The 72,089-nt window shown below is 40.0% G+C and overlaps 1 long non-coding RNA gene across 1 annotated transcript; it reads left to right on the top strand.

The window, feature by feature from the left end:
* Positions 17,088-47,686, top strand: LOC102184247. Its single transcript, XR_310182.1, has 3 exons — positions 17,088-17,405; positions 44,369-44,443; positions 47,649-47,686. It is a non-coding gene; the product is annotated as an uncharacterized LOC102184247 (long non-coding RNA).

The raw sequence follows: 72,089 nt of genomic DNA, 5'->3' as shown, positions 1-72,089 counted from the left end.
GGCAATGCTTTGCCATCTTTAAGGACATTCATTTTTTTTAAAAAGGAACAGAATAAAATATAGTCCAAAAGAGAGGTCCTAAGATTGTTCTGAACAAAGACAAACCTCATCAAGGTTTGTCTGAGGTGTCCCAAGGTGACTGCTCAGAGAAGATGACATGCATTTCCTCTGTAAAGTCTGGTGCTTTTATGAACAAAAAGAATTATATCAGGCCAATTCCTTAAAGTCACATCTTGCATCTTAGATGAATGTCTGCTTTTAGAAAAGTTGTATTTAAAAGTCATAAACCTCATTTAGGAGCATTATTAAAACCTAGCATATTTTTTCCAGCTAACAAAATGTTAGCATAAAGCGATATAATATGCATTTTGGAATTCCTAATACCCAGATATAAAAATAAAACAATAGTGAATATTTTTTCCAGTGCCAATGACAATGTGATCCAGAATCAATCAAAATTGTATGGCGGGGCACAATCATAGAGAAAGGAAAAGCTTTTGTTTCCAGGAATGTGAATTCAGAAACATGTATTGTTATAAAATATGCTGATTTTTAAGAGGAGAATTGATATGAGGGGATCTAAATTTATATTTTCTTTGTTGCTGCTGCTGTGTCCGACTCTGTGCGGCCCCATAGACGGCCTCCCACCAGGCTCCTCTGTCCCTGGGATTCTCCAGGCAAAAACACTGGAGTGGGTTGCCATTTCCTTCTCCAATGCTCTTTGTTAAATGACACTCAAAAACAAAAGTGCCAATCAGCAAAACAAAATAAAACAAAAAAGACTTTGTGAAGATAAAATTATTTAATGATTGGGTGGGACACAATTTTGAAAGCGATGAGTATATGATATTTGTGCCAACAGCAATTTACTTTAGGTCTCATAGCCTATAAAGTTGATAAATGGTGCTTAACTAACACTTCTACTAGTTCAGCTGCTAAATCATTGTATGAAAATCAGTAGATTTTTTTCCCCATAATGATGGTAGATTTTATAGATAGCATTAATTCATTTTATAACACTGACCATTGAAGTGATGTTTATTTGTTGAATGAATGTATGCAGAACTGATCAGAGGTAAGAATAGCATATCTTTATGGATATTTCCTTAGGGCTTTATTTAAAAATACTAATTTTTAAAAATTTTCTTGTAAAAATAATTACAAATGTGTAGAAACTTTTTATAAATGAGATAAAAAGGTTATCTACAGTTCCTACCAACTGTAAGCAACCACCATTAGCATTTTTGTGTGTCTTGATACACATTTTCTGTCCATGTATACTATAAGTATGTATATATGTGTATGTATGTGTGATTTACAAAAAAAGATCATATGCACTTTTTCTTTTAGACAATATATTGTGATATCTATCCATGTAAGCCATTAGTGTTCTATAGAATTTTGTTTAGTGTCTGCATAATACTCTGCTGTATGTATATATCGTAATTCATTTCACTAATCTTCTGTTATTGGGCATTTAGGTTGCCTTTAATCTTTTAACTATTATGTTGTAGACACTTTTGGCCATTTCAAGAATTTAAAATCATTTTTGTGCCATTATTGCCTTGGACAGTTTAGTTAAACCTGTGAATCTCTTCTCGGCATAATTTTTTGCATAAAAATATAGGATAACAGAAGAAAGCAATGATATTGAAAAGATTATCAAAATATATTTTTTTAATTTGCAATATGTGTGCCTCTTGTTAAATAACAAGATCTAATGGCACATCTAATAACAATAATTTTAACTAGTGATAGACATAAATGAATTTTGAGATACCTAAAGCAATTAGAGTAATAGTAGCTGCTATGTTCCATTTACTTCATTGTAATCTGTTGCTTATCTTAGTGGTAGAAGGAAACACTCAATTTCAGTGAGAGGTTAATAAAAATAAAGATGTGAAAGGTGTCCCTTCCAGACTCACAGATAGCTTGCATTTTATATGTGAACCTTCATTGCTACAGGCCTCAGATTAAGAACCTTACTAGATTTATCAGATTAAAAAGATTATTTATCAGATTATTGAAAGCACTGAAACTAGTAATCAGGGAGAAGTATTGTATGTTCCCCAGAGATTAGCCATATGGACTTAGAATAACAAAATGGTACTAAACTTGGTGAAACCAATGGAGGCTGAGAATCATAATCTGTAACACAAATAGACCAGGATGATGAGTAATGGTGGAAGAAACCAAGGAGAGTTGTGGGAAGCTAATTATGAGTAGGGTTTCAAAGGAATGGAAGAGCAGAGAAAAACCCTGCTATTTAAGGCTTCTAATGAAAAGACAACGGGTTATTGAAAAGGGGAGAGTGAGCTTTTCTCTTAGCGTAGTGAAACCAAATGTCCCTGCTTCAACAACCAATATTTCAGAGTCACAAAATATTATCTTAAGTGAAGTGAAGGTGAAGTGAAGGTCCCCAAGTCGTATCCAACTCTTTGCGACCCCATGGACAGTCCATGGATTTCTCCACGCCAGACTGCTGGAGTGGGTAGCCTTTCTCTTCTCCAGGGGATCTTCCCAATCCAGGGATTGAACCTGGGTCTCCTGCATTGCAGGCAGATTCTTTACCAGCTGAGCCACCAGGGAAGCCCAAGAATACTGGAGTGGGTAGCCTCTTCCTTCTCCAGCGGATCTTCCCGACCCAGGAATTGAACTGGGGTCTCCTGTGTTACAGGCGGATTCTTTACCAATAGGGAAGCCCTATGAAATATTATCTTACTTCCTCTAAATACCCAAGCGATATGAGCTCCTGTCTCACAGACCAGCCTGCCTGCCTGAAATTGGCCTCTCCCACAAGGTTTCCTCTAAGTTTCCTTCCCCTCCCCAAGGATGCTGTCCTGGGGGTGCACAGAATAGAGCCAGATCCTCGCATTTTTCCACCTGGGCTTTCTGCAGAGCCACCATGCATGGCCTCTGTTGTCCGTCACCCTCATGAGGTTGATGTGAAGATGTTTGTTCTACCTCTCTGACTTGGTGTGGGGGGCAGGTGTGCAGGAGTCTTCTCTGTGCTCTTAGCTACTCAGTTTCAAGCACAGACCAGTTCTTCTAATTCCACACAGCAGAGACCAGGCTGCAAGTTCCCACAAAACTTCACCCTCTGTGGGATGTGGGCCAGGTAATGTTGGGAAGTACTACCCAGAGTATAACAACTTATATCTAGGACCAGCCTTCCCTCAGGGCAGCTAAAGGGATTTCTCACTCTCTGGCTCAGTGTGGGAGTGTTGTTAAATACTCCCCAAAAGTCCCCAGACAGAAGAGAATTTCTCTTCTCTCAGTGAAAGTCCTGCTCCTCATAGTCTACATTTCCGACCCTTCCTGGGATCAACCGTGAAAATACTGTATGGAGAAGACCCGAGTTATACTCACAGAGATCAGCCTGTAATTTATTAGTTCATCATCTGTATATTCTGGATTATTTAGTGCAAAATAACATCTTGAGTAGAAATGCCAAAGTCTAGCCTGTTTTTTTTTTTTTTTTCAGTTTCTCTTCTAACATTCAGTGAAGTTCATACCTGCATATATTTTTTATGTCTTTAAGTCTTCTGGCAACAACTACTATGACAAACACATTTTCATGTCTTTTGCCCATTTTCTAGTTGGATGAGTTGTTTTTTTATGGTTCGGCCTTGAAAGTTCCTATGCAATAGGCTTTTGTCGAATATGTGGTTTGCAAATATTTTCTTCCAGTCTGTTTTTCTTTTTTTTTCTTTTTTTTTGGTCTTTTGCAGAGTTTTCCTTTTGATGAAAGGACAGTTTATTGATTTTCCTTTTTATGGGTTGTGTCAAGTCTAAGAACTCTTTGCTTGGATCTCAAACCCTAAGATTTTCTCCTGTTATTTTTCCTACTAGTTAGAAGGTAATATAGTTTAACATTTTACATTTAAGGTCATGATCCATTTTGTATTAATTTTTATATAAGACATTTAGGTTGAGGTTTCTACCTGTTTATTTTCTTTCTCCCTCCCCCCTCCTTTCCTTCCTTCCTTCTTTCCTTATCCAATTGTTATAGAACCATTGGTTGAAAAGTCTATTCTTCCTACATTATATTTCTTTTGCACCTTTGTCAAAAGTCAGTCAGGTGTGGGTGTATTTCTAGGTTTTCTATTCTGTTCCACTGATCTGTATGTCTGTCCTTCCATCACCCCACAATTTTGATTACTGTAGATATACAATAATTGACTAGGCTGATTTCTCCTCCATTATTCTTCTTAATTTTTTTTTTTAAAGCCCTTCTAATTCTTTTGCCTTTCCACATAAATTATAGAAAGAATAATCTTGTCTATATCTTTGGAAGGACTGATGCTGAAGCTGAAACTCCAATACTTTGGCCTCCTGATGCGAAAGGTGACTCATTAGAAAAGAGTCTGATGCTGGGAAAGCTTGAGGGCAGAAGGAGAAGGGGGTGACAGAGGATGAGATGGTTGGATGGCATCACCGATTGAATAGACGTGAACTTGGGCAAATTCCAGGGGATGGTGAGGGGCAGGGAAGCCTGGTGTGCTGCAGTTCATGGGGTCATGAAGAGTCGGACAAGACTTGGCAACTGAAAAACAACAACATATCTACAAAAATTCTGGCTAGGGTTTTGATGAGAACTGAATTAAATCTATATATTCATTTAAGGAGAATTAACATCTTTACTGTGTTGACTCTTCCAGTCCAGAGACAAGGTGAGTTCAGTTCGGTTCAGTTGCTCAGATGTATCCAACTCTGCAACCCCACGGACTGCAGCATGCCAGGCTTTCCTGTCTTCCACTGTCTCCCAGAGTTTGCTCAAACTCATGTCCATTGAGGTTCATTTCTTCCCCATCTATTAGCCATGAAATTATGGGGCCAGATACCATAATCTTAGTTTTTTGAACGCTGAGTTAAGCCAGCTTTCTCACTCTCCTCTTTCACCCTTATCAAGAGGCCCATAAGTTCCTCTTTGCTTTCTGCCATTAGGGTGGTATCATCTGCATATCTGAGCTTATTGATATTTTTCCTGGCAATCTCGATTTCAACTTCTGCTTCATCCAGCCCAGCATTTTGCATGTTGTTCTCTGCATATAAGTTAAGTAAGCAGGGTGACAATATACAGCCTTGACAAGACACAGTATGTCTTTGCTGCTAAGTCACTTCAGTCGTGTCCGACTCTGTGCGACCCATAGACGGCAGCCCACCAGGCTCCCCCATCCCTGGGATTCTCCAGGCAAGAACACTGGAGTGGGTTGCCATTTCCTTCTCCAATGCATGAAAGTGAAAAGTGAAAGTGAAGTTGCTCAGTCGTGTCCGACCCTCCACCACCCCATGGACTGCAGCCTACCAGGCTCCTCCGTCCATGGGATTTTCCAGGCAGGTGAACTGGAGTGTGGTGCCATTGCCTTCTCCACAGTATGTCTCTACATTTATTTAAATATTTTTCATTTTTATTTCTTTCATTAGCATTTTGTAGTAGTCAGCATATATAAATCTTGTTAGGTTTACACCTAAGTATTTGGGTTTCCTTTAATGATTGTAATTAGTATTATATTTTTAATTTTGATATTTACTTCTAGTATATAGGAATGGAATTGATTTTTGTATAATCAGTTTATTTTGTATCCTATGCCCTTGCTAACTGACATAGTATTACTAGAAGCTTTCTTGTAGATTCCTTGGGATTTTCTATGTAGACAGTCTAGTCTTCTGTAAGTATGTAGTCCTATTTCTTTCTTTCTGATCAGTATGGCCTTTATTTCCTTCCCTTGCTTTACTGTATTATCTAAAACTTCCAGTAGTATGTTGAATAAGAGTATGGGTGTTTCCGATCTTGGAAAAAAACATTTCGTCTTTCATTATTAACTATAATATAAGCCTTATCAAGTTGGGGAAGTTCCCCTCTATTTTTAGTTTTCTGAGAGTTTTTATTATGAATGGGTATGGGATTTTGTCAAATGTTTTTTCTTATCAAGTGATATTATCATGAGATTTTTATTAGCCTGTAGGAAATCGGTCCTGAATATTCATTGAAGGACTGATGCTGAATCTCCAATACTTCGGCCACCTGATGTGAAGAACTGACTCATTAGAAAAGACCCTGATGCTGGGAAAGACTGAAGGCAGGAGGAGAAGGGGATGACAGAGGATGAGATGGTTGGATGGCATCCCTGACTCGACAGACATGAGTTTGAGCAAGCTCCGGGAGTTGCTGATAGATAGACAGGGAGGCCTGGTGTGCTGCAGTCCATGGGATTGCAAAGAGTCGGACACGACTGAGCGACTGAACTGAACTGAATTGTTGGTATATTACATTTTTTGTTTTTCAGTCACTAAGTCATATCTGATGCTTTGTGACCCCATGGACTGCAGCACGCTAGGCTTCCCTGTCCTTCACTATCTCCTAAAGTTTGCTCAGATTCATGTCCATTGAGTCAGTGATGCCATCCAGCGATCTCCTCCTCTGCTGTCCCCTTCTCCTCCTGCCCTCGATCTTTCCCAGCATCAGAGCTTTTTCCAATGAGTCAGCTCTTCACATCAGGTGGCCAAAGTATTAGAGCTTTAACATCAGTCCTACTGAATATTTAGGGTTGATTTCCTTTAGGATTGACTGGTTTGATCTCCTTGCAGTCTAAGGGACTCTCAAGAGACTTATCTAGCACCACAGTTCAAAGGCATCAGTTCTTTAGTACTCAGCCTTCTTTATGGTCCAACTCTCACATCTGTACATGACTACTGGAAAAACCATGGTTTTGCCTATACAGACTTTTGTCCACAAAGGGATGTCTTTGTTTTTTAATATGCTGTCTAGGTTTATCATAGCTTTCCTTCCAAGGAGCAAGCATCTTTTAATTTCATGGCTGCAGTCACCTTCCACAGTGATTTTGGAACCCAAGAAAATAAAATCTGTCACTGCTTCTGCTTTTTCCCCTTCTAGATTACATTGACTGATTTTCAAATATTGAACTCTCTTTGTGTCCCTGGAATAAACTGTACTTGTTTGTGGTATATAATTTCTTTTATTTATTGTTAGATTTTATTTAGTGTTTCCCTTATGGCTTTTTACAAGAGTGATGTTGGCCTGTAGTTTTCTTTTCTTGTACTCACTTTGTCTGGTATCAGGGTAATACTAGCTTCATAAAACGAACTGGAAGTGTTCTTTCCTCTTTTATTTCAGGAAGAGATTGTGTACAACTGATGCTTATTTTTCTGTAAATATTTGGAAGAATTCTCCAGCGAAATCATCTGGACCTTTAGATTTCGTTTTTGGAGATTTTAAATTATGAATTTAATTTCCTTTATAGTTACTGGGCTATACAAATTATTTATTTAATACTGTATTGCTTGTGGTAGTTTGTGCTTTTCACAGTTGGTCATTTCATTTAAGTTGACTTACGTGTATAAAATTTTTCACAGTACTCCTGTATTATCCACGGCCTATTGTGATATCTCTTGTTTAATTCCTAATTTTGCTGATTTGTGGATTCTCTTTTTTTTTCTTTTTGATCTTTATTATTTATTTTGGATATAATTTTTTAATTTTTTTTAGGTTCTTCTGGTGGGAGCTTAGATTATTGATTTGAGACTTTTCTTATTTTCTAATGCAAACATTTAGTTCTATAAAGTTCCCTGTCAGCATTGCTTGATTTGTGACTCCCAGGTTTTCATATATTCTAATTGCATTTTCATTAGGTTCAGTGTTATTTTTAATTCTCTTGAGACTTCCCCTTTGACTCATGGATTATTTAGAAATGTATTGTTCTTGTTTCTGTTATTGATTTCTATTTTACTTCAATTGTGGTCAGAAAACGAACTGTATGATTTAAATTTTGCACATTGGTCGAGGTTTGTTTTATAGCCTGTGATGTGGTTTATCTGGGTATATGTTCCATAGTTTTGTAAAAGAATGTAAGTTCTGCTGTTGTTGAGGAGACTGTTCCATAAATGTCGATTCCGTTCTGTTAGTTGATGGTGTTGAATTATTTTTATATTCTTGCTGGTTTTCCATGTCGTTGTTCTACCAGTTGCTGAGAGAGGGATGTTGAAGTCTAAATTATAGTTTTTTCTATAGACTATATTATAGACTATAGACTATAATATATTCCTATATTATAGACTTTTCTGTTTCATCTTTCAATTTCTCTGGCTTTTGCTTCAGATATTTTGTAGCTTTGCTGTTTACATACCCGGGATTGCCGTGTCTTACTGATGGTCTGACTCTTTTACCGTTTTGTCATGTCACTCTGTGTCTCTGGTAAATCTTTGTTCCTTCATTTATCTGATACTAACACTTGCTTTCTTCTTCTTCTTTTTTAAAGACTGTTTGTTTTTGGCTGTGCTGGGTCTTCGTTGCTGAACAGGCTTTTCCCTGTGGGGAGAGGGGGCGGCTGTTCGCTGCAGCGTGCGTGCTTCTTGTTGGTTGCAGAGCGCAGGCTCTCAGCATGGGGGCTCAGTAGTTGCAGTTCCCAGGCACTAGAGCAGAGGCTCAATGGTTGTGCAGGGCTTAGTTGCTCTGTGGCATGTGAGATCTTCCCAGACCGGGAACTGAACCTGTGTCTTCTGCCTTGGCAGGCGGATTCTTTACCACTGAGCCACCAGGGAAGCCTTGCTCCTGCTTTCTTTTGAGTAATGTTTGTATGATTAATTTTTTCTATCTTTCTACTTTCATCTTATGTGTATTATATTTGAAGTGAGGTTCTTATAGGCAGCATATAGTTGGGTCATGTTTTTTAAATCACACTGCTAATCTCTATCTTTAATTAGAGCATATAAATATACTTTCACATACAAAATTTATTTTCTAAACCTTAAATAAGTAATACAGTGTACAAAATTCAAAAGATATCAAAGAGAACATATTAAAAATCAAGCTCCTTCTACTCTTTCCCCCAGTCTTCCCAACAAAGCAACTATCTTCTTCAGCCTTTTATCATCCCTCAGAGCCATTCTGCTGCCACTGCTGCTGCTAAGTTGCTTCACTCATGTCCAACTCTGTGTGACCCCATATATGTCAGCCCACCAGGCTCCTCTATCCCTGGGATTCTTCAGGCAAGAGTACTGAAGTGGGTTGCCATTTCCTTCTCCAAGTCAGAGCCATTCTACGTACATGTAAATACTTATAGGACTGTATATCTTTTATTTAAAAAGAAAATACAAACAAGAGCAAAGTATATCTACTGTCCTATGTCTTGCTTTATGTATGTGGGGAGTGCTAAGTTGCTTCAGCTGTGTCTATCTCTTTGCGACGCTATGGACTGTAGCCCGCCAGGCTCCTCTGTCCATGGGGTTCTCCAGACAAGAATATTGGAGTGGGTTGCCGTGCCCTCCTCCAGGGGATCTTCCCAACCCAGGGATCAAACCCAGATCTCCTGCATTACAGATGGATCCTTTAGTGCCGAGTCACTGGGGAAGCCTTCTTTACATATACTTAATACCATATCTTAGAGATCTTTCTGTGTTGGTACATATAGAGCATGCTGGTGACATATAAACCAAAGTATTTTCTTCTAGCTTCAGAAGTCTTAAAAGCCAGTCTCAGGGGCACTCTCCATCCCCCTTCTGATGTCTTGTCCAAAGCTTTCTATGTCCCTTTTCTTACTTTAATAGAACTCTGCTACTCACACACAGAAAAAAAAGCCAGTCTTGAAAAGTGTGCTATTCTACACAAGAAGATTAAATCTGAAAATCTACATGAATTGAAGACATTTAAGGAACAGAATGGAGAATATAATTTATCATGGAATATGTAAATTGCTAAATGTATATAGCTTGAATAAGAAATAATTTATAAGAAACATGATGGGAATCTATTTATAAGTCATAAATTTCCAGGGAGTTGTGAAGTTATTGAGCATCAATGTATACATGGCTAAGAATAATGGAATGAAACCAAGAAAAGGAAAGGCTATATTGTAAGTAAAAATATAGCTCCTGGAAACTTTGTAGAATACTTTATGCTCTTATTTCTTACATTGTCAGATAGGAAAAGCCTAAAATCCCATGAACTAAAAGACAATTTTAAATCTTGGAATTTTCATTTGCCTTTTATGAATTGCAGAATAAACAGATTTATGAAGAGGAGATGTTTAGTCTATTAAACAAAAATATATTAGGTACCTACTGCATCCCTGACACAGTTCCAGTCAATAAACAAGACATACAAGGTTTCTGCAGTTTTAGAGCTCATATTCTGGGGAAGGTAGTGAGGAAGAATGAAAACAAAGGAATAAAATCAAGAAAAAAGAAAAAAAAAAACAGGTAGTGTTCAGCATTTCGGTGAGAACAAAACAGGAGTTATGTGTTACAGAGCCACAGGGAGAATGTTTTAGAGCTGGTGTTAGGAGATGCTGTTAAATGGAGAAGCCCAGGAAATCGTATCCATCATCCAAGAAAAAGCCTTGTGCTTGCATTGCTCTAGTTTGCTCTGTCCTCCTCTGACCTCTTTCTGGCCAGATCCTTAAACCACAGCACAGTCCCACATTCTTGGTAAAGCTTTCTGGGATATTCCTGCCAGGAGGAAGAAAGCGCACCTGATGTAACAGCCGCTGTAGGACTGAACTGGGGGATGATCTGAGTGGCCCGGTGCAGGAAGGGTTGGAGAGCAGAAGAAACCACAAGCAGAAAGGCCAGATGAGGAAATTAAGCTAAATATATACTATCTCGAGGATATTCCCAGAAGTTACTGTTAAAATTAAATCCTTGCTCACAATGAAATACTGTACAGCAAAAGTTCTCAGACTGTTTGGTCTGAGGGCTTTTATGCCCTTAAATATTACTGAGGACTCTAAAGAGCTTTTGAGTATGTACATTATAGCTATTCATGTTTAATGTATTCTTATACAAAACTGAGAAGTTTAAAAAATATTTAAACATTAAAAAATAATGTAAACTCATTGCATGCTAGTGCAAATAGCATATTTTTATTTAAAAATCTATTTTCCCAAAACAAAAAATTAGTGAGAATAGGGGCCCTGTTTTACATTTTGCAATCTCTTTGATAGTTGATTATGAGAAAGTAGCTGGCTTATCACCCCTGCTTCTCCAGTGATCTATTGATAAATGTTTTATTTCAAGCATGTGAAGAAATCCCAGCCTCACATAGGTAAATTCATTCTTTTTTAGATAAATGTGGATATTTTTTGATACTACATTGAAACTTGATAAGCAGTAGTATTTTAAAAGTTAGTTGTAATGTGGATTCTGAAATCACAGCAATAAACTGTTTATATTTTGTTACAAAATCCATTGGTCTATCATGAACTTTGAGTGGGTCTTTTACCCATGCTTTTGTATCCCAAAATACCCATGATTTTGTGTCATTCATTACTTGTTTGAAAAATATTGGTACACTTAGTTATACAGATCCTTCAAATGTTTATATATTTCCTGATACAATTTTTTTTAAATCATATAAAGTCATTAAATATTGGGACTATATCATGTTAGACATGTTTTCCAAAATTCTAATTTTGCTTTGAAAGCTCAAATTTTGTCATTTGCATCAGATACTGCTTGTCATCTTCCTTGAAATAACAGGCTCACTTCCTTTACTTTTGAGAAAATGTTTGACAAATCCAATCCTTAATAACCACAGTTTTCCTGTCAATAATCCTTTTAAGTAATGAAATAATAGTGTTCTGTGACAAAAGTGTCTAGTTTAGTTTGCATCTCAAATCGCTTTGCCTCATGAGTTCTTTGGGGCTTCTGTGGTGGCACAGTGGTAAAGAATCTGCCTGCCAAGGGAGGATGCATGGGCTTGGTCCGGGGTCAGGAAGATCCTTTGGAGAAGGAAATGGCAACCTGTTCCAGTCTTCTTGCTTAGAAAATTCCATGAACTGAGGAGTCTGGCAGGCTTCATGGGTTCGCAAAGAGTTGGACATGGTGGCTCTGACAGCACAGAAGCACAGCCGAGAGGAGCTACCCATCCCCCTGCCCCCGCCCCACTACCCCATGTCCAAGGTAAGGAGCAGCAGCTACGCTTTGCTGGAGAGATCCCATGTCCAAGGTAAGAGAAACCCAAGTAAGACAGTAGGTGTTGCGAGAGGGCATCAGAGGGCAGACACACTGAAACCATACTTACAGAAAACTAGCCAATCAGATCACACAGACCACAGCCTTGTCTAACTCAATGAAACTAAGCCATGCCGTGTGGGGCCACCCAAGACAGGCGGGTCATGGTGGAGAGGTCTGACAGAATGTGGTCCACTGGAAATGGCAAACCACTTCAGTATTCTTGCCTTGAGAACCCCATGAACAATATGAAAAGGCAAAAAGATAGGACACTGAAAGATGAACTCCACAGGTCGGTAGGTGCCCAATATGCTACTGGTGATCAGTGGAGAAATAAATCCAGAAAGAACGAAGGGATGGAGCCAAAGCAAAAACAACACCCAGTTGTGGATGGGACTGGTGATAGAAGCAAGGTCTGATGCTGTAAAAAGCAATATTGCATAGGAACCTGGAATGTTAGGTCCGTGAATCAAGACAAATTGTAAGTGGTCAAACAGGAGATGGCAAGAGTGAACATCGACATTCTAGGAATTAGCGAACTAAGATGGACTGGAATGGGTGAATTTAACTCAGATGACCATTATATCTACTACTGCAGCCGGGAATCCCTTAGAAGAAATGGAGCAGCCATGATAGTCAACAAAAGAGTCTGAAATGCAGTACTTGGATGCAATCTCAAAAAGGACAGAATGATCTCTGTTCATTTCCAAGGCAGACCATTCAGTGTCACGGTAATCCAAGTCTATGCCCCGACCAGTAACACTAAAGAAGCTGAAATTGACCAGTTCTATGAAGACCTACAAGACCTTCTAAAACTAACACCCAAAAAAGATGTCCTTTTCATTATAGGGGACTGGAATGCAAAAGTAGGAAGTCAAGAAACACCTGGAGTAACAGGCAAATTTGGCCTTGGAGTACAGAATGAAGCAGGGCAAAGGCTAATAGAATTCTGCCAAGAGAACACACTGGTCATAGCAAACACTCTCTTCCAACAACACAAGAGAATCCTCTACACATGGACATCACTAGATGGTCGACACTGAAATCAGATTGATTATATTCTTTGCAGCCAAAGATGGAAAAGCTCTCTACAGTCAGCAAAAACAAGACCAGGAGCTGACTGTGGCTCAGATTATGAATCCTTATTGCCAAATTCAGACTTAAATTGAAGAAAGTGGGGAAAACCACTAGACCATTCAGGTATGACCTAAATCAAATCCCTTATGACTATACAGTGGAAGTGAGAAATAGATTTAAGGGACCAGATCTGATAAACAGAGTGCCTGATGAACTATGGATGGAGGTTCATGACATTGTACAGGAGACAGGAATTAAGACCATACCTGAGAAAAAGAAATGCAAAAAAGCAAAATAGCTGTCTGGGGAGGCCTTACAAATAGCTGTGAAAAGAAGAGAAGTGAAAAGCAAAGGAGAAAAGGAAAGATATAAGCATCTGAGTGTAGAGTTCAAAGAATAGCAAGGAGAGATAAGAAAGCCTTCCTCAGCGATCAATGCAAAGAAATAGTGGAAAACAATAGAATGGGAAAGACTAGAAATCTCTTCAAGAAAATTAGAGATACCAAGGGAACATTTCATGCAAAGATGGACTCGATAAAGGACAGAAATGGTATGGACCTAACAGAAGCAGAAGATATTAAGAAGAGGTGGCAAGAATACACAGAAGAACTGCACAAAAAAGATCTTCACGACCCAGATAATCACGATGGTGTGATCACTCATCTAGAACCAGACATCCTGGAATGTGAAGTCAAGTGGGCCTTAGAAAGCATCACTATGAACAAAGCTAGTGGAGGTGATGGAATTCCAGTTGAGCTGTTTCAACTCCTGAAAGATGATGCTGTGAAGTGCTGCACTCAACATGCCAGCAAATGTGGAAAACTCAGCAGTGGCCACAGGACTGGAAAAGGTCAGTTTTCATTCCAATTCCAAAGAAAGGCAATGCAAAAGAATGCTCAAACTACTGCACAATTGCACTCATCGCACACACTAGTAAAGTAATGCTTAACATTATCCAAGCCAGGCTTCAGCAATACGTGAACCGTGAACTCCCTGACGTTCAAGCTGGTTTTAGAAAAGGCAGAGGAACCAGAGATCAAATTGCCAGCATCTGCTGGATCATGGAAAAAGCAAGAGAGTTCCAGAAAAACATCGATTTCTGTTTTATTGACTATGCCAAAGTCTTTGACTGTGAGGATCACAATAAACTGGAAAATTCTTCAAGAGATGGGAATACCAGACCACCTGACCTGCCTCTTGAGAAACCTGTCTATGCAGAGTACATCATGAGAAACGCTGAGCTGGTTGAAGCACAAGCTGAAATCAAGATTGCTGGGAAAGATATCAATAACCTCAGATTTGCAGATGACACCACCCTTATGGCAGAAAGTGAAGAAGAACTAAAGAGCATATTGATGAAAGTGAAAGAGGAAAGTAAAAAAAGTTGGCTTAAAGCTCAACATTCAGAAAAATAAGATCATGGCATCTGGTCCCATCACTTCATGGCAAATAGATCGGGAAACAGTAGAAACAGTGGCTAACTTTATTTTTCTGGGCTCCAAAATCACTGCAGATGGTGACTGCAGCCAGGAAATTAAAAGACCCTTACTCCTTGGAAGAAAAGTTATGACCAACCTAGATAGCATATAAAAAAGCAGAGGCATTACTTTGCTAACAAAGGTCTGTCTAGTCAAGGCTATGGTTTTTCCAGTAATCATGTATGGATGTAAGAGTTGGACTATAAAGAAAGCTGAGCGCCAAAGAATTGATGCCTTTGAACTGTGGTGTTGGAGAAGACTCTTGAGAGTCCCTTGGACTGCAAGGAGATCCAACCAGTCCATCTTAAAGGAAATCAGTCCTGAATGTTCATTGGAAGGACTGATTTTGAAGCTGAAATTCCAATACTTTGGCCACCTGATGCAAAGAGCTGACTCATTTGAAAAAACTCTGATGCTGGGAAAGATTGAAAGCTAGAGGAGAAGGGGACGACAGAGGATGAGATGGTTGGATGGCATCACTGACTCAATGGACCTGAGTTTGAGTAAACTCCGGGAATCGGTGATTAACAGGGAGGCCTGGTGTGCTGCAAAGAGTTGGACATGACTGAGCAGCTGAACTGAACTGAACATTGGGATACAGTTGAGGTCCTTTATGCATACTTAATATCACACAGAATATTAAAAGCAGTACTCATGGGTTGAAAGTGATCATGTTGTTAGATGCCTTTCCTTCAGGAATCTCATCAGGGAAAGCCCTTTTCAGTTTATTCTTGAAAGAGTGGAGTGAGGAATCATGGTATATACTCTGCCAGGCCATTAATAACCTACTTTTAAGGGCTGTTTGCCCGCAGCTCCTTGCCATTCAGTATGTCGTTAGGAAATGAAGAGAAAGTGAGACAGCAGAGTATATTGGGGTCGCAGACTCAGACATGACTGAGCGACTGAACTGAACTGAATTATGTTAAGGGCTTTCTAAGAAAGAGGCGTAGAGAGGAAACTAACATTTATTGCGGATCTTCTGTATTTCAGGCACTATTTAGGCACTCTACATGTATTCTCTCACTTAATCCTCAGAATATACCTCTGAAGTAAGTATTATACCTATTTTATAGATGAGGAAACTGAGCCCTGTAAGGATACTAAGTAATTAATCCAAGGTCATAAAGCTAATAAGTGATATTATATAGGCCATGCCAAAGTTGTTGGCATGACTGACAAAACTGGTATCTCTGAAATTCTTCTCTCTCACCGAATCCACTGAAGACCCTGCTCTGTTTCTTGTTAGGAGGCTGTCAGAATCTGTTACAAACGTTCTAAAGTCACTTTCTTTGGGGGCCTCTGACTGGCCCTATTTATTGCCTAATAAACAATTTTATCTCCCCTTTCTTCCTTGCTATCTGTCATGGTAGAGGCAGAAAATGCTAAATGCTAGTTTTCCCTTCCTCCTTTGTTGTTATGGGGTGAGCCTGTGAATCAGTCCTGGCTAATGGAACCAGAGAAGAAGTTTCCTTGGAGACCTCTGTGAAAGGTTTACCTCTTATTACAAAGATACGTAAGAAGAGTCTCTACCTTTCCTATCCTTCCTGCTTTGGACATTGATTTGTGAAGATGTGATGTTTGGAGCTGTAGAAGCCATTTTGTGACCATAAAATTCCCTTATACATTTTTTTCTGCCATGCTCTATGGTTTGTAGGATCTTAGTTCCATGACCAGGGACTGAATTCTAACCAGAATTCTAACCACTGGACTGCCAGGGAATTTCTTCCTCATGCTTTTTATCTTCACATGGTAAAATATACCATCAGGCACAGTGGAACTTAACTATAATTAATCTCTTTTATTGATCTGTGAAGCATAGGCTATGTAAATAAAATGACTAGAGTAAAAAATATAATTTTATGCAAATATTTTTGAGGAGAAAGAGACTTTTGAGATTATCTTGATTATCAACTCCACATTTTACTGAGAAAAGAAACCCAGAGCAATTAACAGTCATTCCCAAAGTTACAGAGCTGGCTAGATCCTGTACTAAAACATGGGTCAACACTATATTCAGTGTTAGTTCCAGAAGACATTCCTTGATGATAAGACATCACTCATATGTAGCTATGCCATTGAAAATATTTGTGACTAGTAAGTTGACTATCTGAAATGATTCAGCTTGTTTGGTTCATTTTTGTTTCTAAATAGTTCTGAACTTAGTTGGCTATTGAGTGATATTATCCGACATTCTTTTCTTATGAGTCTTCCTTGAGTTTAATAAGTTATTTGAAATTAAAGTGCCATGATTTCACTTATTATGCAGAAAATAGACCTAATATATTTTCTCTGATGCCCTTTACCAGTGTAATTTATCAGAGAAAGAAGAGCTGTATCACTTTCTGGTACCATTATATATATAAAGTTTATGCTTTACTGAAGGAGATTAGTTAATTTCAGTCACAGGATATATTTTCAGTGCTAAATTAAGCAGAGTCAGGTCATTATGAATGACCCAAAGGTCACTTTGTCCTTTGTGGCCTATTCTGGGTTGATTTGCATCCCCTAAGAAGATATGCTGACGTGCTAACATCTGATGCCTGTGAGTATAACCTTATCTGGAAATAGGGTCTTCATGGATATGATGAAGTGAAATGAGCTTCTACTTGATTAGGGTGTGCCCCACCTCCAGTGACTGATGTTCTTATGAGGAAGCAGGGATTTGGACACAGAGACACAGAGGAGCCGCTAGAAGCGTCCCACATGAAGATGGAGACTGAGATGGTAATGACGTGTCTACATGCCAAGGAGCACCAAGGATTGCTGGCAACTACCAGAAGCTAGGAAGAGGCAGAGAAGGGTCTTTCCTGGAGTCTTCAGAAGGAGCATGGCCCGGAGGATACTTCAGTTTTGAACTTCATACTTCTACCCTCCAGAACTGTGAGAAAATACATTTTTGTTGTTTTAAGATACCAAGTTTGTGGTAATTTGTTACGACAGCCACCGACTACTAATTCATCTTCTCAGATGACACGTGGTGGCAAGTTGCTTGTCAGAGCTCTCCTCAGGGTTCAAGTCAGTTGAAAAAGACAGCATTTGTTGTTATGGCTTCCACTCAAGTAGTAGAATTCACTTTTAGATGGCCAGCTTGGGTCACCTGCCCACCCCTGAATCAACTGGCAACGTCTAGGTAATTAGCTGTTCTGATTGGCTGCGTCTGAGTCACGTACTCAGGGGTGAAGGCCCACCCATCCACATGCACTGATTTCCCAAAGGAAGTTTACCAATTAGCTCCAAGCCAGCAAGTACTACCACGTGACCCCACCAGAATTCCTTCATGTCTTGATGCTATCCTCTTCTCAGTCCTTATTACCTTGCTTTACAGATCATTTTAAGTACTACGCTATGGTTTGTTTTGTATTTATCTGGCTTCTCTTCTTTTTAAGGAGAAAAATTCCTGTAAATTCCTGGAGGTTAGTGAAATGTTTATTTTTAGTTGGTGGCCCAAATTGTACATAATATTTTCTTGTTGGTGTTGTTGAATTTAAAATTAAAGGGGTACTTAACAGTATATTTAGTGTTATAGTGCTAAATGTCTTACTGTAATAGCAAAATTAGCCAGGAATACCTCTAGAATACATTCAGATTAGTTTGGTACAGTATGACTTCAGTTCTATAATATCTTATCTGTTATGTACCAACTCAGTATACATGTCCTTTCTTTTACTTTCTCCATCAAATTACCTTTTTATTTATGCACCACACCTCATTTTTTTTAATGATGTAAACATAATCAATGTTTTGTTTCATCCTTATAGCAAAGCCTACAATGTCCAATATATAATCATTTCATTAAAATATATTTCATATATATGGAAGTTTTGTTTGTCAAGAAATTCATGTTGATCAGCAGGTAGGACTTTGAGGCAATCACTAGATCAAGTGTTGTAAGAGCAACTTTGAAGACTGAAGGAGCAGATATACCTGCGTTTTTAAAGAGATGTGTCATTTGCTTGCTCTTTTCAGATTTCATTCAGCCAGTGCATCAGTAGCTTCTGTTCTTCGTGCCTTGAAATTTCTCATTTTTAAACAGTAGTGCCAAGCAGACATGTCTGGTTGTGGTCCTTAATGCTTTGTTTTTGACCTTTAATGTTTGTGTTATAGGTGCCTCAAGAAACAGAAATTTATGTTTCTGCATTTCTGAGGCAATAATATATGTGCCACCTAACATTTAAATGACAACATATTCTGTCCTCAGTGAAGACAGAAGGAAAGGTTGTTAGAAACCATCTTTTTCTCCTTAGGTGTATGAACTTAACATTTATCTATACTGTTGGTCGATAATCAGGACATGCATTTTTATAACGGATGCCTCAGATCTGTGAAGTAGACCAAGACCAGACGAATCCAAATGACTTAAGAAAGAATAAAAAAGTCAATAGTCACCCAGTGAAGAAATGAAAAATCAAGTTTCAGATCTATTTGAATTATATTCTCTCATCCATTGTAATATAGAATGTAAAAGGTAAATTTTCTTTCAACATTCAAGTAATCAATACCAGTAATAGTCTTATTTTTAAAATATAATTATTTAAAAGAAAAATGAAAGGGAGGATAAAGGGGTGTAACAATACAAATAATAAAATTACATGCAACTTATACTATAAAAAACACACAAGGAACCTACTAAATCAGTTCAGTTCAGTCACTCAATCATGTCTGACTCTCTGCGATCCCATGAATCGCAGCACGCCAGGCCTCCCTGTCCATCACCATCTTCTGGAGTTCATTCAAACTCACATCCATCGAGTCGGTGATGCCATCCAGCCATCTCATCCTCTGTCATCCCCTTTTCCTCCTGCCCCCAATCCCTCCCAGCATCAGAGTCTTTTCCAATGTGTCAACTCTTCACATGAAGTGGCCAAAGTACTGGAGTTTCAGCTTTAGCATCATTCCTTCCAAAGAACACCCAGGGCTGATCTCCTTTAGAATGGACTGGTTGGATCTCCTTGCAGTCCAAGGGACTCTCAAGAGTCTTCTCCAACACCACAGTTCAAAAGCATCAATTCTTCAGCACTCAGCTTTCTTCACAGTCCAACTCTCACATCCATACATGACTACTGGAAAAACCATAGCCTTGACTAGACGGATCTTAGTCGGCAAAGTAATATCTCTGCTTTTGAATATGCTATCTAGGTTGGTCATACCTTTTCTTCCAAGGAGTAAGCGTCTTTTAATTTCATGGCTGCAGTCACCATCTGCAGTGATTTTGGAGCCCCCAGAAATAAAGTCTGACACTGTTTCCACTGTTTCCCCATCTATTTGCCATGAAATGATGGGACCGGATGCCATGATCTTAGTTTTCTGAATGTTGATCTTTAAGCCAACTTTTTCACTCTCCTCTTTCACTTTCATCAAGAGGCTTTTTAGTTCTTCTTCACTTTTTGCCAGAAGGGTGGTGTCATCTGCATATCTGAGGTGATTGATATTTCTCCTGGCAATCTTGATTCCAGCTTGTGTTTCTTCCAACCCAGCGTTTCTCATGATGTACTCTGCATAGAAGTTAAATAAGCAGGGTGACAATATCCAGCCTTGACATACTCCTTTTCCTATTTGGAACCAGTCTGTTGTTCCATGTCCAGTTCTAATTGTTGCTTCCTGACCTGCATACAGATTTCTCAAGAGGCAGGTCAAGTGGTCTGGTATTCCCACCTCTCTCAGAATTTTCCACAGTTTATTGTGATCCACACAGTCAAAGGCTTTGGCATAGTTGATAAAGCACAAATAGACGTTTTTCTGGAACTCTCTTGCTTTTTCCATGATCCAGCGGATGTTAGCAATTTGATCTCTGATTCCTCTGCCTTTTCTAAAACCAGCTTGAACATCTGGAAGTTCATGGTTCATGTACTGCTGCAGCCTGGCTTGGAGAATTTTGAGCATTACCTTACTAGCATGTGAGATGAGTGCAATTGTGCATAGTTTGAGCATTCTTTGGCATTGCCTTTCTTTGGGATTGGAATGAAAACTGACCTCTTCCAGTCCTGTGGCCACTGCTGAGTTTTCCACATTTGCTGGCATATTGAGTGCAGCACTTTCACAGCATCATCTTTCAGGAGTTGAAACAGCTCAACTGGAATTCCATCACCTCCACTAGCTTTGTTCATAGTGATGATTTCTAAGGTCCACTTGACTTCACATTCCAGGATGTCTGGCTCTAGATGAGTGATCACACCATTGTGATTATCCAGGTTGTGAAGATCTTTTTTGTATAGTTCTTCTGGGTATTCTTGCCACCTCTTCCTAATATCTTCTGCTTCTGTTAGGTCCAGACCGTTTCTGTCCTTTATCGAGTTCATCTTTGCATGGAATGTTCCCTTGGTATCTTTAATTTTTTTAAAAGAGATCTCTAGTCTTTCCCATTCTGTTGTTTTCCTCTATTTCTTTGTGTTGATCGCTGAAGAAGGCTTTCTTATCTCTTCTTGCTATTCTTTGGAACTCTGTGTTCAGATGCTTATATCTTTCCTTTTCTCCTTTGCCTTTCACTTCTCTTCTTTTCACAGCTATTTGTAAGGCCTCCCCAGACAGCTACTTTGCTTTTTTGCATTTTTTTTCCATGGGGGAAAGTAAAGAGTTTACTAAATAATCAAGAGTTAATGGGAGTGCAAAAATAAAGGATGGAAGAAGAGGGGAGAGCATTGAGTTTACTTGAAAGCAGTGAAAGTGAAACTATAAATATGTTGGAAGTTTTCTGAAAAGATGTTACTTATGAATTATGACTACCTCCTTAAGAATGTAGATAGCTAGTTCTCTCTTTTGGGTGGTTTTTTTTGTTGTTGTGATTTTTGAATATTTGTAGATCTAACAGAAAGAATAATAAAGATGCTTAAAGATAAGTGAAGTGAAAGTTAGTTGCAGTCATGTCTGACTTGTGATCCCGTGGACAGTAGCCTTCCTGGCTCCTCTGTTCCTCCCTCCATGGGATTCTCCAGGCAAGAGTACTTGAGGGGGTTGCCACTTCCTTCTCCAGGGGATCTTCCTGACCCAAGGATCAATCCTGGGTCTCCTGCATTGCAGGCAAATTCTTCACCAACTGAGCCACTGTGACTGATAAATATTATTAATGGGAAGTGAGTTGGCTATATCAGGAAGTTTATACTTAGAGCTATTCTATAATATGAATCTATTGAGGAAGAAAAACCAATTTAGTTATTCATAATTCTCTTTCATCCTCCCATCTCTTCCCCTTTCTATGTTTTTGAATGTCTACAGCTCTTCAAATACTAAACTACCTAACTTAACATCCCTCTGAGGAAGGTCAAACTCCTAATATGGCACTAACTAGATGGCACCCCTCTCCAGTATTCTTTCCTGGAAAACCCCATGGACGGAGGAGCCTGGTGGGCTGCAGTCCATGGGGTCACGAAGAGACGGACACGACTGAGCGACTTCACTTGGACTTTTAACTTTCATGCATTGGAGAAGGAAATGGCAACCCACTCCAGTGTTCTTGCCTGGAGAATCCCAGGGACGGGGGAGCCTGGTGGGCTGCCATCCTTGGGGTTGCACAGAGTCAGACACGACTGAAGTGACAGCAGCAGTAGCAGCATAACTATAATTATAGTTATACAATAACTATAGTTATTTCCTGAACAGCCTCTGTTTTCACCTGTTTTCACCTTGTACTTCTCCGATAGGGTGAGAATAAGAATCAGTACAAGTATGATTCTTTCTGAACCTGCAGAAATTCTTACCAAAAGACCTCAATTGCCCATTGGCTGTAGCAGCTGGGAAATAAGGACGAGAAGGACTCACCTCTTGTCTCTATACAAACTGGATGTCTTTCTTTAGTCATTTATCAACCAGGCAATTGACCCGAAGGTGATGGCAGATTTTATAACCATTGGGACAAAGAGCAGCAGGGACTCTTTAAGCATAAACAGCCTTCTGGGTGATGACATTTAGAGGGAACCAATCAAGTTTATTTTGGATTATAAGAATTATTTTATTGCAGAAAGTAAGTAGTATTTTCACCTTTTCTAGTTTCTTGTTGTCTAAGTTTAACTCCCCCCACCCCCCTGCTCTTGATTCTGCTTAACAGCCACCTTGGCAACTATGCCATGGAATCATTTCCTGTCATACCATTTTTAGAAACCAAAATAACAGCATTTACAATGTAACAGCTAAATATTCTCATAGGGTACCTGGGTAAAACAAGCATTTCTGCACGATAGTTTTGGGTACAGCATTGGGTGTGTATTCAGGCGGAATCTTGACTGGGTGTCCACACTTTCTAACTAACCAACAGGCTGATTGGAGCATTGCTTGCTGTCATTTTAAATCATACCTCATGTACACAGCCGGCAATATTCTAGCTTCCAAGCTTTTCCCGTTTAGTTCCTTGTTTTAATTTTAGTGTGAACGTATATTTGGTGTTGGGATGCTTTTAATAAGAAAAGGCCGCTGTGTAATTTTCTGTAAAAAAAAAAATAAAGTAGAGGTACATTGTAATATTTCATGGTGTATGAGACACCATAAATGGAATGTCAGTTGGACAAATTCAATACATTTTGAATTCTTTGGATTTTTTTTTAAAGAAAAAGATTACTCATGTTTTTCCAATAGAATTATTTACTCAACCTTTCACATCATCAATTTTCCATTTCAAATTTAGTGCAGAGTAAACTCAGAGAGGTGCTGGGAAAATCATCTGAAGTATCTGTAGACAGTCAGTGCTCTTAAACCACGATGGCAAGACCTCAAAAATAGATGCAGCCCCATCAAAGTTAAATTGAATGACTCAGTGTCTGGACCACTCGGAAGCATTTTTTTTCCCCCTAGTTAGGAAAGGGGAAACACTTTTTACTCTAGAACTTCAGATTCATGGATGGAGGAAGTTTGTTTGGTTTTGTTTTTAGATGGAGGAAAAGTTCCATCACAGGAAGCTTGAAATAAAAACTGAAGCCTCTTAAAAACATAAAAAGTAAAAGTCAGATCACTTGTTTTTCATTCATTAGTCTAGAGCTATGCCTGAGAGATCAGTTGATCCAATTCCTACATTTTTTAGACAGAGCCATGAGGCTCCCTTCTTCCTCGTCTGTCATCTTTAAGAGAATGGATAAGCCAGATCCTCACTTTGCCAGACTCTTGCATATAGAGGTGGCCATGTGACCAATTTTTGGCTAACAGTATAAAAGGAACAATCTGCTGGATTGTTTTGAGGGAAAAACAATCTTTTCATTGTTAAGGGGAAGTAGCTAGATGGAAGATAAAAATCTTTCTCAGCCTCCCTGGCTTTATGTTTTTGAATAGGAGTGTAATACTCAGAGGTTGGCAGCCATCTGGGGAAATGTGAGGTGGCAAGACTAGGGATGGGGTGGCCACAGAGCAGAGGATGGGTCTTTGGTTTCTGCAGCAAGCCACTGCACCACATCTGGACCATCTTGTCTCTGGATCTTCTCCTTCATGAGACAATTAAATGTCTTTCCTTCTTAAGCCTCTTTTCGTCAGTTTTTCTATTACTCATATCTCTGCACATACATCCCGAGAAATTAATCTGCTCAAGTTCATAAGAGAACATGGTAACATAGTCTTGACTTGACTACTTGATTAGCCTTCTAATTTCTTGTTTCATATGTTTCCTCACTTCTTCTACCCTATTCCATCACTAGATTATTCTCTGCATGAATAAATGGATTGTTGTCTTGATTAAACCTATTTTTAAGTGTGGGACTCCAGCCTTCTAATTTCTTATTTCATATGTTTTCCTCACTTCTTCTACCCTGCTCCATCACTAGATTATTCTTTGAATGAATGAATGGATTGTTGTCTTGATTAAACCTGTTTTTAAGTGTGGGACTCCAGTAAATTTTTTTTGTCCTGTAGATTAGTGTCTGCGTTTGCAATCCATTTATCCAAAGAAACTTATGTAAAGTTTATAATCCATCTCTGCACAGAAAGCCTTGAGAAAGTAAGCTCTGGATTATTGCATGATTCATCTACATATTGAAAACCTTGATTTGAAAAGAAGATATAACTATTCTCAGTCACAGTAATACTCAGAGAGAATTTAATGTGTCAGCATGCTTGCAAAATTGATTGTATTTCAAAACCTTGAATTTCTATCCTGGAGACTGTTTTAAGGAACAAGTAGATGACATTATACCAAAATAGAAAACTATGAGCAAATATTTTATGAAAAATTTGAGAGTAAGAATAAAATATGTAAGAGACAATATCTCAAACTATAGGGAATTTTAGATGAAAATTACCTGAATATTGAGTTCTGTTCCGTATCTATCCTTTTTGGGTGAAAAAAAAAAAAAAAGAAAAGAAAAACCATGCCTGGTTGGTTTGCTCTCTCTTTAAAACAACCATTTTGTGACTCCACCGAATCCTAGGGTTGGAAAGACTGAAAAATTCAGGTTATCCACTATGCAACTTTAAAAAAGCACCCATTAAACCATTCCACTTAGGTGAGGATAGATTTTCTTCTAAATGCTCTCTGTTTATGAAGATGTATCAAATCATGTGTTGAGTACTTCCAGATTGTTACATGAAGGATGCCAGACAGACAACACTTCGCTCTTTTCCCGATCAGGTCCTTAGATCAGGTCCTTAGAAGACATTTTGTTTTCCACTAGGCTAGCAAAAGACCTTTCACATTTCACCACTGTGTTGTGACTGGGTTTGTTTTTCATTAATGATGCCTTCTAGAAAGCCTTCAGGGTATAGTGACTTCGTTGTATCAAATAGTTCACAGTGACCCTTATGTTCCTTTTGTGTTTTGAAGGGAAGGAATAAGGTTTCAATACAGTGTGTGCTGTTTTTCACTCCTGTGATCCATTCATTGAATTAGGAGACATTTACTCTTCACATAGTACTGGAAATGTGAAGGGGAAACTAGATTCAAAATGCCCATGGTACTCATTTCTTTGATGAAGTTATTTTGACAGGCCATCAGTAAATTCTTCTCTTATCCTCATCCATGTTCCTTCTGTTATAAAATAATAGTATCTTCCTGGTTCTTCTTCCCATATGGACCAAGGAGAACAGTTGACCAGTGACTCTTGGTAGTTGGCTGTTGGACCTAAAAGGTAGCATCTATGGATGGATGGTGACCCTGGTGTGACCCACGATGACATCCCTGGTGTCCCCATCCAGGGATGGTGACAGAGCTGATACTCTCTTGTGCTCAGATATACCTCTTAACCAGCTGAAGAAAGAAACCTCTCATTCTTATGGTGACAAATGACTGACCAAGCCTGTATGGTATCAAGCCTGGACTTGGTTGTATAGCCTGGAAGTGACTCCATTCCCTCTAGCTGATATCCTACAGTATGAGGGCAGGAGTTAGGGTTCCTGACTTCTCCTTTATGATTGGCAGCCATCAGAACTGCTTTGGAATGTCCCCTAGAGGTGCCCTGTGCAGAGAGACAAAGTCCTCTGATTTCTCACCAATCCAGGTTCTACCTATTCCTTAAGTGTTTTTAGGTTCACCATGACTTTGCTGTTCTCTCTTTATTGATACTTCTTCTATCAACTTATCAGTAGTTGGAGTTAATGCCCAGGAACTATCTCATAATCCTAGTAATTATTATCTGTAAAATTAAGTAATTGAAATATTTTCCCTGGATAGTTCTTTGATTATACCACTTTAAATTTCACTTCACATTCATTCACATCTATAAAAGTAGTCATGGTAATAAAAATTGTGGAAGAATACACAGAAGTAACTCTTCATCTTGGATTAGGCAATGATTTCTTAAACACAACAGCAAAACATAAGCAGTAGAAGAGAAGACTGTTAACTTGGACTTCATTAAATTAAAAACTTTTGTGCTTTAAAGGACATCATTAGGAAGAAAATAGTCTATTGGCTGAGGGAAAATCTTTGCAAATCATATATTTAAACATATACCCATACTATATAAAGAACTTTTACAACTCCATAAGAAAATGACAATAGATTTTTTAAGTATGCTAAGGATAAGAATAGATGTTTCTCCAAAAATATATATGTACAAATTACCAACAAGCATATGAAAATATGCTCAACATCATTAGCCATTAGGGCAATGCCAGTCACAGCCACAATGAAATACTACTTCACATTCACTAGCATGGTTTTAATAAATAAGGCAGACAATATATAATAGCAAGTACTGTCAAGGATGTGGAGAAATTGGAACTCTCATACCTTGCTGGTGGGAATGTAAAATAATACAGTCACTCTGCAGAACAGTTTGGCAGCTCATCAAAATATTAAACACAGTTACTGTGATACAGAAATTCTACTACTAGGTAAATACCTATGAGAATTGAAAACAGTCTAAATAATAACTTGTACATGAACATGCATAACAATATTACTCATAATAGCCAAGAAGTGGAGACATTCTAACCGTCCATCAGCAGATGGATGGATAGACAAATGTTATATTGTCATACAATGGAATATTATTTGGCCATAAAAAGAAATAATGATATGTGCTACAACATGGATAAACCGCAAAAACACTACTCCAAGTGAAAGAAACCAGTCATAAAAGACCACATACTGTGTGATTCCATTTGTATAAAGAACGCACAAGAAGCAAATCTATTACAACAGAAGGTAGATTAATGGTTGACCAGAGTTTGTGGGAAAGAGAGGGACAAGGATGAGAAGTGACTGCTAATGGGCATGGGGTTTCTTTTTGGAACGATGACAGTATTTTAAAATTAGAATATAGTAAGTTTCACAATCCTGTAAATATTTTAAATACCATTGAATTATATACATATGTGTACTTTAACAGGTGAAGTTTATGGTATAAATTATATCCTAATAAAGTTGTTAAAAAGTTATGGTAAATAAACTGAAAACAATGGCATTAATACTTCATGATTTATTATTTTCATTGTAGAACAAAATGATTAGATTATAAATAAAAATATTAAAAAAGAAAGGCAAAAACATGCATACTGAATTTTGGCAGTGACTTAGGTATTTAGATGCTATTCAGTAAAGCACTGCCTGTCAGAGCACAAGATTATGTAGAATAAGACCTTGGTGGTTTTGTTGCTAAGTCGTGTCCGACTCTCGTGATCCCATAGTGTGTAGCCCTCCAGGCTCCTCTGTCCATGGGATTTTCCAGGCAGGAATACTGGAGTGGTTTGCCTTTTCCTTCTCCAGGGGATCTTCTTGACCCAGGGATTAAAGCTGGGTCTTCTGCACTGCCGGCAGACTTTACTGACTGAGCTACCGGCGAAGCCCCAAGAACTTGGTGCAGGATGCCAATCGCAATTAAGCAGATGCTTAACCTATTTTTTTTTTTTTTTTTACTAATCAGGATTGAATGGAGAGAGTTGAGATGCCAGTAGGGTCACTATGCTTTAAAGAATATGTTATATGTTGATGGTAAAAGGACTAAAAATCAGAGATTTGGTATAGACCATAACTGTGGGTGTATACTTTATCTACAGAAGTGTTTCTATGAATTGGGGTCAATTCCCATCAGTATTTTGAGCAGAGAAATACTTATCAAAAATGAAAATTTATCAGTCTCACCCTAGACCTATGAATCAATATCTTTTCAGGGTAGGGGATAAAAAAAATTGAAGGAATTTTAATGTTGCTAGGTGATTCTTTTTTATTTCCGTCTTTATTGAGTTATAATGGACAAATAAGCATTGTATGTATTTAAAGAGAATAACCTGAACTTGATATTTCAGTATACATATACATTGTGAAACAACAAGCTAATTAACACATGAAGCTAATTAACATATCCATTACCTCACATAGTTAGGTAATTCTGAACACTGACACTAAGCAGGAAGGCCTTGTTGATTGGATTTATGATTTCTGTTCTATGAAGTCCCAGAATATAACAAACCTTAATTTGAATCATCTCTGGCGGCTCAGAATCCAGCTGCAATGCAGGAGACCTAGGTTCGATCCCTGGATCAGAAAGATCCCCTGGAGAAGGGAATGGCAACCCACTCCGGTATTCTTGCCTGGAAAATCCCATGGACAAATGTACAGTCCATGAGGTTGCAAAGAGTTGGATATGACTGAGCAAGTAACACTGGGCCAGGTAAGCCTGAGAATCTCAGAATCTTGAATCAAGGTTTTTATTGTAATTCTAAATGAAAATAGATAGTTTAACAGTTTAAGTTAAAAGATCTGATTTAAAGACAAACTGTTGTCACTCAAGGTCATTCACCTTTCCTTCCCAACAAATGCATAACTCCTTACCCTCATCATGACGATCTTAAAAGTGACCTTCTTATAAATGGCCATTATAGAAGTATGTTATAAGTGATGGCTTGGTATAGTTGAAAGAACATATTTTGTATTTGTTTCTGGTATATCATGGAATAAATAGATTTTCATGAGTTAGTGTGAGAATTTAACGATTTTTAATGTTTCCATTAGAAAATATTTTACATGTGCACAATAATCTGCTTAAAAAATGAATTTTAAGATCATTTGCTCCTCACAAGTAGATTATCTTTTGGGCAAAGAGCAGTCAAGAAGTTGCCCCATCTTTAGGAAAGATGACCCCAAACAGATTAGACAAGCCAGTAAAAAGAGTAAAGTGGGATATTACCATGTTTTGCCTTTTTATTCTCTACTTTTAAATTGAAGTATAGTTGATTTACAGTATTGTGCTATACAGAAATTATACACATATTTATACTCTTTTCCATTGCAGTTTATCACAGGAAATTGAATATAGTTCCTGGTGATATAGAGTAGGACCTTGTTGTTTATTCATTCTAGATGTAATAGTTTGTAGCGAGTAACCCCAAATGCCCAGTCCATCCCTCTACCTGCCTTCTGCCCCCGCCACCCTGTCACCCCCTTGACAACCACAGGTCTGTTCCCCATGTCTGTGAGTCTGTTCCTGTTTTCATTTGTGACATATTTTACATTCCACGTATAAGTGATATCATATGGGGTTTGCCTTTCTCTGTCTTTCTTTACTTTTAATGTGATAATCTCTAGTTGATCCATGTTGCTGCAAATGGCATTATTTCATTCTTTTTTATGGCTGAGTAGTATCCCATTGTATATATGCACTGCATCTTCATTATCCATTCATCTGTCAATAGATGTTTTGGTTGTTTCCATGCCTTGGCTATTGTGAACAGTGCATCTATGCATATAAGAGTGGATGTATCTTTTTTGAATTATACTTTTGTCCTGGCATGCCTAGGTGCGGGATTGCTGAAATTGATGCTTTTGAACTGTAGTGTTGGAGAAGACTCTTGAGAGTCCCTTGGACTGCGAGGAGATCCAACCAGTCCCTTCTGAAGGAGATCAACCCTGGGATTTCTTTGGAAGGAATGATGCTAAAGCTGAAACTCCAGTACTTTGGCTACCTCATGCGAAGAGTTGACTCATTGGAAAAGACTCTGATGCTGGGAGGGACTGGGGGCAGGAGAAGAAGGGGACAACAGAGGATGAGATGGCTGGATGGCATCACTGACTCGATGGACGTGAATCTGAGTGAACTCCAGGAGTTGGTGATGGACAGGGAGGCCTGTTGTGCTGTAATTCATGGGGTCTCAAAGAGTCTGACATGACTGAGCGACTGAACTGAACTGAACTGAAAATATTAAGTCTCCTTAAATTTATCTAAAAATTGAACGCCATTCCAATAAAAATTCCTATAGATCCTTTGGTAAAAATGCAGAGAAGTGCACAGCAATTCTACTTTAAAATACAGTCGCATATTTTAGTGAAACATTTGCATATATGTACACAAATATTCTTTTTTAAAGCATTGCTGGGTATAGTAAAAAATGAGGAACAGCCTAACTCTCCACTAATCAGGGAATGGATAAGTTAACTGTAGGTTATTACTAGCTAACAGTTAAAATAAAGTACTTGTGTCAATCTTCCTGTATCAGTATGAATAGACTTATAAAACAAAATACATGCAAATTAAATTTAAAAACAGAATAATAATATATATTAATTCCTGCATATGCATGTGGTAAAATTATACAGTCTTGCATGGAATTGATTCCCCCTAAATTTAGGATACCTCTGGAGAAAGAAGAGAGAGAAAGCCTGGGGTGAGATTAGAGCTTTAGCTGTGTCTGGAACACTTTATTTAAAGAGTAAATACATAAAATCAATATACAAAAATTGATTTCTGGAATTTTTAATACTGATAAAGTCTTTGACATGAGGTGACACAAAACCCTATACTTAGTTAAAATCCTTTCATCAGTATTTGCCATACCTGAAGGCTGCACAGATGGCCAATATAATATTATTTCTCTTTGACAGATGGGTGAACTGGGAGGTTTAATTAGTTTCTCCTAGTTACATAACAAGTAGCTCTGGAAACGAAATATTTTGGTCAATAATTTGTGGGTTTGGCCATCACACAGAATGTTAGATCACAGTGCTAAGTCTTTATCATAACATATTTACTTACATGTTCTGTTACATATATAAAACTTTATATTTCATGTACAATCAGATATGGTAGAATAGGAAAAATATTCTTAAAAGTTTGATTTTTCTCATAACCACTGTTGTAAATAAGCTTTTCCATTCTAACATTCCAAATACATAACTTACTAATCATTTTTTTAAAGGTGATAGACTTTCATATTAAAAAAAAAAGCACCAAGAGTAAATCAGGTCTCTTACCAGAGCATTTGATTTTCCTACTCCAGAAATGGATATTTAAGGCAAAAGCATCTGGCTTATATTTAGAAGACATTTTCTTCTCAAGTCTTCCACTGGCCACTGTGATAGACATAAATTCTTTGAATCTTCCAAGGCCTGTAAAAGATTATGGAAGAAAGACATATCAGGTTAGGAAAACAGCATTAATCTTAAAATACGTTGCTTATTTGGAATAAGGGAAAGAGCCTGCTGGGGTTGGAAGGATGTCTTTATGAAAGGCCATAGTAGGAGATAAGACTAGGGAGGCTTGGGTCTTCAAACTAAAGATTTGTTGCAGTGTTCTCTTCTTTATGTTTTGCTTGTCACTCAGCAATTGGAAGCAGCATCTGAAGAAACCATGCAATGTCAGGTCAACCAAATAAAGATTTATTTTTCTCACAAAGCAAGAAATCAGGAAGTGGACCAGCCCAGGTGGGTGCAGCCTCTCTAGATAGTTGCCCGGGACTAGTGATCAGGTTCCTTGTAGCTTGCTGTCTCACTGGCCTCAGCTTGAGGCTTCTGTCCTTATTCTTTCAGGACAGCTGTTTCACCTCCAGACAGAAAGAAAAGGAAAACGCAAAGGCAAGAGTTCATCCATCTGAGCCATCAGGGAGGCAATATGTAGACAGCAAAACCTCTGCTATTGTCAGGGGCTGTGGTCAATTCCTGATTCCGTGTAGTGTTACAGACACGTTTTCTAATCCACACTGAGGACCTCACTGTAGAGCAGAGGAAGGCCCTGTTATTAAAATGATTGAGTGGAATTTCATGTTATTAATATTCAAACTGAACAGTATCACAATAGCTTTAATGGAGACCCCATCTAGTAGACTTATGTACACTTATGAAATCTTCATGATAGTTAAGCTACCAAACAGTTCTCATAGGTGAATGAATAGATCAAAGTTCTTTTAGCAAGGGAAAAATAAGATACTTGAGAGGTCATGAGCAGTATCTGGCACAATGTTCTGCTTCATAGATTCTCCACAGGGTGTCCTTCCAAGTGGTTTTCCCAGGTGGTAGAAAGACTTGGTGGAGCCCAGGACAGGTTGGAGGGAGAGAGCCAGGGCAGAAACTTGCATTGCAATAGCTTCTGGCCTGTGTGCTTTGCCTGGCAGTATGACACTGGGGCAAGTGTGGTTCTGAGCCTCAGACTAGGGTTCAAATCCCAGCTCCTTCCACTAACTCGCTGTGTGGCTTTGAATGATTCAGTTCAATGAATATTTATTAAGTACCAACTATGTGCCAGGCATGCTGCCATTTCTTGGGCATATGCAGTGAAAAGGGTAGACACAGTCCGTCCCTTCACAGAGCGTACTTTCTGGTGGCGACTGAGTCTTTTCTGTAAACAGGAGTTGTGGTAAGGGTAAATTTAGCCCTTATAGCATGGAAATGCTAGTTAAAATGGTAATTGTTCAGAAGCTGTCCTAGATTTGGTTTCAACCTACTGAAACTGGTACTTACAATTTGGGAGTTTGGATCTCTCCACTAGAAGTTCTGCTTGCTTTTGGATTAATCCCAGGAGTCCCAGGCTTTTTTGGGAGCTAATTAAGGCCAACTATCTTCTCTCTCCCTCTCCACTGTGACCCTAAACCTCATTGGGTTAAGAGCACATGACCTAGTTTCTTCCCTCTGGGGGAAGAACGTTCTCAAATATCTTCTTGGAATCTCAGAAATTCCCTGCTTTTGAAAATTCTTCTATTTTGAAGTCGCTCAGGGACTGGAGTGTATTTCCCCACCCCTCCCTGCTCTGTGGGTAACTCTGGTTTCCTCTCCTAACAGCAGGAACCTGAGAACACTCCGAGCACTCTAGAGACATCGGATGCCTAGGAATGCTGGAATGGGTCCTAGATGATGGCCCTTTGATTCTGGACCACATGATTCCTGAGCTCTCTCGGGGGTCTAAGGAAATACTGAGAAAAGCAACAGTTCTAACTTTTCTTGTCATTTCTTTTGCCTTTGGTTACTTAGAACATATTGGAATATTATAGAGATTACCTCTTACTAAGCAACTTCTATGAGCTAAGTGTGAGTGTGTGTGTGCTCACTCACTTCAGTTGTGTGACTCTGTGTGACCCCATGGACTGTAGCCCACCAGGCTCCTCTGTCCATGGGATTCTCCAGGCAAGAGTGCTGGAGTGGGGAGCCAGTCCCTTCTCCAAGGTATCTTCCTGGCCCAGGGAACCCACAAACTTCTGTGTCACAGGTGGATTCTTTACCCACTGAGCCACCTGGGAAGCCCATGAGCTAGGTACTTTTTAAAATATTATCTCATTTAATAAACTTGCGATTTTCCCCATTTTACAGAAAGGAAACTGAGTCTGCAGAGGTGACTTACACTCTGTCCAAGGTCATTTGACTCACAGTGGGTGGGGTCGGGATTAACACCCAACTGTGACTTCAGACCCCATTTTTTAAACCACTGTGCTCGACTGTGGTTGTTTTTGGAATTACCTATTCTTGTGAAATATTTATCACAGCCATCTTTGGACACAGTTTTGTGGAAATCCCAAATACCATAATGGTTAGCTCTCTTTCCCTTTTAAAACTCACAGTTCAGTGATATGTCCAGGAAAAGCGACTGCCGTTGCCAAGGGCCTGGGTTCTCTGCCTTCAGCCTGGCTCTCTGCTCGCTGGCCTGGCCCAGTGGGCAGTCGCCAGCTCTGAGAGCTGGGTGCACACTGTGTCCTGGTGGTGACCGGAGCTGGGCTCGCTACACACGTGCTTCTCTAGTACAGCCTTCTGAAGGTACTCTGGAGGCCCTCCCTTTTCTTAGCCCGAAGTTATGTACTTGGATGGCACTTCCAGTGTATCTCTCTGAATTGTTGTGAGTTGAGGGCTAAGGAATGGAGGAAAGGCAAAACAAAATCATGCTCTGAATGTCCAAAAAGCAAGTCAAAGGCATTCCTGCTGAACTTTCTGGTATTCCATTCCTAGCTCTGTGCTGGTTTCTACCCAAGGTTGCACATTTTGGGCATACTTATACTAAAAACTGGGCTTCCCTAGTGGCTCAGCAGTGAAGAAGCTGCTTGTAATGCCAGAGCAGCAAGAGACATGGGTTCCATCCCTGGGTAGGGAAGACCCCCTGGAGAAGGGCATGGTGCCCCCCTCCAGTATTCTTGCCTAGAGAATCCCACAGACAGAAGAGCCCGGCAGACTACAGTCCATAGGGTCTCAAAGAGTCGGGCACAACTGGAACGACTTACCATGCACGTACTAAAAATTATTTGCTTATCTAAAGTTCAAACTTAACTGAGTGGCATGTATCTCATCTGGCGTCCTACATTGGACAATATGTTGTGATTGACAGGACCTGGATCCTTGTTCTTCCTTGACTGTTACGTTCCTCCCCAGGTGTGATAAGTCAAACATGTCCGAACTCTATCTTTGAAATACCAACTCAGAAGCCACCATCTCTTTCCTGATTCCTCATCCTTCCAATCAGAAGTAAATCTTCTTTCACTGAACCCTTTAGCCCAACCCTAGTTTTCTTTGTGTGTTTAACATACAGTGATGGAAGCATTTCTCAGAAAGAAGCTGAGACCCAGGTGCTTCTGGTCATTGAATTCAGCCCTCTGGCCTTCTAGCAATTCAAATCCATTGATGTTCAACAGGAGCTAAAACCATGTGAGGTCTGTCCACACTGAGTCTGTGGGGCTGTGGTGACTCTCAATAGGCTTGTTCTGTAGGGAGAGGAAAAAACAGCCCTGAGAAGAGGGCTGGTGTAATGAGCCACCTCAGAACCTTCCTGCAGGGGTGAGTATCCTTGGTTTGTCTCTGCTGGAATTTTACGTATATGAATCTTTCAAATATGTGTTTAAAGTTTTTTTAGGTCTATCTATTTTCTAATTTTGCCTAATATGGGAGTAAGGGGTGAACTGGTTTCTTAAAGTGTTGTCCAGAAGTTTGTGGAAGAAATCACTGGTGGTTTGAAAAATCATCAATTCCTTGGACATTTTCTATCATTTGTACATAAAAATAAAAGGGACCTGGAACCATATTCTGGAAATGATCTTTGACAAAGTCTTAAATTCTTTTCATAATCATCAATCTGTTGAGGTTGCCTCTATCTTCTTGATTGAATTTTGGAAGTTGATATGTTTTTCTTTAAGTGTATCAGTTTTATTCACACTTCAAGTTTATTTTTCATAAAATTGAATGCACGTGTTTTAGCAATGGGGAAAAAATATCTCTCTGTATCTGTTGATTTGTCTTCTTACTCATTCTTAACTTTTCCTAAAGCTTATTTTTATCCAAAGGATTTGTTCATGGATTTATTTTTTATTTTATTTTTCTATTTTTGAATTTATTAAGATATATTTTTACCTTTATACTTCTTTTTTGTTCTTTTCAAAAAATATTCTATTTATTTTGGCTGCACTGGGTCTTAATGAGGTATGCAGGATGGTTAGTTGCGACATTCAGGCTTGTTAGTTGCAGCATGTAGACTCTTAGCTGCAGCATGCACGCAGAAGGGATCTAGTTTCCCCACCGGGGATGGAACGATGCCGCCTGCATTAGGAGTGTGGAGTTTTACCCACTGACCACCAGGGAAGTCCCTCTTTTTGTTCTTTAGGTTTGCTTTACCTTCTAATTTATCGAAATTGTATACTTAATTCATTCATTTTCATTATTTCTCGGTTTAATAATGGAAGATCATGTAAGTATAACCCAAAAGTTTAAACCGTCTTCCTTAACTAAGAAAAAATTAAATGCAATGTTACTTTTTTCAAATCATTTTGAGAAAAGTGAAAACAAGAAAAATGTGTAATCTGTATAACCTGGTTTAACAAATGTTAAGCTTTGGGGGGCATATCATTTTGGATTGTTCTCTTTCCTCTGCTTTCATTCTCTCTGTACATATATTTCAATGACATCATATTATATACAATTTTATATTTCTTCAATTTTTAGATAAATTTTAATGTTGTAAAATTAAAACCTATTGATCATTTTTGATAGTTGCATACTTTTCCACAGTTTGGATACAGTAAAATTTATTTAAACTATTCGCCACTGATGAATATTAAAGTTGCTTCCTGTTTCCTATGTTAATAGGTTCATTATTTAATAAGAGCTAGGAAAGTAATAAGGGAGGAGCCAATATAAATACTGCGTTAAAAATGATCATACGTACCTCTTTGTGCAGCTACCTTAGTATTTCTAATTTTAGTTTCTGCAGCATCAACATAGGTTGAAGTTACAATATTACATCTTTTGGTCTCCTTATGATATTACCTCCCCCTTTTAACCAAGTAAACTTCCATCGAATTTATAATCTAACCCCATTTCACCTTTTATAGTTCATGTATTCTTAATCTTACTGGGGACATGAAGGTCATGTTTTCTAACATTTACTTGTATTTCCCTGTGTAGTAGGTATGTAAGTTTGATTTTTAAAAAATTGTGACTGCTGTCTTCAGTTTGTTATGTCATAGAATGTCTTTATAAAGCAATCATAGTATTTTTTTCTTCCTGTTTCTCATTTTTCTGTGAGCAGTGGGCTATTCATGTTTGTTGTCTCCCCACATGCTGATAGGTTAGGTTCTAGCTTTCTTAAGCTTGGTATTAGTTATTTTGTTGATTAGCAGATTCCTCTCCTGTAGATTGTAGAGAGAAGCAAGGGAGAGGGACACCTGTGTAGTCCAAGAGGAAGGTGGATTGGGCAGTGTTTTCTCTCCATATTTGGTGAAGGTGCTATGCAGGTGTCAGATTTCTGGGTCCAGGCTTCTTGACTGCCTCTTTGTTAGCCAGCTTGCCTCATGCTTTATGTAAGCTACATCTATGCCCAACTGCAATCTCACTACTTGATATGGCCTCTGTAATAATTTGAGGGCTTCAAATGGTGCTTATTCAAATCTTTGAGATACCAACTGAAGAGATGTGTTTTTACTCTCTGCTGTCTTAAACACCTAGCAATTAGATCTTGTCTTTACAAATAAGTGACCAGGTGCTGGAGAATTTGAGTTATTCCTTGACTGTTCTTGTTTGCTTTATATCTTGTCTACTTTATATATAGCTGAAGCTCCTCTGAGTTTTTGCTTTGTGGATGATTATTACCATGGTTTCTAATCTGAAAGTGACTTTCTCATCTTTGATAACCCTTTGAACATCAGTGGAAATCTAAGAATAGGGGGTGTGAGGCACTTACGCTTTGATTCACATATCGAGTTCTTTTAACATTATCCTATCACTTCATGGGAAATAGATGGGGAAACAGTGGAAACAATGTCAGACTTTGTTTTTAGGGGCTCCAAAATCACTGCAGATGGTGATTGCAGCCATGAAATTAAAAGACGCTTACTCCTTGGAGGACTTCCCTGGTGGCTCAGACGGTAAAGCGTCTGTCTACAATGCGGGAGACCCAGGTTCGATCCCTGGGTTGGGAAGATCCCCTGGAGAAAGAAATGGCAATCTACTCCAGGACTATTGCCTGGAATATCCCATGGACAAAGGAGCCCGGTAGGCTACAGTCCATGAAGTTGCAAAGAGTCGGACACGACTGAGCGACTTCACTTCACTTCACTTTACTCCTTGGAAGAAAAGTCATGACCAACCTAGATAGAAGATTTAAAAGCAGAGACATTACTTTGCCAACAAAGGTCCGTCTAGTCAAGGCTATGGTTTTTCCAGTGGTCATGTATGGATGCGAGAGTTGGACTGTGAAGAAAGCTGAGCACCGAAGAATTGATGCTCTTAAACTGTGGTGTTGGAGAAAACCCTTGAGAGTCCCTTGGACAGCAAGGAGATCCAATGGGAATCCCAGCCCATTCTGAAGGAGATCAGCCCTGGGATTTCTTTGGAAGGAATGATGCTAAAGCTGAAACTCCAGTACTTTGGCCACCTCATGCGAAGAGTTGACTCATTGGAAAAGACTCTGATGCTGGGAGGGATTGGGGGCAGGAGGAGAATGGGACGACAGAGGATGAGATGGCTGGATGGCATCACCAACTTGATCGTCATGAATTTGAGTGAAATCCGGGAGATGGTGATGGACAAGGAGGCCTGGCGTGCTGCGATTCATGGGGTCGCAAAGAGTTGGACATGACTGAGCGACTGAACTGAACTGAACTGATTGATTTGAATGTCACAGGCTTTTAAAGAACATGTAATGATGAAACAAAGGATGAATATCACCTTGAACTTAAAAGATATGAATTATCACTGTATAGCTTTCGTATTATTCTTCATACGTTGAAAACTTTAAGGTTTCTTCATGTTTCTAAGATACTTCAAATGGTAGTAATGACAATCAGGTTCTGATTAGAAAAAAATGGGGACTACTCTTGAAATAAATTCAACTGTTTATTCTTTTCACTTATAACTTTTGACTTTGTTCCTATTCTCCTGCAGGAACCTCACATATAGTTTATTGGCAGCAACTGCTTCCCCCCCCCCGCCTTTTCAGGTCAAACATCAGAACTGATTTTTGAAAATGAAAGTTCGCGGGATAATAGAATGTCTTTTTTTCTCTGGCAGTGGGAGTCTCGTTTGTTTGAGTAACTCAGTGAAGGGATTGTTTTACCAGGGGCTTACAAGAGATTGGGAGAATGTTTATGTCGCTAATCCTGGGGTAATGGAGGGAGAATTTCCTTCTCTCTTCTATGGTTCCTAGACCCAATGAAGTCAGGAATGCTAAACTTGACTGAGTTTACAGTTTTTGTTGTTGTTAAATACCTATTTTTAAATTTATTTTATTAATCACTGGAATCAGTGTGCAATCATATATTCATTTTGAGTATTTCTGTATTTCTATCCACATGTATAATAGAAGACAAAATATAACTTCCATTTCTGGAAGATAGGCTTTTTATCTTTGAACTCTCTAAATGCTCGTCAGTGTATATCACTAATAGAAAATATTTTGCCAACTAGAAATAGAGACATAGAATCTTTCAGAGTGAGGCATATGAGTTCTATCAAATGTAGTAGATATTTGTGGATTTTATCTGCCCAGCCTCACTTAACCCTTCTTTTGCTAAAATTACCATGGCCTCAGCTAGTCCATCTCACCTTGGTGGGACTATCAGATGAGATATGTCCTTACCCAATGCATAGGAACGTGACTCAAGCTACACTGATAAGACTTGGCTTTTTTCCTGAGAATTACCCTGTCTCATAAATCCTCATCAAGTGAGGACTGACTTAATGCATGTACTTAGAAGCAGTATTGACACAGGGTAAGCAGTATGCAAGTGTGAACTTTCTTATTAAGCAGAGTGGCAGAACATTACAAAGTGGTTAGAGCTGGAACATTCCACCTGGCTGCCCTAAAGCACACTCCTAGTTCCTCTAATCTGGTCTCCAGAGTGACCTAGTTCTGTCAGTTCCTCCAAGGCAAGATTACAAAGCATTTCCTCCAATTCTGTGAACTACCCTGTATCCTTCTGATAAATTCATTTTGACTCAACTTTCTCTTCTTGCAATCCAAGAATCCTGATGGATAAAGAAAAACTCTCAGTACAGTTCCAAACATTGGAAGTCAGTAATATTCTAAGATTTAAAAATTATTTATATTTACTTTGGAGTGTGTTTTCTTATTTCTTCTGAATATGCTGCTCTACTGTTCTGGGAAGTTATGTCAAGCAAAATAAAATATTAGTAGGATTACCTGGCATAGAAAAAATTGGGACATGCAAAATGATATAAATAATGTGCTTTTAGTATTATTTTTTAAAGAAAACTCATCGTCATCATCATTAAAATGATATATGCAGACACTGTGCTTAGAGATTTCCAGATATTATTTCTAATCTTTCTAGAAACTCTGCAAATAGTATTAACCTCATTTGATGGATGGGAAAGCTGAATGTTTGAGGCTTGTACATTAGTTAGCCTCTAACAAGACTTCTAGCCCAGTTTTAATCACTGCAAAACCTATACTCTCTCCCACAACGATACAAGGTAGCATTCTTAAATTGTAAAAATCTTTCTGTTTCGATACTTGAGATGTTCAGTTGAGTTTTTTAAATGGTGTGTATTCATTCCTTGATTAAATATGTACTGAGTGACTGTGTGGGTAAGGCCTCTATGAATGTAGTAAATATAGCCTCAGAGGATATGTTTTAGGAAGTGGGGATGGCAATATGTAGAAGAAGGAACTTTGTAGATTATTTAGAATAAATGTAAACTCTATCTACTAATCAAGAAAGGATAATAGCTGATTTCCATTTTTGTTCAGATAATCCACTCAAAATTTGTTTCAGTTGACTCCAGAGAAATATTTTTCATTGTTCCCCTGAGCCCAATCTATCCTACTCATCGAACATGCATTCATATAGTAGTGTGTTTAGAAGCCATACTATATTCTAGAGAATTTTAGTTCACTTAATTTTAGGGTATTTCTATGCAATAACAATGTAAAGGGTGTTATTTGATGAAGAGAGCTGGAAACTTCTAGAAACTGGATAGAGTCCCAAATTTACCAATCCTGCTGTTACAGTTTTAAACATATCGGAGATGAAAAGGCACCATCCCAGCCTCCAAGGAGCTAGAATCTAATGATTGTGTGGAAACTTTCATAGCATCTCTGGATAAATCAGGCAAGCACTTTATTCTTGCCTTTTCTAGCACTCATAATGGGGATCTTTCAGAAAGGTATAGAATACTGTAAACTTTAATCTTTTCCTTCCCTTCAACACACCATTTAAAAAACTCAACTGAACATCTCAAGTATCGAAACAGAAAGATTTTTACAATTTAAGAATGCTACCTTGTATCGTTGTGGGAGAGAGTATAGGTTTTGCAGTGATTAAAACTGGGCTAGAAGTCTTGTTAGAGGCTAACTAATGTACAAGCCTCATAGTATGCCTGTTTAGCAATAGAAGGGAAGAGGTTAAACACGCCGCCCTCATTGACAGTAGAGTTTACTTAGTTTGTGCAGAAGAAATTTTCTGTGTGCTCAGAGATATCAATGTTTGCTTTCTATGTAATGGAAAAAGACCATAAAGGTAATGAGTATGGCTGAAATGCCAAAGAAGCATAGCCAGGCTTTGGTTCTACCCATTCTGGAGGGTTTTGTATGTATATTCAAATTCATTACTAGTGATTCATTTTATTTTAAAGACTTGGTCTATGTGTGATTGTATTTGAAAAATCGGTGCAGTTGGGGAGACTAATATTTCTGTGGAGAAATCAAATTGATAAAAGAAAATAAAAGAGGTTTATTAAAGAATGAAGCCAAATAGAGAGTACAAACAGCTGAATAAATGATTGAGGGATAAACAGGCTAAGCAGTACCTAAGTGTGAGCTTTTATTTTTATTAAACAGACTGCCGGAAGGCTAGAAAGTGGTTAAAATTGGAACATTCTGATCACCAGTGTCAGTTTCCTGAAGAAACTTAAAAAAAAAAAAAACCCAAACTATTTTTCTTATAACTGCTCTTGATGCAGTAAAATATTCAATCTCTTTTTATTTTTTTCAGATATTTTTCATTGGTGGTGGAGGGTGGAGATCAATTACCTTATAATAATAATTGAAAAACAAGTTGTGGCTAGTTTTATGTTTCTTATTCTGCCTTAATCTCTTGCAGCTAGCTAGGTGCCAGTTGTACCTAGCTCGAGGGTGCTCGCTCAGAGTCTCGCTGGGCTCCCCTTGGAGAAGGTGGGCTCTGTGTGTTCACGTGGGAGGCAGGCTGAACAGAGTGTGTCCCAGAGGCAGCACCATGTGCCTTTTGGATCAGCGATCCCTCAAGTGGGAGGCACAGAACTGAGAAGTTCAGGCATACAGAACCCCTCTCCAGAGCAGCATCCCAGGTCAGTGGTACCAAGCTTGGCCAAGGTTTAAAAGATGCAAACTCCAGGGATCCAGACAGACATTCCAAACTAGCATATCCAAGCGTGGATCCTGGAAATCTGCCTTCTTAACCTGGAGATCAGCTAGAATTCCACGCTACTATTCCAAGTTCTTTGTGTAGAAGGGGTGACCCTCCCTCTTTGCTCCACCTGTCTGGTTGCGGCCATGTAGGGCACATGAATAACCACCACCATGTTCCGGAAGAGTAAGACCTGTCTTCGGGGCAAGCTTCTCAGAACGTCTGCCTCTTTTAAGCCTCCACCCACCTCTCTCAAATCGACAGCTTTGCTGCATGGCAAAGCTGAATTTGACATTTTCATCCAATTTCCCCATTTTGTGGCTTGGCTTAGCCCTGACCGGTTATTAGGTGGCTAATAACCATGTACCTTAAAGATACATATTGGTGTATAATCATTTCAGTAAAATTACTTGGGAGTTCCAGAAAATGGAACTTTACCTATTGAAGTGCCATAACTTTTTTTTTTTAATGTTAAAACTCCTCAGCTTTCACCAAGTATTGAAGCTTTGTATGTTTCCTGATGTTGTCATTAAAATATGACTTATTTTACTGTGCTATGCAGTATATTATGGAAGTCACTGAAGCAGACCATTTTCGCCTGCATTTTTATCTTGTGTTGTTACTGGTTTTGGCTTGCTTGTGTGCTGCTCTTAGCTCTGCCTTTTCCTTGAAAGCCAGCTGTTTCTGTACCACTGTCAGTACGTACACATGCTTTCATTTCTGTTTCTGATCTCTGTGGGCTGTGCTACCACATAGCCAAACTGCTGAGAACTAGGTCTTATTTAGAATGAGCTGGATTTGAGGCAAAGCTCTGGCAGTCTTTCCTGAGAGTCACTGTCCAGCTCGGGGGAGGAATACTGTGACTTGTATTCTGGCTGCCCAGAAGGTTTTGTTTACTTGTTTCCTTTGACTGCACGATTGGTCTCAGAGGACCCTGTGTTGTTGCAGTGGTTAGTTCTGAATCGCCAAGGAGTGATTGTTTAGAATGCAAAACTTGGAACAAGCGTGTGTCCACGTGTGTCAGCATGTTCCTGTCTCGCACGCTCAGGGTGGAGAGAAAGGATGCGATGTCCAGCTGGAATGCGGAGCAGACACAGTCCGATCAGCGATTTTTCTTTCCCTCTCGGGATGGCAGCCATGCTGGGTCCTGGGCTGCAGCAGGAAGGAGACCTGACTTCTCTCCTTCCTATTATTTTGCCCCCAGAAAAACTGCTTGGCAACTGTCATAACTTCACAGCCCCTTGCATGCTTGGTAGTTTAGGAAAATGCAGCTCCTTTAAATATGCTGATAGTCTAAGCAAAGAAAACCACCTGCAGGGTTATCTTACGGGAGCAAAGGGCCAAGGCACAATGTGGAGAGAAACACGGCCACTGCCCTGGCTGTTCTGAGCAAGGCGATTGGTGCCCCAGAGCTGCCATGTGAGACACACGGGTGGGGGACAGGAGGAAGGATGTTCCTAAATTACAGGCTCAGTCATAGTAGACCCCGTGGTGGTGACAGGTAGGGCCACTGCTTATAAGAGACATATTTACCAAAGCCCGTAATGGATGCATGTATTTTTAAGGTCAGTGAGAAGGACTTCCTCCTGGCTTTCTGCTCTTTGCCATTAACACCGTAAATCCACCTGCCAAAAAATGAGAGCCATCACCAAGCTTTCTTGGCTTCACCTTTATTTATTTATCTCTACAAATCTTACTTCCTCTCTTTCTTCCTGCCTCTCTCTTCTTTGCTCCTTATTCCTTTTGGACCTAGTTCCAAAGTATATTTTATTTAACTACTTGATGCACATTGAGCATAAAGAGAGGGAAAATCGTATTCATGACCATTGGGGTCTCCATGTCTGTAGTCAGGATGATACAGGCTGCACTAAATGGGATGGTCTCCATGGTGAGAGGGGTCAGAATGTGCCAGGCTTTTGTGAGATGAAACGCATGGCATATGTCTGAACATACTTGAAGTCCACAGTTTCAGAGTTCTGATCCTGAGTTTATCTTGACTGATCAGCGTGCAAGGCAGAATCAGAGTGTATCAGAACAAGTGGCAAAATGCGATACAGCTTCAGAATGACTTAAAAATGAAACCAGAAAAAAAGAATTTAGAATAAAGTTAATAAATTAATATTTAATTTGTTCAGCTGTAATGTCAGTGGCTATTAAAAAAAAAACAAACAAACAGTTAAGCAGTTATTTCAGCTTTTAAGGGACAGATTTTTAAGTCCTGACAAGGATTCATGATGAAACACTGTGCCAGGTCATACGCATTCATATTCTTGTGTTAACAATGCTACAAGAGAAAAGTTTAGGACCTTTGAAAAAAGTGTCTTGTTTTTCAAATATTGAGTTAATTTCAAATATTGACTTTTAAATTTTGTTGTCAGATTTGTTGTGAAAAATTACTGTGTTTTTATACTTTCAAGGTCTTTTAATCTGTGGGCTTCCACTCAGTCATCGATGGAAGAAGATTTCGGTTGGAGCTGCTTTGGCTTACAAAGGTAATTGTAGCTGTTTGTGGAGAAAGGCTGACCTTATAACCCCTCACCAATTTATCCAGAGACTAAGTACTGTCCTTTGTCTTATAGCTGCCATATGCCTTTTAAATGTGCATTATTTCAGATTTGTTTTTTACCAGGTGATATTTAGAGACAAGGATAAAGTGACATTGAATGTAAAAGAAGATAGTATTGGTAAAGAAATATTCAAGGAGATGTGTTCAAGTGGAAGGGGTCATGGATAAACCTGTGTCTGATTCATGCTGATGTTTGGTAGAAAGCAACACAGTACTGTAAAGCAATTATCCTTCAATTAAAAATAAATAATTTTGCAAAAAGACATATTCAAAAACTGCAGGGTATTTGACTTCATACTTTGATTTTATGGTCTCTGTAATTCACTTTTAGTTTTACTATGATCCTTAGATGTGTATGTCTTTTTGAAGCCAGATATAGAATAGGTGGTCAGGAGTATGGGATTCTAGAGTCTGATTGCCAAGTTCCATTCTGGCGTCATTCTTAGTTATATGATCTTGAAAAACTCCCCGGGCCTTATTTTTCTCCTTTAAAAATGGAAGCAATGCAACTGTTTTCCTCATAGGACTGTTGTGCAATTATAGATCATGAATTTAAAGCACATGGCTCAGTGCTTGGCATGCGATTAGATGCAACAAATGTCTGTAGCTTCTGCTTAGTCTGTTCTAGCTGCAAATGAATTTCTTTTCAAATTCTGACAAGCTAAAGACACTTCCAAAATTAAGTGAAAAGGCAGTTGTCCTTGAAAGAGGCCTACAGATGGCATAAGTTAGGTGAATTAAACAGTCAACAGAGGAAAGCAATAAAATCCACTTCACAGGCATTCAGAAAATATTGGTTATATTAGAGAGAATTGATGATTAGGTATTAGGAACTCATAGATTTATAGACTCTCTGGATTGGGTGTGGAAATGGAAGTAAATATCATCCTCCCCAGCAACCCCATTTAGTGTTTTCTTGTCCTTACTGTATTCCCGTGGAATAGACATTCATCCTAATACTTAAACCCTTCCACCAATGGAACCCCATCCATGAGCAGCTAGATCTTACTATGTGAAAAAGCTTTTAGTTTGGGTTGAAGTCTGCTTCTCTTGTTCCCACTCATCCTTTCTAATTTGGCTTCTGTGGCTCTTCATACATCAGTGACTCACAACTTTGAATATACTTATTTTCTATATTTTCCACTTCCTTCTTTTCCAGATGTAAATCCCCGGTTCCTTCAACCTTTCTCAAATGACATGATTTCAAGTCCTCTTATATTATGATTGATAACTTTGGGACTGGACTTATTTCCGTCAGAAATTATATTTTGCTGTGAACCAAGAGGAACCACCAAACTAGAGGCTTAAAACAGAAGGGAGTTTATTTTTCTCTCCCATAGGAGAGACCCTGCAGTAGATAGCTCGGTGGTGACTCAGCAAATTCATCAGGGACCCAGGACCTTCTAGGTCTCTCCTCTGCCTGAAGGTGTGATTCTCGTTCTCAGGCTCTGGGGGTGCCCACTGTGGCTACAGCCCCCAGTTCCCATTGCAGGCAGGAAAAAATGGGAAGAGCCCAAAGCAATAGAGTGCAAGCCTCCTGAGTCTGCTTCCCCTTTTAAGGAGCTTTTTAGGACACATTAACAGCAACTTCTATTTCTTACTGGCCAAATTGTATCACATGCTCAATTTCTAATGCAAGAGAGGCAAGGAAATGTAGTTTTTAAGCAACGTTTTGTTGCTACCCTAGATAAAAGCAGGGTTCTTTCGGTTTAAAAAAAAAAGAGTAGGTTGAATATAAGATACGTAGTGGATAGTCTTCATCAGGATGTCCTCTTAAAATATCCTCTTCTGAATTGTGGCTCCCCTGCTTCAACAACAGTCTAGATATGGGATGACCCTGAGGAGAAGAGTGGGACTGTGGCTGTCTTTGGAAGCCCCACTTCTAGAATGTGGTACTGATTAATGGAAGATCAGAGAAAGGACACAGAGCAGTCCTTCCTTACTTGGGCAGATCCGTGTTTATCCAACTGATCTGAGCTCAGAGCCAATAATCTAACTGTTCACTAAGGCTTCCTACCTGCTGAAAGTTGAACACCTGCTCTTTGCTGGGCTGTTTTCTGCTCTACACTATCATCAGTGTGCAAATATAGCAGGAGCATAAACCAGTTTCCAGTTGTGCTAATCGCTTCATAAAGGCATAACTGATTAAAAGCTTATCGATAAATGGCATAATTGTAAAGTCATTTTATAAAGGTGTGTGAGTTGCTTAATAAAGTTCTGTATGGCATATGTGTTAGTACCAATGATATTTTAATAAATTACTCCAAAGTACAGTCCTGTTTGGATGGATAGCACCTAGAAAATTCATCCAACCACATTTTGATAGCTTTTTTTCTATCCAAGAATCCCAGATTCACTAAAAGGGGAATGGGAAGGAGGAAGCATAGTAGTAACCTTCCAGAAACACTCTAAATAAAACCAAAAAAGATGCATGCTTACTATACAAGGAGTCTTGGAAACTTATTCCTGGTCTCTGAAAGTAAAAGATGAGATAAGATGAGTTGGTGTTATCACTGACATCAACCAGTCACAATTCTCTCTAAAGAGAAACCCAGACCTCGCTAGCTCAACTATGGTTCAGAGGCAAGTGGTTGTGGTATAATAGTCAAGGGCCTTCTTCTTGCCTAAGTCTAATGAATACAAGCATGTGATGAGTAACTTCATTCCAAAAAAACCTGAAAAATGCCTCAACTGGTTTGTTCTCTGGCTCATTAGACAAAGATTGTTTTCAGCACCAAGAACGTTGGCATTTAACATCACTTATGAGGCCAAGTTGAAGAGTATACTCTTTTTCATGTTGCTTTCTACTTCATTTCTGTGTTAGAGATAGGAGTGGAATGTGAGCTTACAGTCCAAGAATAGGTGGATGAATGCAGATTGTGTCTGGTCTCCACATACTCTTACTTGATTCTCGGAGAATTTTATCTGACATTCACTGAAAGCTTCTCTTCAGCAGGTTTTCCCATTAGCTCATAGGAAAAAGTGGCAAAAAAAGTTAAATACATGGTTACTGATTTCATAAAGGCAATTGTAGCTTTTGTGGTAGGGGGAAAAAAGCCCAAGAATGCATTTTTCTTATAATCATTAGCCTGTGTTTTCTGTGAGTTCCAATACGATCATATATTTTACAGTGCTTCCCAGCAGGCACTGGTGGTAAAGAATCCACTTGTCAGTGCCGGAGATGTAGAGATGCGAGTTCAATCCCTGGTTCAGGAAGATCCCCTGGAGGAGAGCATGGCAACCCACTGCAGTACTCCTGCCCGGAGAATCCCATGGACAGAGGAGCCTGGTAAGCTACAGTCCATAGGGCCACAAAGAGTCGGACACCACTGAAGCTAGTTAGAACACACGCATTCATTTATTTAATGAATATTGCTCATTTCCTTTGTACCTACCATATGCTTGGTATTGTGCTAAGTTTGGAGAATGCAGAAATCTGTGAGAAACTGTTTCTGCCCTCATAAAACTTATGATTAAGTGGCTACTGACAGCTTACCTTTGTATTGCGTTTTGAAGTTTTCAAGTGCGCAAGCATTGTAACAAAATCTTTAAGAAAATCTCAAGGGAAGTAAGGTAGATAATAGTCCCATTTTAAAAATGAAGAAATTGAGGCTCACAGAATATTAAGCAACCTATCTGATTGCACAGAAAGTTAGTAGCAGAGAGTGTTAATTGTTAATTCTTCTAAGTTTCATATTTTAATGGAAGGAGTTATTTTATATGTGAAATTTTCCTGTAAGAACCTTAGGTAAAGTTGGATGTCTGTTTTTAACCTCTTACAGTAATAATAATGTTCTGACTTAGATTCCTGAAATATAGGTACTTCATCCAGGTTGACTCACATATTGCAGATCTGTGCTATTGATAAAATGTCATGAAGAGAAATAGCAATTGAATTTGTCGGTTGTTGAACCTATTTTGCAGTCAAAATTCTAGTGGTCTCAGAATGACTGGAGTCTGCCGGTTAAGGTTTGACTCTTATCATATGGCAGCTGTGGTAAACTTGATAAAGACTCACAGGCAGTTAAGAAGCATGTAGTTCAAAGTGAATCATATTTAAAGGATTACTTAGGAAAATGGGATCATGTCTCCTTTTTTTCTTTTTAAATCACCAAAAACAGACTTTCCCCCCTTTAACCTTCTTTCCATACAACTTTTGTTTCTTATGTTAGAGTAGATTTTGTGATGGTTTCTCTCTCTCTTAATATAGCCCACTGTGAGAAAGTTTAATCTTTCCAGGATGGAAACCACAGAAAATACAGACATGGTCAGTAAATGTTATTACTTCTTTTTACAGGAGGCAGAGTGTCTGAACCAGTGATTCTCAAGCCTGGCACATACCAGGGCTAGCTGGGGTGCTTAGAAAATGTGCTGCTGCCTAGGTCCTAGTTTACCCAGAACCACATAATCTCTGGAGGGGGGGGGGGCAGGCATTTGCATCATATTCAGATATTTGTGGATGATTCTAAGTGTGCAGGCCAGGGCTGAGAATAGCTAGAAGCTCCCATTTCTGTTGAAAAGGAAAGAAATCAAATCAAGCTAATTTATACTAAAGAGCAAACAGCTTTTAGTGTCACTTGAATTTCTGAAATCAGTATCTAGTGGATATTTTGGTCAGTGTGATGAATTGTAATGATAATATCCAGGCAAGGGCAGAAAATGTTTCAAGCGGGAGACCCTTTTGTATGTTTTGAATTTCACCAGTGTGATGGCTATCCCATCTTAGCTTAGACAATTGCTTTCCTTGTGTGGCCCTGGCTTTGAATTTAGCTTTAGCTTCCTAAAACCAAATGTGTTAAAACACTTATCTGATGCCCAGATTTGAGCAGATTTTTCTTAAAACTGGAATGATAGGAAGAACCCCATGGACAGGGGAGCCTGTCAGACTGCAGTTCATAGGGTTGCTAACTGTTGGACACGACTGAAGAGACTTAGCACACACACACACAAATACATTGAGTGCCCAGAGCCCTGTTGCCCACCTGCTTTATCCCTGTATCATTACAGCTCTATCTGTACAGGGAAAGTAAAATGAGCACCCTGAAACAGTCAGTGGGAGAGCAGTATATTTGAAACCTGATTTTCTTTTTCTTTTTTTTTAAAAAGGTATTTTAGCTATAAGGAAGAGTGTGGGTATCAAATTATCAAAGTATTTCTCAGATCTTCTGATCACCTAAAGTGTATTCACCTATTTATTTCATTTTCCTCTGCGTTAACCTTAGCTTAGCATTTATACATTCAGATTAGAATGACTATCAGTTCAGTTCAGTTCAGTGCAGTCACTCAGTCATGTCTGACTCTCTGCGATCCCATGAATCGCAGCACGCCAGGCCTCCCTGTCCATCACCATCTCCCGGAGTTCATTCAAACTCACGCCCATCGAGTCGGTGATGCCATCCAGCCATCTCATCCTCTGTCATCCCCTTCTCCTCCTGCCCCCAATCCCTCCCAGCATCAGAGTCTTTTCCAATGAGTCAACTCTGCATGAGGTGGCCAAAGTACTGGAGTTTCAGCTTTAGCATCATCCCTTCCAAAGAACACCCAGGGCTGATCTCCTTCAGAATGGACTGGTTGGATCTCCTTGCAGTCCAAGGGACTCTCAAGAGTCTTCTCCAACACCACAGTTCAAAAGCATCAATTCTTCAGCACTCAGCTTTCTTCACAGTCCAACTCTCACATCCATACATGACCACAGGAAAAACCATAGCCTTGACTAGACGGACCTTTGTTGGCAAAGTAATGTCTCTGCTTTTAAATCTTCTATCTAGGTTAGTCATAACTTTTCTTCCAAGGAGTAAGCGTCTTTTAATTTCATGGCTGCAATCACCATCTACAGTGATTTTGGAGCCCCCCAAAATAAACTCTGACACTGTTTCCACTGTTTCCCCATCTATTTCTTATGAAGTGATGGGACCAGATGCCATGATCTTCATTTTCTGAATGTTGAGCTTTAAGCAAATTTTTCACTCTCCTCTTTCACTTTCACCAAGAGGCTTTTTAATTCCTCTTCACTTTCTGCCAAAGGGTGGTGTCATCTGCATATCTGAGGTTATTGATATTTCTCCCAGCAATTTTGATTCCAGCTTCTGCTTCTTCCAGCCCAGTGTTTCTCATGATGTACTTTATGGGCAGGTGGTAATACCTATTACTTTTGTAAAATTCTTCAGCATAAGGGTATGGGCAGTGGGGTATGAGAGAGCAGAATTTATATCCTGGTTTAGCTTTCTTATGAATAAAAAGCTGTGTGAAATTAGGCAAATCAGTGATCTCTCCAAGCCTCAGTTTCCTTATCTGTAAAATGGGAATGATAAAAGTTCCTGTCTCTTGAACTTGTCATAGAGTTTAAAAAAGATGATGCATGTAAAGCACATAGCACTATACCTAATACATAAGAGCTAAAAATTATCATTATTGCTTCTAGTGTAATTCAATTCTTTGGGGAAAAAGGTTGAGAGAAAATGAATAACTGCTTTGGATTAAGGATTTTTCAATGGAAAAAATTGCATTTATCCCCTTGCAAGTATTTGAATTGTAATAATTTGAATGTCTAAAATCTAAAATCAAGCTTTGACAATGTATTTCAAAGGAATGCTGTAAAAGTTCATCTGCTTTGGTATAAGCTTTATCAGTCATTTTGCCTACCTCTAACATTTTATGGGAGTAGCTAGGAAATATGCACCCTTTACAAAGAAGGAAAGAAATGCAGTTTCTTTCTGTCAAGTCACAGGAATTCCTTGGGATTGGGATGGGGTGAGGTAGGGTGGGATGTGATCAAATCAGGAAAGTGCTGCTATAAATTCTAATTCTTTTTTAAAAATACAGCTTCCAGTCTTTTTTGAATGTTAATAGATTGATTTATCTCTGAACTAATTCAGAGTGAGAGACAAACCTTGGGAATAGAATGTAAAATTAGTCACTGGTCTTCCAGTCACTTTACACAGATATGTTCATTGACCTTCTGGTCACCTTCTCCAGAGCACAAAACTACTATATGTTTTTCTCCTCTTTCAGTGTGTTTTAAGTGATATTATTTCAGTTCAGTTCAGTTCAGTTCAGTCGCTCAGTCATGTCTGACTCTTTGCGACCCCATGAATCGCAGCACGCCAGGCCTCCCGATCCATCACCAACTCCCGGAGTTCACTCAGACTCACGTCCATCGAGTCGTTGATGCCATCCAGCCATCTCATCCTCTGTAGTCCCCTTCTCCTCCTGCCCCCAATCCCTCCCAGCATCAGAGTCTTTTCCAATGAGTCAACTCTTTGCATGAGGTGACCAAAGTACTGGAGTTTCAGCTTTAGCATCATTCCTTCCAAAGAAATCCCAGTGTTGATCTCCTTCAGAATGGACTGGTTGGATCTCCTTGCAGTCCAAGGGACTCTGAAGAGTCTTCTCCAACACCGCAGTTCAAAAGCATCAAGTCTTTGGTGCTCAGCTTTCTTCACAGTCCAACTCTCATCCATACATGACTACTGGAAAAACCATAGCCTTGACTAGATGGACCTTAGTCGGCAAAGCAATGTCTCTGCTTTTCAATATGCTATCTAGGTTGCTCATAACTTTCTTTCCAAGGAGTAAGCGTCTTTTAATTTCATGGCTGCAGTCACCATCTGCAGTGATTTTGGAACCCCAAAAAATAAAGTCTGACACTGTTTCCACTGTTTCCCCATCTATTTCCCATGAAGTGATGGGACCAGATGCCATGATCTTCATTTTCTGAATGTTGAGCTTTAAGGCAACTTTTTCACTCTCCTCTTTCACTTTCATCCAGAGGCTTTTTAGTTCCTCTTCACTTTCTGGCATAAGGGTGGTGTCATCTCCATATCTGAGGTGATTGATATTTCTCCCGGCAATCTTGATTCCAGCTTCTGCTTCTTCCAGCCCAGCATTTCTCATGATCTACTCTGCATAGAAGTTAAATAAGCAGGGTGACAATATACAGCCTTGACGTACTCCTTTTCCTATTTGGAACTAGTCTGTTGTTCCATGTTGGGTTCTAACTGTTGCTTCCTGACCTGCATACAGGTTTCTCAAGAGGCAGGTCAGGTGGTCTGGTTTGCCCACCTCTTGAAGAATTTTCCACAGTTTATTGTGATCCACACAGTCAAAGGCTTTGGCATAGTCAATAAAGCAGAAATAGATTTTTTTTCTGGAACTCTCTTGCTTTTTCGATGATCCAGCAGATGTTGGTGAGTTGATCTCTGGTTCCTCTGCCTTTTCTAAAACCAGATTGAACATCTGAAAGTTCCTGTCTTAGCAGTTTCCAAATAGCAGTTTCCAAATTCGAGGGTCATTACTTCTTTGGCTCTTGAGGGTAAAAGCCAACCATGTTTCCATGTATAGATATGTGGTTGGAATCTTACTCAGTTATTCTGATAGTTACAAAAGTATGCATTGATTGATGTGTGATAGGAGAAGAGTGTCTAATTTCAGGAATATTTTATTTTGGGAGCAGGTGAGAATTAAGGTTTTTGTTTCGTTTTGTTTTTGTTTTACTTTTTGCTTTTGTTTTACGTCTTGATGAATTCACCATTAAATCACAAATATATATTTTTATGGGGCTTCCCTGGTGGCTCAGTGGTATAGAATCTGCCTGCAGTGCAGAAGCTGCAGGTGACGCGGGTTCAATCCCTGGGTCAGGAAGATCCCCTGGAGGATGGCGTGGCAACCCACTCCAGTATTCTTGCCTGGAGAATACCATGGACAGAGGAGCTTGGCACTCTACAGTTATAGGGTTATGAAGAATCAGACACAACTGAATTGACTTAGCACGTACATACACATACCTTACATACAGACTATGATTTTTCTATTCCTGTAACTATTGGAGTTTATTCTCACCTTTCCTCTTCTATATTAGGCATGTTTGGTTTGGGACTTCCCTCGCAGTCCAGGGGTTAAGACCCTGCTGTAGGTTCAATCCCTGGCCGGGGAGTTCCACATGCCTCTAGTGTGGTGAGGCCATAAAAGATTTTTTTTTAATGTATATATTAGGTATATTTGCTCATTGCTAAACCTTTTCAGTTATTCATGATCCTAATTCAAATTTTTGCTGCTGCTACTGCTGCTGCTACTGCTGCTGCTGCTGCTGCTAAGTCACTTCAGTTGTGTCCGACTCTGTGTGACCCCATAGACAGCAGCCCACCAGGCTCCCTTGTCCCTGGGATTCTCCAGGCAAGAACACTGGAGTGGGTTGCCATTTCCTTCTCTAATGCATGAAAGTGAAAAGTGAAAGTGAAGTCGCTCAGTCGTGTCCGACTCTTTGCAGTCTACCAGGCTCCTCCGTCCATGGGATTTTCCAGGCAAGAGTACTGGAGTGGGGTACCATTGCTTTCTCAGAATTCAAATTTTTAGGTGAAATAAAATGCATTTCCTTTTAGATTATGTTGCAGACATCGAATGATTAAAAAAATTTAAAAAAACACAACAAAGTAATTATTTTACCATGAGCTTAATGAGTCATGCTCTGGGGCAAAGTGGGGGTTGGCAGGAGGAAGGAGTGAGGTGAAGGAAAGCAAAAAGTAAAAGCAGGCATGTATCAGGAGAAACTCCAGCCAGGGCTGATGGGCTGAGCGCTATTGATGCTGCTTTACGATATGTGTCAAAATAAATGCAGGAAACAGCTTTTGCTTCAAAGTTTGGAATGCTGTGGTAACTGATATTTAAGTCAAGGAATGTTACAATTGGAAGAACTGACCTAAAACTCTTTCCAGAACCATCAATTTTATTTATTAAACTTACTGACGAAAAGAAAAGTGACAAGACATAGATCATTTATTTATTTGACAAAGTACTCAGAGTTCTTTTCCTTGGTAGAGCAGCAATTAAGATGGGTTTTATTATGCTCAGCATGTGCATTGCCCTGGTTTAAAATTGTTTACATATTTACTGGCAAGGCACTAATGAAAATAAATCAGCCCAAAGGACTTTTATCTCCCTGTCTATGGAACACTGTGGAAATTGCATTTTTAATGGATGATGACCACAGTTGTTTTTAGGATTCCTGAATGAAGTCATGAAGTCTTCAGAATTTTGGAACCCAAAATTTTGACTCATGTTACAATTTGAGTAACTGCTTTATAGAAAAGGGCCTGGTCTAATTTTGAGCTGTGGCTTCATTATCTCAAGTTGGAGGTTCATTTGCTGAGAATGATGATTATAAATCCCATAATTAAGGCAAACTTTTACTTCGAGTTATTTAAGTTATGAGCAAAGAGATACATAGAAGTCACTGTTTCTCAAATCAGGTGTCCTGTGCTACACTTTGGAAGTTATGTGTGCCTCAAAATAGAGTGTGGGTCCCTCTGCTTAAACTCTCTCTTTTTTTTTTTTTTTTGGAGCAAGATTTCTAAGAGACTTTAACATGCAAGTGGACATTGCAGATAATCAGGAAAGGATATGGCATTCGGCATTTCCCAGACTATTATCAAGCAGTATCTATTGTCATCTCTTAGAACTCTGTTTCTCAGAACAGAGTTAGGGGAAATCTGCCAGGAGCGATAGGGTTCCTTGTAAGTACGCAGCTGGCAATGAGCCACTCTGAGTCATTGTCTTCCTGATGGTCATTGGTACACCTGATTCAAGAGCAGGGCACGGGAGCCTCTTCTCTGTGCTGCTTGTATTTGTACTTTCTGAGAGCGCATCCAGAGAAGTCTACTGGCCACTATCCAATATGCGCGTGCTAAGTTGCTTCAGTCTTGTCTGACTCTGTGCAGCCTATAGACTGCAGCCCACCAGGCTACTCTGTCCATGGGATTCTCCAGGCAAGAATACTGGAGTGGGTTGCCATTCTCTCCTCCAGGGGATCTTCCCAACCCAGGGATCAAACTCACATCTCTTCTATCTCCTGTATCAACAGGCCGATTCTTTACCACTGGCATCACCTGGGAAATCACCATCCTATATGGTGCATTCCTTTTGATCTGTCTTTAACCATGGTGCCCCAGAGTACTTTGGCCTTTATTCATAATCTTTTGGCCATAGCATGAATTTGTAAACCAGTTGGTGATGGACAGGGAGGCCTGGCATGCTGCAGCCCATGGGATTGCAAAAAGTTAGACACAACTGAGTGACTGAACTGAACTGAGGACAGGTAATTAAGCATTAAGGACTGTTCTGTTCAGGTGGCATCCATCTTCATGTAAGATATTTGTTCAATCATTCTTTCAGCAGTATAAGATACCTATTATGTATTGAACACCATCTTAGGTTGCTGCTGCTGCTGCTAAGTCACTTCAGTCGTGTCCGACTCTGTGTGACCCCATAGATGGCAGCCCACCAGGCTCCCTCATCCCTGGGATTCTCCAGGCAAGAACACTGGAGTGGGTTGCCATTTCCTTCTCCAATGCACAAAAGTGAAAATGAAAGTGAAGTCGCTCAGTCCTGTCAGACTCTTAGCAACCCAATGGAGCAACCAGGCTCCTCCATCCATGGGGTTTTCCAGGCAAGAGTACTGGGGTGGGGTGCCATTACTTATGTTAGGCTATGGGGATACAAATATGAATAAGACACTTTCCTGGTTCTTAAGCAATGTATGGGTCATTTAAACCATTTATATAATGGTTGTTCTTGCTTGCTTCTTAAGATCTTATTTGGATATACAATTGGCCACTTCATTTTTGAAAGTCAGTATAGTTGATTAAAATGTATATACCGCTTCAGTCGTGTCCAACTTTGTGCGATCCCATAGATGGCAGCCTACCAGGCTCTGCTGTCTCTGGGATTCTCCAGGCAAGAACACTGGAGTGGGTTGCCATTTCCTTCTCCAATACATGAAAAGTGAAAAGTGAAAGTGAAATCGCTCAGTATGTCCAACTTTTTGCAACCCCATGGACTGCAGCCCACCAGGCTCCTCAATCCATGGGATTTTCCAGGCGAGAATACTAGAGTGGGTTGCCATTTCCTTCTCCAGGAGATCTTCCCAACCAGGATTGAACCTGAGTCTCCCACATTATAGGCAGATGTTTTACCGTCTGAGCCACCAGGGAAATCCACTGGCAGGTCGGTATAAACCCCCCCACAGGGTTTCTGCCATAAGCCGTATGAGGTCACTGCTGAACTTCAGAGCAGGGCTTCTCACTTGCTTTGTGCAGAGCATGTCATTCATTCACACAAGCACACTGTAGAGTTAGTAAAGTATAGTGGAAAACATATTCACTAGAAGAACAAAGAACTAGAGCTCCAAGCATCCTTACTTTATCCTGAAGAATCCTGGATGAGCCCCCAAAATGAAAGGTTGCTGCTGAGCCACAAAAGATGCCGGGATTCCTGGCCTCTGGAGGAGAAGAATTCAATCCAGGGCCAGAGACAAGGCTTGATTGCTCAGAGCTTTTGTGTAATAAAGTTTTATTAAAGTATGAAAGAGATAGAGAAAGCTTCTGACATAGACATCAGAAGGGGGCAGACTGATACTGAGCCTAAATTTTCTGCAGTATTCCCCTACAGAAACCAGCACCAGGCAGTGCCAGCCCAGGCATGGGTGACCAGGAATGCACTACTTGTTGGGTGTTTAATTGGTAACAAAGGTGGATTATATTCTCTTCCCTCTGCAGAAGACTTGGTGAAATCTGTATGATACCATCTTTTTTCCCTTGTGCATTCTCAGGCCAGGCAGCCCAGATGGCTCCTGACTGACTGTAGGACCAGAAAGGAACACGGCAGTAGTACCCAGAGCAAGGCCAGAAGGAACATTTCAGCAGCAATTGTGTGGATCTTTGCTGCCTGGGGGCTCTCCATCCCTGTGCTTCAGTGCAGGTCTTGATGAAGAACAGAGGTCCAGGGCAAGAGAAAAATTAATTTGTTCTCTTATCTAAGAGTTTTAGGAGGATCCTGTGCTCAAAGCTTCTTGGGCTTTAGATTCAAACACTGCAGTGTAGAGGGATCCCTGCACCGTCGGGTTCTGACTAAATATGTTGTAAATTATATGCCGGAACATCAGCAGGTTACAGGTCTATTTGGGTTTAAAAAAGGAAAGATTTCCACCAGAAAAGTTTAGATATATCTATAGGAATAAACTTCACAGTTAAAGAAAAAGTTGGGATATCTTGGGATAGAGAGGATACAAGGCAAAAATGACTGAATTTACTATTGATATTGACACCAGTTGCTAAAACGATTGTTTTGGATTACTTTTCATTCATAGCCTGAGAGATAGTGAGTGGGGAAAGGTACACTTCCTGGGTCTTCTCCTCAGAACCCCATCACTCACCCTTCTCTTTGAATATTCTGCAAAGCAGCAATCTCATGCTTTATTCTTTATGGGTTCCTTACGGCTTCCCCTTTGGCTCAGCTGGTAAGGAATACAACCACAATGCGGGAGACCTGGGTTTGATCCCTGGGTTGGGAAGATCCTCTGGAGAAGGGAAAGGCTACCCACTCCAGTATTCTGGCCTGGAGAATTCCATGGACTGTATAGTCCATGGGGTTGTAAAGAATCAGACATGACTGAGTGATTTTCATTTTCACTTTCTCACTTAGGTAGCTACTGACCCCAGAACTAAGTTTTTCCTTCAATAGTTCTTTGCACATGTGTTTTTCACAGTCCTCTGAGGGCTTACTCACCATGCAGCAGACATTTCTGCAAGGCCCTTGGGGAAATACAGCAGCGCGCAAGACATACTCCCTATTGAAACACACACACACAGGCAGATTCTAGCCACTGATAGAGTGGTGTGGACTAGTGTGTGAATATGCTGCTCAGATTTCTGCACAATTGCACTCATCTCACACGCTAGTAAAGTAATGCTCAAAATTCTCCAAGCCAGGCTTCAGCAATACATGAACAGTGAACTTCCTGATGTTCAAGCTCGTTTTAGCAAAGGCAGAGGAACCAGAGATCAAATTGCCAACATCTGCTGAACAATCAAAAAAGCAAGAGAGTTCCAGAAAAACATCTATTTCTGCTTTATTGACTATGCCAAAGCCTTTGACTATGTGGATCACAATAAACTGTGGAAAATTCTGAGAGAGATGGGAGTACCAGACCACCTGACCTGCCTCTTGAGAAACCTGTCTGCAGGTCAGGAAGCAACAGTTAGAACTGGACATGAAACAACAGACTAGTTCTAAATAGGAAAAGGAGTACATCAAGGCTGTATATTGTCACCCTGCTTATTTAACTTATATGCAGATTATGAGAAATGCTGGGCTGGATGAAGCACAAGCTGGAATCGAGATTGCTGGGAGAAATATCAATAACCTCAGATATGCAGATGACACCACCCTTATGGCAGAAAGCAAAGAAGAACTAAAGAGCCTCTTGATAAAAGTGAAAGAGGAGAGTGAGAAAGTTGGCTTAAAGCTCAACATTCAGAAAACTAAGATCATGGCATCTGGTCCCATCACTTCATGACAAATAGATGGGGAAACAGTAGAAACAGTGTGAGAATTTATTTTTGGGGGCTCCAAAATCACTGCAGATGGTGATTGCAGCCATGAAATAAAAGACTTACTCCTTGGAAGGAAAGTTATGACCAACCTAGACAGCGTATAAAAAAGCAGAGACATTACTTTGCCAACAAAGATCCATCTACTCAAGGCTATGGATTTTCCAGTGCTCATGTATGGCTATGAGAGTTGGAGTATAAAGAAAGCTGAGCACCAAAGAACTGATGCTTTTGAACTGTGGTGTTGGAGAAGACTCTTGAGAGTCCCTTGGACTGCAAGGAGATCCAACCAGTCCATCCTAAAAGAGATCAGTCCTGAGTGTTCATTGGAAGGACTGATGTTGAAGCTGAAACTAATACTTTGGCCACCTGATGCAAAGAGCTGACTCACTAGAAAAGACCCTGATGCTGGGAAAGATTGAGGGCAGGAGGAGAAGGGGACAACAGAGGATTAGATGGCTGGATGGCATCACAGACTCAATGGACATGAGTTTGGGTAGTCTCCGGGAGTTGGTGATGGACCGGGAGGCCTGGCGTGCTGCGGTTCATGGGATTGCAAAGAGTCAGACATGACTGAGCAACTGAACTGAACTGAACTGATGCTGCTTATGGACTCCAAGGGACAAAACAGCAACCTCCTTTTGATTAAACATGGAACTTATGTTCCTACGTTCTTTCAGAACTACACTTTGTGACTTCTGTGCACTCTTGAAGCAACAGGACACCATAACTCTTGTTCCTTTTGGACACGTTCACCTTCTGGGAACATAAGTGCATACTTGATATATTTAGGCCATCACCAGCCTCTGGCATGGCTCATGGTCTTGTCTGGCACTCTGTGTTTTAGGAGCAAGTCTATGATACATCTTTCTTTAAGATAAATTATTGTCTGATTTATGATAATATTTTAATGAATGTGCTTCCTAACTATTATTACATGTTGCCTCATTTAAAAGATCATATTTAATTACCATATATCATTGATGTTAAAACCACATGTTTTTCGTATTTTAACAGTTTTTAACAGGATGTGCTTTACAGTCAATGGCATGCCATCATCTAGTTACCAATATTCCTCCCTATTCTTTAAAAAAAATCTTCTTTCAAGACACATATCTCAACTGGAGGAGCACTGGAGGCTCTTCACCCTGCCTATGTTTCTGGTACCTGACACACTAAAGGAATTCAGGCATCCATGTTGCTTGGGTCCAACATTTGTAAGAAAACCAGGGCACCTTATCTCATATCCTGACATATTATTGTGTCTCCCTTTTGAGAGAGGGAACAATGGCATAGTTAATATGGGATAACATTGATTCATGAATGTAGACTATCTTATAGGCTTCCCTGGTAGCTCAGTGGTAAGGAACCCACTGCCAGTGCAAGTTCAATTCCTGGGTCAGGAAGATACCTTGGAAAAGGAAATGGCAAATCGCTCCAGTATTCTTGCCTGGGAAATCCCGTGGACAGAGGAGCCTGACGACAGCCTACAGTCCATGGAGTCACAAGGAGTTGGGCACAACTTAGCGACTAGTAATAAAAACAACAAACAACATAGAGACTGCATCTAATATTCAGTGAATGCTGCAAAGCATGTATTTTTCTACTATACACATGGACATATTTGAAGACTATAACAGGTGGAAAAGGCACTTCCATATGACAAGCTAAATGACTATGGAGAGGTGTAGTAATACAGTATATGGATAAAATCAAATGAGGGATCAGTTAATCAATATGAATCCTGAGCAGGAAGAGGCTATTTTGGGGTTGGGAACAGTTAATGGAAGATATTAGAAGTAAACTGGTTTTTGAAAGCAGTTAAGGATTTGGATAAGAAGAAATGGGGGTGAGGGAAAATATGTTCTTTTCCCTAAATTTTTTTACACATGTATCTCCGGTAGAAGAATTCAAAGTAAATGCGTATTTTTAGGCTCTGAACATGCCCTTGAAAATATAGCATACATTTATGAAATTGACTGTTTTACTAAGAACCAATTAGAATACTTCTGCTTTTCTGGGAATTTTGAATATTTTTCACTAACTCCGGGTGGCAGAGGAAGACAGCAAAGCACTGACTCATCTCTGAGATAGTGCAGAAAGGATTAGCTGGGCAGACTTAATTCCAGAGAGGTTTCAAGGGGCCTGGCTATCTTAGACCTGAATGTGAAACGAGTATAACCCATGACTCACAGAAAACTCTAGAAATGGGTAAAATGAGTAAGCCATTCTCATCTGAGACAAGCTGGACTAGGCCACACTTGGATTATTTAACAGGAAACCACAAGGTCTTCTCAATAAACAAGCCGCAGTTTGGGAAGATAGTGTCGGCTTCCCTTGTGGTTATGCCACTTAACTTCTATATCATCACAGTGAGCCCCTTCTTCCTGCCCTCACACTGTGAAGGGCCATGCTACCTGCTGGGCTTAGCTGAGGGCTCATTTCTATTATTAAATGGGCCCAACTCCCGCCTTCCCTTTTCAGTCATTTCCTTCCTTCCTTGCTTCTTTTAACACTTTAAAGCTCAGTTTGAGTACTCCAGAACAGTTTTATCAGTAAAGTTTGATGTTAACGTGTTTATATTTTTAGTATAATTCTAAACGTTAAAAACAAATGATGAAGACCCACTCTGCTCTTGTGAATACCAGATCACGTTGCTTAACATTTTTGTTTATCTTTGGTTCTAGTGATTGAAAGGGCCGCACAACACATTTTAAAAGTCCGCTTCCATTTTGACAATTTTCCCCAGACTTGGGGCTTCAGGTTCCTCTTTTATCCATCTGTCCATCCTGTTCTTTCTATCTGCTGGAGAAGCAGTTGTCTACCATGCTGGACTCTAGATACTTTTATAAAACACTGGTCTCCATGCCCTATCCAGAGTGATTTTAATTTATTGCTCCAAACTGTGGTTCAGAATCAGAATTCTTTAAATTGAAGTATACATAATATATAGCATTATGGTAGTTTCAGATGGATAACACAATGATCTGATATTTATATACATTGTGAAGTGTTCACCACAATAAGTCTAGTTAACATCTGTCATCACATATAGTTACAAATTTTGTGTGTGTGATGAGATCTTTTAAGATTTACCTTTGGTGTTGTGCTGTCCTTAGTCGCTCAGTCGTGTCCATCTCTTCGTGACCCCGTGGACTGTAGTCCGCCAGGCTCCTCTGTCCGTGGAATTCTCCAAGCCAGAATACTGGAGTGGGTTGCCATGCCCTCCTCCAGGGGAACTTCCCAACCCAGAAATGGAACTGAGGTCTCCTGCATTGTAGGCGATTTCTTTACCAGCCGAGCTACCTGGGAAGCCCAAGATTTACCCTTAGCAGCTTTTAAATATACAATGTGGCATTATAAACTGTAGTCACCATGCTATGCATTACACTTCCATGATTGATTTATTTTACAACTGGAAGTTTGTATCTTTTGACCACCTTATCCTTTTTGCCCACTACTCACCATCTACCATTGGAAATTACCAATCTACTTTCTTTATCTTAAGGTTTGTTTTTTTTTTTAACTCCTCAAGGAATTGTAGAACCAGATTTGAGAAACGCTGTGTTAGTCTTGAAACCTGGTCAGAACCAACGAAAGTCTCTAGATCTGAGGTCAAGGCTGGTCCAGTTTAGTGAGTCATGAGGCAGAATTTCCCCGGCAGCTGTTGAAACAAAGAATTTCTATGGATGTCCAGAACATTCTTGGGCCCCAATGCTGAATTATCCCTAAATTAACGATTCTGAATTCTTTGTTTCTGGCCTCTAGCTACAGAGTGGCCCATGCAGTCGCCCTTGCAGCCAACATACACAGTACCTTTAAAAAGACAGGAAAAGCTATTCCTTATTTAAGGCACCTTGCTCTTTTCTAGGAAGCTGTTGGAATAAGTATACAAATGTATGATGACTTTGTAAATGGTACCCTAGGGAGTTGTGCAGTGCACAGCCTGTACAACCACACCCTGTGACCCATCGCGTTCTTGTGTTTTTGTTTAAACAAGTCATGACCTGAACTAGTGACTTGGGGATGCAGACAATTGTTGGCACAGCAACTAAGATAAAAGGCAAATCTAAAGTCTGAGATAATGGGTTAAGATGTTCTGGAAAGGCTCCCTGCTTATGGCTCTGTCATATTGCTTAATTTAGCCCAGGTTGCTAGGGAAATGAATTCAAAATTGACCAAGACAGTGTCTAGAAGCTGTGTGTGAATAATAAGTAAAATTTATGGCAAATATACCCTTTGCTTGACAACCTTGGATGGATTTATTTGCTTACCCAGAGCTGAACACTAACATAACCTGTCTAGCCTTGGCAAAATTGCTGAGTAAGTCATACTTCTTTTCAGGTTCCTCAGCATCTTCTTTTTTGCTTAATTTTTTTTAGCATGCTGATACTTTTAGTTTAATTAATTAATTTTTATTCAATTTATTTACATTGCAAAAACAACAAAAACAGTTCACCCATTTCTCCCACTCCCCACCACCCCACCTCTGGCAACTACTGATCTAGTCTCTGTATCAGCTATGCTATGAATGGAATGGCTCCCCTGATAGCTCAGTTGGTAAAGAATCCACCTGCAATGCAGGAGACCCCGGTTCAATTCCTGGGTCAGAAAGATCTGCTGGAGAAGGGATAGGCTACCCATTCCTGTATCCTTGGGCTTCCCTTGTGGCTCAGCTGGTAAAGAATCCACCTGCAATGTGGGAGACCTGGGTTCGATCCCTGGGTTGGGAAGATCCCATGGAGAAGGGAAAGACTACCCACTCCAATATTCTGGTCTGGAGAATTCCATGGACTATATAGTCCATGGGGTTGCAAAGAGTTGGACACAACTGAGCAATTTTCATAACACACAATGAATAGAATATTCTGACAGAAGGATTTAGCCCTGAACCTCACTGCTGGCCAGTGGGTTACATGGATGGTTCCTGCCTTCACTGTAGTTGCAGTTCGCTTACTCCTTAGAAGAAAAGTTATGACCAACCTAGATAGTATATTCAAAAGCAGAGACATTACTTTGCTGACTAAGGTCCGTCTAGTCAAGGCTATGGTTTTTCCTGTGGTCACGTATGGATGTGAGAGTTGGACTGTGAAGAAGGCTGAGTGCCGAAGAATTGATGCTTTTGAACTGTGGTGTTGGAGAAGACTCTTGAGAGTCCCTTGGACTGCAAAGAGATCCAACCAGTCCATTCTGCAAGAGATCAACCCTGGGATTTCTTTGGAAGGAATGATGCTAAAGCTGAAGCTCCAGTACTTTGGCCACCTCATGCGAAGAGCTGACTCATTGGAGAAGACTTTGATGCTGGGAGGGATTGGGGGCAGGAGGAGAAGGGGACGACCGAGGATGAGATGGCTGGATGGCATCACCGACTCAATGGACGTGAGTCTAAGTGAACTCCGGGAGTTGGTGATGGACAGGGAGGCCTGGTGTGCTGTGGTTCATGGGGTCGCAAAGAGTCGGACACGACTGAGCAACTGAACTGAACTGAACTGATGGTATAATTATGCTGTCCATTAGAACATTCTGCAGTGACAGAGATGATCTATAATCTGTGCTATCCAGTAATATATGGGTGTGTATGTGTGTGTGTGTGTGTGTGTGTGCACATCACTAACTGTGTGTGGCTATAGAGCACTTGAAATGTGACTAGAGAAACTAGGAATTGAACTTCTAACTTTAAATGCTTTTAATTAATTTCATGTAAAATTTAAATAGCTACAGGCGGCTAGTGGGGACCATACTGGACAGTGAAGGTCAGAGAGACGTCTTCTCTAGACAGTGAGAACACTCGTGCTTACTATACACCTTCCCATTGTCAGCAATGCTTTTTTATGATCTTTAATCCTCAGGAAACCTTGCAAGGTAAGTATGTCTCCATCTCATAGACTGAAAATAACTGAAGCTCAGGGAAACAATGGCCCATATCTTAAGACTGATAAATGATCAAATAAGCATTCAAACTTTGGTCTCTTTGGTTCTAAAGCCTGTGCTTGAAGTTTACTTGGGGAGGGGGGGTCTTCCCTGTGAAGAGTTATTACAGAATCTAAATTTAAAATTAAAGCAATAATGGCAACCACCGAAACACTCCCTTCGGATGTCACTGTGTGATAAAATATTTGTCCAGAGAGAGTGAGAAGGAAATGTGAGCTGGCGCTGGACAGACACAGCACGTGCAGCGGACAGGAGGGTGGTGCCGGAGGTGGGCAGTGGCAGGAAGAGAAGGGGCCAAAGGCACTGTGCTGCTGGAAGTTCTCCTCGGCATGGCCGCCTCAACTTGAATCACATACTCCGTCCCTACTCTTTCCTTTCTCCATCAGATTCAGTTCAGTTCAGTTCAGCCGTTCGGTCATGTCCAACTCTTTGTGACCTCATGAACCACAGCACACCAGGCCTCCCTGTCCATCACTAACTGCTGGAGTTCACTCAGACTCATGTCCATCGAGTTGGTGATGCCATCCAGCCATCTCATCCTCTGTCGTCCCCTTCTCCTCCTGCCCCCAATCCCTCCCAGCGTCAGAGTCTTTTTCAAAGAGTCAACTCTTCGCATGAGGTGGCCAAAGTACTGGAGTTTCAGCTTTAGCATCAGTCCTTCTGCAGAAATCCCAGGGCTGATCTCCTTTAGAATGGATTGGTTGGATCTCCTTGCAGTTCAAGGGACTCTCAAGAGTCTTCTCCAACACCACAGTTCAAAAGCATCAATTCTTCGGCACTCAGCCTTCTTCACAGTCCAACTCTCATATCCATACATGACCACTGGAAAAACCATAGCCTTGACTAGACAGCTTTTCAATATGCTATCTAGGTTGGTCATTACTTTTCTTCCAAGGAGTAAGCGTCTTTTAATTTCATGGCTGCAGTCACCATCTGCAGTGATTTTGGAGCCCCCAAAAATAAAGTCTGACACTGTTTCCACTGTTTCCCCATCTATTTCCCATGAAGTGATAGGACCAGATGCCATGATCTTCATTTTCTGAATGTTGAGCTTTAAGCCGACTTTCTCACTCTCCTCTTTTACTTTCATCAAGAGGCTTTTGAGTTCCTCTTCACTTTCTGCCATAAGGGTGGTGTCATCTGCATATCTGAGGTTATTGATATTTCTCCCAGCAATCTTGATTCCAGCTTGTGCTTCTTCCAGCCCAGCGTTTCTCATGATGTACTCCGCATATAAGTTAAATAAGCAGGGTGACAATATACAGCCTTGACATACTCCTTTTCCTATTTGGAACCAGTCTGTTATTCCATGTCTAGTTCTAACTGTTGCTTCCTGACCTGCATACAGGTTTCTTAAGAGGCAGGTCAGGTGGTCTGGTACCAACTGTCAGAGGCTGACTGGTTGGCAGCTGCTTAGGACTGAGTAGAGGTGCATCTGGGAGTTGCCAGCTTCTTTTCATCGGAGCCCAAATCCTGCCAAGGGCAGGACCTCAGTTCTCTCCTCACTCCCACTTCCTTCCTGTATTTCTGAAGATGTCCAGAGTCCATTATTTACTGGCCTGTGTGTTCTGCTTCATTCACAGCTGTTCCCCACATCTAGGGAATATGCATATATCCTCAAGGCCATGGTTCTCAAGACCTGGCCACATCAGAAATAACTGTTGCACTTTTAAAAGTCCAGCTGCCAGGGATCTGCCCAAACAAACCAAGTTTGAATTTCTAGGAGTGGAGGCCCATCATCAGTACGTTCTGCTAGTTTCCTGAGTGACTCCGATGTGCAGGCAGGGCTGAGAGCATAGTCCTTGCCTATGAGCCATCTGCGCGTCTCCCAGAGTTGCACTGTGATCAGATGTTTTGAACCTAGAGCGCTTGGTAGGTGAGGGCTGTGGGTGGAAAGAGTGAGCGTTGCAGAGGGTAGGAAACAAGCAGTTTAAAAGCACCTCTGAAGGACCCTATAGGTAAGGAAGACAGAAAGAGAGATGTGGAGAGACCCTTCGGGGGGGCTTCTGTCACAAACCATTATGGGTGGAAAGCAGGAATCCTTGATAAAAGAGAGAGCTTCAGGGTGAATTATCAACAGTGACATTTCTTCCATTTGACATCACTTGTTGAGACTATTTTGTACCAGCCCCTGCTGTAGGGGCACAAAGATAGATCAGAAGGGTCCCTTTCATGGAGAAGGTTGTCGGGTCTGGAATCAACAAAAAGAAGAGAAAAATTGGGGGAAAAAACTCTCCTTTGACCAAGTAAGAATAACCTTTGTTTAACTCCATTTGTGTACATTTGCCTTGTATTCCCAACACAGCTAGCTCCCAGACACATCATGTGTCGGATTCTCTTTGCTGTGGTTGTGTTCAGTTGCAGCAGTATACTCTTGTTTATATCTTCTTAGCCTTCATGTGGTCTGTTTGTACACAGTTTAACCAAACTGCAAGGAACCTTAGTGCCTTGTCCACCTGCAATTTCTCCTAAAAGGATTATGTGTGAAGTAAAAGTCTATAATGGTTTTTGGAAATGCATTAAATAAGTCCACTCCTCTTCTTTGATGCCCCCTTGCCAACTCATTCCCTCTACCACATCACAACTAACAAGTTTCCATTTCTAACCATAGCCTAAATCAAAGTATTTTCTGTGCTTTAACGGGGCTGTAAATTGGAGAATTAAAGACAAAGTTTCCTGTTGGTCTCAGGGGTCTGTGTTTGGAGGAGCAGCGCGATTCCTTGTCTGCCCTGGAGGCTACATCAAGCATGTCTCTGTGGCTCTGTGCCTGCTTGCCGTGTGCTTCGGCACCAGCATTCACTTGAAAAGCTGTCTTCATTTTATCGTGAGTGTAGTGCTAGGGGTGGGGGCCCTGCACAGGAGAAGGTGGGATCTTGGAGGATGACGAGTCCTCCCATCCTCTGGGCACTTGTCTCCCTCTTTGCACCTTCATAAACACAAACAAGGCATCAGTTCGTTTCATCTGGCTTTGTATTTTATGTACATGGGATCATGCACTATGTACCCTTTTGTGTCTGGCTTCTTTCGTTTAACACTCTTCTTGTGAGATTCACTGATGTTGTTGTGTGTGGTTGTAGATCATTTACCATCATCGTGGTAGAGTTTTCCACTGTGTGAATATTTATCCACTCAACCATTGATGTGTATTTGGGGTGGTTTTTAATTTGAGGTTATTGCAGTTGCTGCTATGAACAATCTGGTAAAAGTAATCCAGCGAATGTACATACAAATTTCAGTTGGGAGTATACCTAAAATTGGAGTTGTCAGTCGATAGGGAATACGGGAGAGCCTGGTGGGCTGCCGTCTGTGGGGTCGCACAGAGTCGGACACGACTGAAGCGACTTAGCAGCAGCAGCCGCAGGGAATGTGCATATTCAGTTTCAACAGGAACTGCCAGAACAAATTGCCAAAATGGCTGTACTAATTTTCCTGTCCACCAACAGTGTACGAGAACTCTGGCACTTCCCCTTGGCCTTTTCTAGCTTATCATTTTAGGCATCCTGGTATGTGGGCAGGATCACACTGTGATTTTAATTTGCAATTTCTTGGTGACTATTGACATTGAGCATCTGTCATGTTTATTGGGGGCTTCCCATGTGTCCCACGGCAATGCAGGAGATGCAACAGACATGGGTTTGATCCCTAGGTTGGAAAGATCCCCTGGAGTAGGAGATGGCAACTCACTGCAATATTCTAGCCCAGAAAATTCCGTGGTTAGAGGAGCCTGGTGGGCTACAGTCCAGGGGGTCACAAACAGTCAGAAACACCTGAGTGACTGAGCAGGCACACACATGTTTATTGGCCATCTATAAATAATTTCTGTTGCTCATTTTATTATGGTTATTTTAATAGCATAGAGACAAATTTCATATCCTACTTTTTCACTAGCAGTTTTCATAACATTTTTGCTGCTTAATGTCATGGAGAAATCAAATTCCTTTTTCTTAGGCTAACTTAATACAATCATTTTCCTAAATTGTTCAGTTACCTGGTCATAAAAGGAACAACTCAAAGTAAAGAGGAGGATTTCACAGAAATTAAATGACTTACTATATAATAAATGTGAACAGACTGAAGGAAGATTATGCAGTTATTTTGGAATGTATGACTGATATATCTTTAGATATTTTGCATCATTTTTATCTTCCTCAGCCTTAGTGCTGAGAGAAAGAGCAAGCTAGAGAGACCTTATCCTGATGAAGTTTGCTTTCTGAATGAAATTACTGTTCTAGAGTTGAGATGTCATTGATAAAATTTGGTTCAAATCAAACGAGCTATTGTTTTAGAGGCCTCTTCTGTTATTGGAAATCAAGGCTGCCAAGCTATTCTGTGAAGTGCAGTGATGGAACTTCAGAGAAGGCTTCCACAGTTAGGTGAATTGGATAAACTCATTAAGCCAACAGATTTGATCATTTGGGGCTTTGCTCAAGACCACATGGGCAGTGTGACGGTCAATAATAGAAAAGCCGGAGCATAGCAAGAATCACAGAAATCTAACAAGCAAGACTATCTGGCCTTATCTTCATTTCTCTGTTCTAAGAAAATGTCAGATGGATTAATTGCCTGCCAGTCAGTGACAACAGTATATAGAAAGGACTGGCTCTACTTGTTGCAGAAAAACACTTTAGTTAGTCATATATTGCTGACTGAACCTCTTTATCCTTTGAAGCATCAGTGGGATTTAAAATGATCCTACATCTTTCCAAATGGCTTGCTGGGATATTTTTCTAGACAGGGAACATTCTTAAGAAAATGTCTAAATCAAGGACAGCTTTCTCTGAACTTTAATTCCTTTGACCTCTACTCCCTGGGTCAAGAGTACACAGAGTGCACATCTCTCTCTACACCTGTTGGTTCTTGCTCCTGTGTGTTCAGGGTTGGACTGAGCAGGAAATGGACTGTGCTGTGCTGAGAGGGCCTTGAGGCCTGACCATCTACCCTCTCATCCTTGTCCCTGTCATTCTAGAAGTGCTGTACTCCTTTCAGTTTTGGAGGCTTTGGAGGTTTGGAATGAACTTTGAAAAATACATGTAAACTTGAGAGAGGACCCACTTGAAATAGTTCTCATCTAACATCGTGGTAAGGTTTTGCTAAAATAAATCCTGCAGAGGAAAAAGGAGGAGATGAGAGGGAAGGCATGAGAGAGTAAATGGATGAGAAAGCCAGTTTTACAGTTCAGTCGTGACTATGTCCACAAAATTTACCAAAAAATAACACTTCTAAAAGTATACATACATGCAGTTCTCATCCCAGAAGCATCACAGATTTGAGGGTAGAATATATTTTGGGACAGACATCAAGAACTGTGATCAAATATAGTTTCTGCCATTACTGAATTGGCCCTTAGGTCAAACATAGATTTTTTTTGTGTACGTGTCTCCATTTTTTCCCATTTCCCTCCTAGAGATAATGGGTTTGACAACAAATTGGAAGGGAGGCAATTAATTATTTCTCTTTGTTACTGGCCTTTGCTTCTAAAATTTCTTCTGGCTCGTCAAATTGGCACATTCTCTGTGCCTCTAAACACCTCATGTTTAAAAAATATTTTGAGAGAATTGTTTCAAGGCTTTTTCCATTCTGTCTTGAAGAGCCCTGGTTATATGTTCTAGAGAAATTTGATACAAATAATAATCAGGAAAAAAGAGTCCACCAAAAAGACTAGCCTATAGAGCTCACCTTGAGCTCCAGATTGGCTTTCTGACAGCTGTTTTTCTCCTTCCTTCCTTTCTGTAAATGCCTGAATTATACCTTTATGGATGGTAAGCTCTTTGTGTTTCAAGGAGGGAGAGACCAGGATATGCTTGACTTTTGCTGAAGGCTGATAGCAGATGTTATTACCTGGAAGATATACTGACATTTGGTTTGAAAGAAATCAGGGATTTTGTTTCAGATAACCTTGTCTTAGATAATTCACAGCTGATCCAGGGCCGTTGGCTCTTTCATTGATAGTAAGCCATATTTTAAGTCCTCCCCAGATGTACAAAGTCTATTCAACTCAGTGAGTCACTAATTGCCTTTAAGGTTTCGTTAAAAGCAAAGACATCACTAAAGAGCTTGTATTAGTCACAATTTGATCCAGGTTCACTTAGACATTTGAGGGAAGAATGGACAATGTAACCAGTGTCAAAAAAAAAAGAGGCTAGTGCAGCTACTGGATTCTCAACTCTACATGTCCAACAAACATGGAGAATGTGAAGGACCAGTTGGAATGGCATCTGATTGGCCAGGGTGATGGCTGCAGGGGGGTGGGATGTTACATTACTGAAGATGATAATTTGTGTAAACTCTCATGTTGGCCATTTCAGCCTCCTTTCCTTGTCTTCACTTCTACTACAGCATTCTTTGCTGTCATTCTTTCCAGGTAAATAGCACATCTGTTTCAGCCAGTTTCTTTTGAAGGACACAGCTCATTCAAAAGCTATTAATGTTCAGATATTACTTAACTATTTTAAATAGCTCAGCCATGATGAAATACTAGCATAGCAGAATCTAAAGTAGTTTGGGCCAGCTTATTAAGTTGTTATGATGCACATTACAGGCTCATTTGCTGCAATTAATTAGTGGAGCAAGGATAGAGCCTCAGCATTAATTGCTTCTATCTAACAAATATTTTCAAAGAGAGTTCATTTATTAAGAAGAGCACAACTGGAAAGAGTACATATGTAGATGACCCTTATGTTCCCCCTTCACTTGGCATTCTTTTCCAATGTTATCTAGAACTAACACCAAAGAAAAGATGTCCTTTTCATCACAGGGGACTGGAATGTGAAAGTAGGAAATCAAGAGATACCTGGAGTAACAGGCAAGTTTGGCCTTGGAGTATAAAATGAAGCAAGAAAAAGGCTAACAGTTTTGCCAAGAGAACGCACTGGTCATAGAATAACACCTCTTCCAACAACACAAGAGACAACTCTACACATGGACATCACCAGATGGTGAACACCGAAATCAGACTGAGTATATTCTTTGCAGCCGAAAGTGGAGAAGCTCTACACAGTCAGCAAAAACAAGACAGGGAGCTGACTGTGGCTCAGGTCATGAACTCCTTGTTGCCAAATTCAGACTTAAACTGAAGAAAGTAGGGAAAACCACTAGACCATTCAGGTATGACCTAAATCAAATCTCTTACAGTTATACAGTGGAAATGAGAAATAGATTCAAGGAATTAGATCTGATAGACAGAGTGCCTGAAGAACTATGGATGGAGGTTTATGATATTGTATAGGAGGCAGTGATCAGGACCATCCCCAAGAAAAAGAA

Source organism: Capra hircus, chromosome 7, assembly GCF_001704415.2.
Source record: "Capra hircus breed San Clemente chromosome 7, ASM170441v1, whole genome shotgun sequence".
NCBI classification, from domain to species: Eukaryota; Metazoa; Chordata; class Mammalia; order Artiodactyla; family Bovidae; genus Capra; species Capra hircus.
The sequence above is the reverse complement of the archived record's forward strand: the minus strand, read 5'-3'. Positions and strand labels throughout refer to the sequence as shown.